Source organism: Manihot esculenta, chromosome 3 (assembly GCF_001659605.2).
Source record: "Manihot esculenta cultivar AM560-2 chromosome 3, M.esculenta_v8, whole genome shotgun sequence".
Taxonomy (NCBI): domain Eukaryota; kingdom Viridiplantae; phylum Streptophyta; class Magnoliopsida; order Malpighiales; family Euphorbiaceae; genus Manihot; species Manihot esculenta.
The window spans coordinates 14,441,231-14,513,162 of NC_035163.2; the positions used below are offsets into that span (position 1 = coordinate 14,441,231).

The 71,932-nt window shown below is 36.7% G+C and overlaps 4 protein-coding genes across 19 annotated transcripts; 2 read left to right on the plus strand and 2 right to left on the minus strand.

Moving 5' to 3' along the window:
* The first annotated feature begins 22,466 nt into the window (after nt 1-22,466).
* LOC110612068 (pentatricopeptide repeat-containing protein At3g26540) lies at nt 22,467-27,901 on the plus strand. 9 transcript variants are annotated; one of them, XR_006350147.1, is made up of 3 exons: nt 22,467-25,071; nt 25,150-25,229; nt 26,179-27,901. XR_006350147.1 is itself a non-coding variant. In XM_043954627.1 (2 exons), exon 1 carries the CDS (start codon nt 22,535-22,537, stop codon nt 24,602-24,604), a length of 2,070 nt encoding a protein of 689 aa, XP_043810562.1. In that variant the 5' UTR covers nt 22,467-22,534; the 3' UTR covers nt 24,605-24,649; nt 25,150-26,775. The 9 variants fall into 9 exon arrangements, 1 of the variants encoding a protein (XP_043810562.1); XR_006350150.1 differs by having other exon boundaries at nt 22,467-24,708; XR_006350151.1 differs by having other exon boundaries at nt 22,467-24,708; nt 26,862-27,901.
* A 1,508-nt stretch (nt 27,902-29,409) lies between these two features.
* On the minus strand, nt 29,410-39,086 carry LOC110611930 (DNA repair protein XRCC2 homolog). 7 transcript variants are annotated; one of them, XM_021752503.2, is made up of 11 exons: nt 38,662-39,086; nt 37,769-38,187; nt 37,592-37,692; nt 36,465-36,535; nt 35,851-35,913; nt 32,479-32,616; nt 31,804-31,909; nt 31,364-31,400; nt 31,154-31,254; nt 30,980-31,046; nt 29,410-29,674 (listed from the first exon to the last, which is right to left on the minus strand). In XM_021752503.2, exons 2-10 carry the CDS (start codon nt 38,076-38,078, stop codon nt 31,023-31,025), a joined length of 951 nt encoding a protein of 316 aa, XP_021608195.1. In that variant the 5' UTR covers nt 38,079-38,187; nt 38,662-39,086; the 3' UTR covers nt 29,410-29,674; nt 30,980-31,022. The 7 variants fall into 7 exon arrangements, with proteins under 7 accessions (XP_021608195.1, XP_043810563.1, XP_021608201.1 ...); XM_021752505.2 differs by lacking the exon at nt 29,410-29,674 and having other exon boundaries at nt 30,368-31,046; nt 37,769-38,137; XM_021752504.2 differs by lacking the exon at nt 29,410-29,674 and having other exon boundaries at nt 30,368-31,046; nt 37,769-38,177.
* Nucleotides 39,087-42,066: 2,980 nt separating this feature from the next.
* LOC110610806 (pentatricopeptide repeat-containing protein At2g34400) lies at nt 42,067-46,742 on the plus strand. Its single transcript, XM_021750884.2, has 3 exons — nt 42,067-43,157; nt 43,891-45,250; nt 45,323-46,742. Exons 1-2 carry the CDS (start codon nt 42,139-42,141, stop codon nt 44,828-44,830), a joined length of 1,959 nt encoding a protein of 652 aa, XP_021606576.1. The 5' UTR covers nt 42,067-42,138; the 3' UTR covers nt 44,831-45,250; nt 45,323-46,742.
* Nucleotides 46,743-50,190: 3,448 nt separating this feature from the next.
* Nucleotides 50,191-57,900, minus strand: LOC110612015 (uracil-DNA glycosylase, mitochondrial). 2 transcript variants are annotated; one of them, XM_021752640.2, is made up of 6 exons: nt 57,613-57,900; nt 57,117-57,493; nt 55,575-55,605; nt 54,120-54,255; nt 51,459-51,542; nt 50,191-50,480 (listed from the first exon to the last, which is right to left on the minus strand). In XM_021752640.2, the coding sequence occupies exons 1-6, from the start codon at nt 57,896-57,898 to the stop codon at nt 50,414-50,416; spliced, it is 981 nt and encodes a 326-aa protein (XP_021608332.1). In that variant the 5' UTR covers nt 57,899-57,900; the 3' UTR covers nt 50,191-50,413. The 2 variants fall into 2 exon arrangements, with proteins under 2 accessions (XP_021608332.1, XP_021608331.2); XM_021752639.2 differs by having other exon boundaries at nt 57,117-57,499; nt 57,613-57,899.
* Nucleotides 57,901-71,932: the final 14,032 nt, after the last annotated feature.

Consider the following 71,932-nt stretch of genomic DNA (forward strand, 5'->3'; position numbering starts at 1 on the left):
TTGGGCACTTTCGGCGGCCGAACTTTACCTTCGGCGGCCGAACATGGCAAAATGCCTCCTTGGCCTTTTCTCTTCAAAACTCAATCCCTTTCCATTCTAAACCTTTAAAACACTTGAAAACATTTTAGAAAACTTTCTCTTACCCTTCTAGAGACCTCTGACATCCTCGAATTCTACCGGACGGTAGGAATTCCGATGTCTGAATCCAGCCGGGTATTACATTCTTCCCCCCTTTAAAAACATTCGTCCTCGAATGTTTCAATCAACAATAAACATACAGGTAAACAAGCAAATAAGGAAAGCTTAATACCTGCCTCTGAGAAGAGACACAGATACCACTGGAGTAAAACTCCCGGGTTGGCTATACTTGCTGACTCTGCTGACTTTTAACTATTTAATCTGTGTCCACACTAATCCTGCCTGTACACAATCAACGTGACTCTTTTATCTACCCACTAACTTTTCTGTCTCTTTGATTTATCTTAGCTTTATTCACATTACTTTGGGTATACTAACCTTTGTTTCTCTTTACTCAATCCGGTCAGAGGAGCAATAACTCTAAGGAAATGCTAGATGACTTGGCTATAGCTTTCTCTCTCTCCACTTACTTTAGAACGCATATGGTGACACCTCACGAGTCACACAAACAGGCCCCGAAACCGAACTCAGATTACAGAACTTGGCCTCTATGCCATGTTCTCTTCCAATCTATAACACTTAGTAGATAACGGGCATGCTTCTCTATATGTCTAAACTATTCTACGCTTATGCTGCGCACTCTGATCCTTGCCCTCCTTTCTTCTTCTTTACTATACTAGCTTTTTCTCTTTTAATCCCTTAACTACACTGGACTATCTCTAGCTCTCTAGCTCTCTAACTCTCTAGCTATCTGTTTCTGTAGGATAAACTAATAAGCGACTTCTGACTGAGGGCAGCTAACATCTCATCTGCCTTACCCAGTAAATACTGTCTTGTATACTCAGAGTCGCTGCGCAGTTTTACCCCTTACCTCTGGTTTAGACTCTTCACTATACTAAAGATCTCATCTCTACTCAACTGCTAAACTGACTTTTCTCTAACTTTCAACATATAGTTCCCAACTCTCAGATCTATTATGGAAAACAACCAGCTTTACTAGCTGTTTCCACAGATCATCCATTCTGCATGGGAACACCTGTCCTTGGTAGTGATTTTGTGCAACTATTCACAGTTGTGACAAAATCTCAAGGTTTCATCCTTCGTTTCTCACAACAATACCGGAACATTCCAGGGTGTAATACTAAGTCGGATAGAATCCTTATCTACCAAGTTCACACTGCTCTACTATCTTTCTCATTTATGCAACTGCTTTTCTAGTGTTCTTTTACATGCTACAGGTACCATTTCGTAGGAAGAGGTGAAGATGAGTCTAGTCTCCATCCTCACTTAACTTCCAGACTCTATGGGTTTTACCAATGGTAAACTCTTTCTCTCTTTCTGATTGTAGGTACTGAGGCTGGTTCCCTGACCTGGTTATTATGCTCTCAACCAAGAGCAAGAAACCCCTGACTACCTTTCCGAACGAATTCACGAGCCTGTAGGGCTGATATCAAACTTCTGGGTATACTCTACTGTCCCCTCTAAGGACTCACTCTGATCTATCCGAGCCTCTGCACTCTGAACTTTCCTACCTTGTCTTTACAGACTCAGGTAGGACCTCGAGTAGCTAGCCAATCCGCCTTAGGTTGACATCACCAGTCACCCCTAGAACCATAAGGTCAGCTGGAAGGCATCTACTACTCTCAACAAACTCTGAACTCAACCGACCGACTGACTCTGCCACAGATGGATCACACTCTTGGGCCCACTGACCCAAAGAGAACACTCTAAGCCCAGAAGTTATCAAACCCTCATCTATCTATGGCTCTCAAAACAACAAGGAAAGAAACATCAGGGTCCACTATAACCTACACATCTGAACACCCTCAAGTGAACGTATCTGACGTCACCGTGTTCGATGTGTTAGCCTCCTACTGAGTTAGGATGAAGATTCCAAGCTAAAGCTAACGAATCTTTCTCTCGGGAACCGGCCAAAGAAAAGGAGAACTTTCTCCTCCTGCCTCAATCACTGTCCTGTAATACCCGGCTAGACTCCGGTATCGGAATTCCTACCGTCCGGTGGAATCTCGGATGTCGGAGACCTCTAGAAGGGTAGAACTGTGTTTTATAAAAATATTTTAATGTGTTTTATGATTTTTTAAGTATTAAATAAAATGAGTTTTTGCATGAAAATAACATTGGAGGAAAACCCAGGTTCGGCCGCCGAAAGTCAAGTTCGGCCGCCGAACATGCATGCGTTTTGGAGGCACGTTAGGCCCCCGAAAGCATGAGTGAGGGAAGTCCAGGTTCAGCCGCCGAAAGTCAAGTTCGGCCGCCGAACATTGCATGGATGCGGAGGCACATTCGGCCCCCGAACGTGGTCTGGCCAGCCACTATAAAAGGGTCCCTTAGCCGAAAACGGGCGAGCTTTTCCCCATTTTCGGCCAAGGTGAGCTTTCTGCCGTCCCTCACCCATTTTTGATGTTCTTCCTCTAAATCTTTCAAGATTTTCACTTGTTTTCACTTGGTTTGGAAGATTTAAGCTTTTGAAACAAGTTTTGGAGCTTTGGGAACTCAGGAGCTCATTTTCGTGGATCTCCAAGTTTAGGTCGTCTCCCTCTCGATCTTCAAGAGGTAAGAGCCGATCTTAAGCTCCTTATGTGTTTTAAGTAAGTTTTATGCAAGATCTATGGGTAGAAATGCATGTTAGAGTATATATGATGAGTTTATGGGTTTTGATGCTTTGATGGACAATGTAGCTTGTTATGTGTTGTTGAAAGTGTTGTAGTTGGGGTATATGATAGCTTGAGACCCCTAGGTGTAATGTATGTGAGGTATGCATGTTTTAGAACTAGTTTTTACATGATTTGAGCTTGGGAGGCAAAATGTGCATAGAGGAGCTGAGTTTCTGCCCTTCAGGAGAAGCTCAGGTTCGGCCGCCGAAGTGACTTTCGGCCGCCGAACCCTCTTTTGTGGAGGCAGCATTCGGCTGCCGAAGTTGCCCCCGAAAAGAGACTTTCGTCTCTGTCTGGGACTTTCAGCCGCCGAAGGTGCCGCCGAAAGTGCCTGACTTTCGGATCTGTCCAGGACTTTTGGCCGCCGAAGGTGCCGCCGAAAGTGCCCTGTTCAGCCATTTCATGCATATTTCTATGTGATGTTTTCATGATGTTCTAGGGGGTTTTTGGGGAGTATTTTAGAGTCATGTTTATGTATGTTCGGTCCCTCATTTGAGTCCACCTGTGTAGGTTCGGACCCGAGAAATCAGGGACCCCAGCAGTGAGATAGCTGCTTCAGAGTCTGTTGAGCTTCAGCTAAGAAGTGAGTGGAATGAACCTTAAGTTTTTTTAAATAAATGAAATATAACTTTTTGGAGCATGTTCATGCATCATATGTGCCATGTGATATTCTAGGTTGTTTGCATTAGTATTCACGAATATGTTGCATTGCATAATATGATGTGGATGCGGATTGGCTATTGGATGATCCTCTAGTCCTCCTATGGTATGAAATGATGATGATACGGTATGGATTGCCAGTGAGGCCCATTCTACGCCCCTGGATTATGTTAAGAGAAAGACCAGTGAGGCCCATTCTACGCCCCTGGCATATTGGAATGTTATGTTATGTTATGTATGTAAGAGAAAGACCAGTGAGGCCCATTCTACGCCCTTGGCACGATTGGACTATGTTGAGGACTATAGGTGACAATACCATCCTTATGTGATATGCTTGTGATGTGTTGCATTTCATGGAAGCATGAAATATTTAATATATGTTTTCCCTATTCTGCTCACTGGGCTTTATAGCTCACCCCTCTCCCCTAACCCCAGATGTGCAGGTACAGGGTAGACCAGGAGGTTAGCCAGGGTATGAAGCAATGTTATGTAATAGTTAGATTGTGGACATGACAATTGTATTATGATGTAATGTAAAAGTGTTTTAAGTTATGTTATGTAATTTGAATATTGAGGATAGAGTTGTGCTTGACCAATACAGATTGTTAATCCCACTTGTATGTACATGGTCTTTATGATATGAGATATGAGGTTATGTTTCAACCAAGCTTATGTATGATGAGATACCCCATTGGAGCATTTTGATGAGGGCTCCAGTGGAGGTTTATGTTATGTTGATGTTTATGTTCAGGTTGAGCTTGGTTGTTATATGAGAATGTTTACAGGTTTATGAGTATTGTTGATCATGTATGGGATTAAACAGGTTTCCAGGATGTATGTTTGGCTTGCTACGGGTCCCGGCGGCCTTAAGTCGACCCGGATCCTAGCGCCGGTAGCGGTTCGGATTTTCGGGTCGTTACAGAATGGTATCAGAGCCCTAGGTTCATATGGTCGGACCTAGAGTGTCGGGCTCATAGATGTTATAGAAGGTCAAGCACAATAGGAAAAGATCATGTCCACTAGGATAGGATGTGGAGTCCTGTCTTGCATGATGATGTGAAATGCCATGATAAGATGCATGTGCATTAATGATATGCTATGATATGTGATGTGTGTGATGCGGGTTCATGTGTGCCCACATGAACCATATGATGCTAACGTTGCTTGTGATGCGTACTGTTTTCCAGAAAACAGGATGAGAGGAACTCGTCGATCAGCAAGATTGACTGGAGTACCACCTGAGGATGAGGGCATGAGCGCCCGTCCTCCAGCATTGCCTAGGGTAATGTCAAGCAGGTCCAACAGGGACAGAGCAGTAAGAGACCCTAGAAGGTCTTTGGATCTGGGTAGAAGCAGGTCAGTCAGAGGAACAGTTCAGGGAGGAGCGTCAGAGGATATGGGGGATGATATGGACGTAGAACAGAGGAGGGATGGCAGTTTGGGAGTCAGTATGTCAGAGGAAGGTATGGGAGAATCCCAAGGAGGCACTCAGGCCTCGGGATTTGTTCAGCCACCCCACTACCCACATTTCTCGCAACACCCCGGGTATTCGATGGGAGGCACGTCGGATTACCCTAGTTTTAGCCCTTACCCCACACAGATGCCATACCCACCATACTACCCACCATACCCACAGTATCCTATGTATCCACCACCACCCTATCACCCAAATCCAGAAAACCCTACCACAGAAAATGTTGCACCTCCTCCACCACCTACAGAACCAGCAGCCCCAGTTACTCAACCTCCTAACCCTAGCTCATCCAGAGGGAGCAAGGTCAAGATGACCGACTACATGAAGCTGGGTGCTCCCCAATATGATAGTGGTGATGACCCATTTGTGTATCTGGAAAGGGTCAAAACGATAACAGACGAGATAGGGGCGGATGACAGTAGAGCCATTCAGATGGCTGGGTTCACCCTAAAATGCAAGAAGGCCCGTGAGTGGTTCAAGAACTACATCAAACCGAGGGTGGACAGTCTTCCATGGGAGGATTTCGCAAATGAGTTTGCAGAATGGGCTTTCCCTGATAGTTCAAGGGAATTGAAGATAATAGAATTCGAGCAGTTGAGGCAGACTGATGACATGAGTGTAGATGAATATACTGACAGGTTTATGGAGTTGCTGCCATTTGCTGGGCAGGACCTTAGCACAGACCAGAAGAAGTCGAGGAGGTATATCATGAAGCTCCATCCCAGGTATTCCTCCTTGGTACAGTCAGCAGATAGAGAGAGTTTTCACACCATAGTCGATATGGCTAGGAGAATGGAGGCTAGTGCTATCATCGAGGGAAAAGTCAAGCAGTCAGTGGCACAGCCTTCCGGTTCCAAAACCCCAGGTAGGGGAAAAGTGGATCCTTCTTCCTTAAGTTCAGGTAGTAAGAGGTGGAGCAGTACCACCAAGAAGCAGAAGAAGAACAAGTTCTGGAGCAAGATCAAGTCAGGTCTGGGATTTGGAGGTGGCTCGAGCTCAGGTGCAGACAATGTAGCATGTGTGAAGTGTGGTAAGCCACACAGGGGAGTGTGCCTCTATGGGTCCAGAGCCTGCTTCAGATGTGGGCAAGAGGGACATATGGCTCGGGATTGTCCTAGAGCAGCTGTTATGGCACAGTCCTAGCAGACAGGTTCAGGCAGTGTAGCTCAGCCAGTAGCTCCAGCACCAACTCAAGCCAGCGGCAGAGGTAGAGGGAGAGGAGCAGCCTCTTCTTCAGCGGGTTTCAGAGGTGAAGGTCCGTCAGCTCCAGCAAGGATCTTCACAATGACACAGCAAGAGGCTAACACATCCAACACCGTGGTGGCAGGTAATCTCATCATTGGTTGTTCTGATGTGTATGTATTGATGGACCCTGGTGCATCTCATTCTTTTATTGCTCCGAGGGCCGTAGAGAGGTTGGGATTGATGACTTCGGGGTTAGAGTGTCCTCTCTGGGTCAGTGGACCCAAGTGTGATCCATCAGTGGCAGAGTCAGTCTGTCAGTGTAGTCCAGTTTTTGTTGAGGGGAGATGCATGTCCGCCGACCTAGTGGTTCTAGAGTTGACAGATTTTGACGTCATTCTAGGGATGGACTGGTTATCTACCCATGGCGCTACCTTGGACTGCAGGGACAAGGTAGTCAGGTTCAGAGGTCAGGATGGATCAGAGGTCGTCTTCAGAGGAGACAGGAGGGGTACACCTAGAGGTTTGATCTCATCTCTTCAGGCTCGTAGGTTGCTTAGGAGGGGATGTCAGGGGTATTTGGCTCATGTGAGAGAGCTAGATAGTCAGATTAGAGAGCCCGCCGCAGTGCCAGTGGTTAATGAGTTTTTAGATGTGTTCCCAGACGAGCTTCCAGGTTTACCACCTGCTAGGGAGATAGAGTTCGAGATAGAGTTAATGCCTGGAACGAGACCGATCTCTATCCCTCCCTACAGGATGGCCCCAGCTGAGTTGAAAGAATTGAAAGAACAGTTGCAAGATCTGGTAGATAAGGGCTTCATCCGACCGAGTACCTCACCTTGGGGTGCTCCAGTACTCTTTGTAAAGAAGAAGGATGGATCCCTTAGACTTTGTATCGACTACAGACAGTTGAACAAAGTCACTACTAAGAATAAGTACCCATTGCCAAGGATCGACGATCTATTCGACCAGCTAGCAGGAGCGGGTTGTTTCTCCAAGATAGATCTGAGATCAGGGTACCATCAGCTGAGAATAAGGGAAGAAGACACACCAAAGACAGCTTTCAGGACCAGATATGGGCACTATGAGTTCCTTGTGATGCCGTTCGGGTTAACTAACGCCCCTGCAGCATTCATGGACCTCATGAACAGAGTGTTTAGACAGTACCTGGACCACTTTGTTATTGTCTTCATAGATGATATCTTAGTGTATTCCAGGAATACAGAGGAGCATGCCCATCATCTGAGGATAGTTCTGCAGACCTTGAGGGAACATGGCTTGTATGCCAAGTTCTCCAAGTGTGAGTTCTGGTTGAGGAGCATCTCATTCTTAGGGCATGTAGTGTCAGAGAATGGAATAGAGGTAGACCCCAAGAAAGTGGAGGCTGTGACTAACTGGCCTAGACCCACCACAGTGACTGAGATCAGAAGTTTCTTGGGTTTGGCTGGTTATTACAGGAGGTTCGTTCAGGACTTCTCAAAGATTGCAGCTCCTCTAACCAGATTGACCAGAAAGAACCAGAGGTTCGTATGGACCGACCAGTGTGAAGAGAGTTTCGAAGAGCTTAAGAAGAGGTTGACTTCAGCACCAGTGTTAGCTCTGCCAACTAGCAATGAGGACTTCACAGTGTTCTGTGATGCATCCAGAGTAGGTTTGGGTTGTGTGTTGATGCAGAATGGCAAGGTGATCGCTTATGCTTCTAGACAGCTGAAGAGGCATGAGTTGAATTACCCCACACACGATCTTGAGATGGCAGCAGTCATCTTTGCACTCAAGATGTGGAGGCATTACCTCTATGGGGTAAAATGTGAGATCTTCACAGATCATAAGAGCCTGCAGCACATCTTGAGTCAGAGAGATTTGAATTTGAGACAGAGGAGGTGGGTAGAACTGCTGAGTGACTATGATTGCAAGATTCAGTACCATCCGGGTAAGGCGAATGTTGTGGCAGACGCCCTAAGCCGGAAATCACTTGGCAGTTTATCCCACATCACGGCGGAGAGAAGACCGGTGGTGAAGGAGTTTTACAAGCTCATGAATGAAGGTCTACAGTTGGAGTTGTCTGGTACAGGTACTTTGATTGCACAGATGAAGGTGACACCCGTGTTTCTGGAGCAGGTGGCTCAGAAACAGCATGAGGACCCAGAGTTAGTGAAGATTGCCAGGGCTGTTCAGTCGGGCAAAGATAATGAGTTCAGATTCGACAATAAGGGGATCCTCCGCTATGGGAGTCGATTGTGTGTACCAGATGACATAGGGCTAAAAGGAGACATTATGAGAGAGGCTCATAATGCAAGATACAGCATTCACCCCGGAGCCACCAAGATGTATCAAGATCTGAAGAAAGTTTATTGGTGGCCAGCTATGAAGAGAGAAGTGGCACAGTTTGTGTCAGCCTGCGAAGTATGTCAGAGGGTGAAGCTGGAACATCAGAAGCCGGCTGGAATGCTTAACCCGCTACCTATTCCAGAGTGGAAATGGGAGAATATAGCTATGGACTTCGTAGTGGGGTTACCGGCGACGTCCAACAGATTGGACTCCATATGGGTGATTGTGGACAGACTCACCAAATCTGCTCACTTCATCCCTGTCAGGAGTGGCTATTCTGTGGACAAGTTGGCGCAGGTATATGTTGATGAGATAGTCAGACTGCATGGGGTTCCTGTTTCAATAGTGTCAGATAGAGGGCCCCAGTTCACCTCCAGGTTTTGGCGGAGTCTGCAGAATGCCATGGGTACTAGATTGGATTTTAGCACTGCCTTCCACCCACAGACAGACGGACAGTCAGAGAGGACCATCCAGACCATAGAAGATATGCTGAGAATGTGTGTGTTGGACTTTGGCGGTTCTTGGAGGCAACATCCACCTTTGGTGGAGTTTGCCTACAATAACAGCCATCATGCTAGCATCGGGATGGCTCCATATGAAGCTTTATATGGAAGGAAGTGCAGGTCACCTGTTTGCTGGGAAGAAGTTGGAGAGAAGGCCTTGGCAGGGCCTGAGCTAGTAGAGATCACCAGCAGGGTGGTACCCTTGATCAGAGAGAGAATCAAGACTGCTGCAAGCAGACAGAAGAGTTATGCAGACATCCGCAGAAGGCTAGTAGAGTTTCAGGAGGGGGATCTGGTATTGCTTAAGGTGTCTCCAATGAAAGGAGTGGTTCGCTTCGGAAAGAAAGGTAAACTAGCCCCATGATACATCGGACCCTTCGAAGTCCTGCAAAGGATTGGGAATGTATCATATAAGCTGGATTTACCTGCTTCTATGGCAAGAATCCATCCGGTTTTCCATGTTTCTATGTTGAGGAAATTCATGTCAGATCCGGGCAAGGTTCTTAGTGAGCCTGATGTGGAGATCCAAGAGGATCTCACCTATGTAGAGCAGCCAGTGCGGATTCTTGACACTCAGATCAGGAAGCTAAGGAACAAGGAAATCCCGATGGTGAAAGTCCTGTGGAACCACCACAATATAGAAGAATGCACTTGGGAGACACGGGAGTCTATGCTCCGGCAATATCCTCATCTCTTTTAAGGTTAGTCTCTATGTGTTTTATGTGTACGAAATGTTGTATGCCTTGCATGTACTAGTTGAGGAACATTCGGGGACGAATGTTCTTAAGGGGGGAGAATGTAATACCCGGCTAGACTCCGGTATCGGAATTCCTACCGTCCGGTGGAATCTCGGATGTCGGAGACCTCTAGAAGGGTAGAACTGTGTTTTATAAAAATGTTTTAATGTGTTTTATGATTTTTTAAGTATTAAATAAAATGAGTTTTTGCATGAAAATAACATTGGAGGAAAAACCAGGTTCGGCCGCCGAAAGTCAAGTTCGGCCGCCGAACATGCATGCGTTTTGGAGGCACGTTAGGCCCCCGAAAGCATGAGTGAGGGAAGTCCAGGTTCGGCCGCCGAAAGTCAAGTTCGGCCGCCGAACATTGCATGGATGCGGAGGCACATTCGGCCCCCGAACGTGGTCTGGCCAGCCACTATAAAAGGGTCCCTTAGCCGAAAACGGGCGAGCTTTTCCCCATTTTCGGCCAAGGTGAGCTTTCCGCCGTCCCTCACCCATTTTTGATGTTCTTCCTCTAAATCTTTCAAGATTTTCACTTGTTTTCACTTGGTTTGGAAGATTTAAGCTTTTGAAACAAGTTTTGGAGCTTTGGGAACTCAGGAGCTCATTTTCGTGGATCTCCAAGTTTAGGTCATCTCCCTCTCGATCTTCAAGAGGTAAGAGCCGATCTTAAGCTCCTTATGTGTTTTAAGTAAGTTTTATGCAAGATCTATGGGTAGAAATGCATGTTAGAGTATATATGATGAGTTTATGGGTTTTGATGCTTTGATGGACAATGTAGCTTGTTATGTGTTGTTGAAAGTGTTGTAGTTGGGGTATATGATAGCTTGAGACCCCTAGGTGTAATGTATGTGAGGTATGCATGTTTTAGAACTAGTTTTTACATGATTTGAGCTTGGGAGGCAAAATGTGCATAGAGGAGCTGAGTTTCTGCCCTTCGGGAGAAGCTCAGGTTCGGCCGCCGAAGTGACTTTCGGCCGCCGAACCCTCTTTTGTGGAGGCAGCATTCGGCTGCCGAAGTTGCCCCCGAAAAGAGACTTTCGTCTCTGTCTGGGACTTTCGGCCGCCGAAGGTGCCGCCGAAAGTGCCTGACTTTCGGATCTGTCCAGGACTTTTGGCCGCCGAAGGTGCCGCCAAAAGTGCCCTGTTCAGCCATTTCATGCATATTTCTATGTGATGTTTTCATGATGTTCTAGGAGGTTTTTGGGGAGTATTTTAGAGTCATGTTTATGTATGTTCGGTCCCTCATTTGAGTCCACCTGTGTAGGTTTGGACCCGAGAAATCAGGGACCCCAGCAGTGAGATAGCTGCTTCAGAGTCTGTTGAGCTTCAGCTAAGAAGTGAGTGGAATGAACCTTAAGTTTTTTTAAATAAATGAAATATAACTTTTTGGAGCATGTTCATGCATCATATGTGCCATGTGATATTCTAGGTTGTTTGCATTAGTATTCACGAATATGTTGCATTGCATAATATGATGTGGATGCGGATTGGCTATTGGATGATCCTCTAGTCCTCCTATGGTATGAAATGATGATGATACGGTATGGATTGCCAGTGAGGCCCATTCTACGCCCCTGGATTATGTTAAGAGAAAGACCAGTGAGGCCCATTCTACGCCCCTGGCATATTGGAATGTTATGTTATGTTATGTATGTAAGAGAAAGACCAGTGAGGCCCATTCTACGCCCCTGGCACGATTGGACTATGTTGAGGACTATAGGTGACAATACCATCCTTATGTGATATGCTTGTGATGTGTTGCATTTCATGGAAGCATGAAATATTTAATATATGTTTTCCCTATTCTGCTCACTGGGCTTTATAGCTCACCCCTCTCCCCTAACCCCAGATGTGCAGGTACAGGGTAGACCAGGAGGTTAGCCAGGGTATGAAGCAATGTTATGTAATAGTTAGATTGTGGACATGACAATTGTATTATGATGTAATGTAAAAGTGTTTTAAGTTATGTTATGTAATTTGAATATTTAGGATAGAGTTGTGCTTGACCAATACAGATTGTTAATCCCACTTGTATGTACATGGTCTTTATGACATGAGATATGAGGTTATGTTTCAACCAAGCTTATGTATGATGAGATACCCCATTGGAGCATTTTGATGAGGGCTCCAGTGGAGGTTTATGTTATGTTGATGTTTATGTTCAGGTTGAGCTTGGTTGTTATATGAGAATGTTTACAGGTTTATGAGTATTGTTGATCATGTATGGGATTAAACAGGTTTCCAGGATGTATGTTTGGCTTGCTACGGGTCCCGGCGGCCTTAAGTCGACCCGGATCCTAGCGCCGGTAGCGGTCCGGATTTTCGGGTCGTTACACTCTGAACTCAACCGACCGACTGACTCTGCCACAGATGGATCACACTCTTGGGCCCACTGACCCAAAGAGAACACTCTAAGCCCAGAAGTTATCAAACCCTCCTCTATCTATGGCTCTCAAAACAACAAGGAAAGAAACATCAGGGTCCACTATAACCTACACATCTGAACACCCTCAAGTGAACGTATCTGACGTCACCGTGTTCGATGTGTTAGCCTCCTACTGAGTTAGGATGAAGATTCCAAGCTAAAGCTAACGAATCTTTCTGTCGGGAACCGGCCAAAGAAAAGGAGAACTTTCTCCTCCTGCCTCAATCACTGTCCTGAAACATGGCTAGAGCTACATGCTGAGTTACACTACTAGAAGTCAGCTGCTGGGACTGTGCCAAACAGGGCCGCAGTAGGACACTCACATAAAATGAGTCCTTCCTGCTCGCATCTATACATGCCGTAGTCCCATACCAATAGACTACTTTTGTGTACACTCCACGCCTCACGTATCCAGACCAATCTGAATTAGAGCTCAATCGCCACCTAATCCCAGACTTAACCTGAAATCTCTTTCACTTACTCTTCTCTTATTCTTTTTCTTACTTTTCACGTTCTTACACTATTCTCTGCCTTATTTCTTTACTTGAGGTCTATATCTCTCTACCTGGATGTCTCAACTCCACGGCGATAGCTCTCGAGCTCTTTCCTGACTCACTAACCTTTAATGACTCACTCGTCTCTGAACTTTTATCTCTGAACATCTAACTCTATTACACTTTACTATTTTCACATCAACTGATATTCTACTAGTGTCCAGAAAACCATACACATCAGAACACTCAAAAGTGAGCTTACCTGGCACCACTGTATTCGGTGTGTCTGTCTCTGGTTGAACCTGGGTGAAAATCCGAGCCAGAACTGACGGATCTTCACTTAAGGCACCTACTGAAGAAGGGACTACCCCTCTTTCTCTACCTCTGCCCTGCACCAAGGTTGGAGCTTCTGGTTGATGTATATTGTCTGAGGATGTCTGCGGGAACTATGCTGACACGGTCGTAGTGGGACACTCTCGTGCCATGTGCCCCTCCTGTCCGCACCTGAAACATGCTGTTGTCCCAACCCGACAGACTCCTTTGTGCCTCCTACCGCACTTCGCACATCTAGAACTATCCCAACCAGAACTCGAACCCTCGCAAAAACCCATGCCAAACGTTACCCTATTCCAGAACTCTCTTTTCTTTGACCCTTTCAGGCCTCTCACTTTCTTTTTATTCTTTGCAGCAGCCTCACCCAAAGAGAAACGGTCACTATTCTCTAGGTCATTTTCTACACTCATGTTTTCTGTCTGCCCAAGCTGCGCAAAGTCACTCTCCTTACGCTCCCTTGAGCTATCTGGACAAGCCCATCCTACAAACTTTGTAGCAAACTGCTCCCAGGATAAGCTTTCTACCCTCGGGTCCACATACTGGGTGAACCATTCCCTTGCCTTCTCACATTTCAATGTAACCCCTGCCATCTGAATGGCTCTACTCTCACTGGCTCCCAACTCATCAGTTATCATCTTGACCGTTCTAAGATACTCAACAGGGTCATCACCTGTCTCAAATTTGGGAACATCCAACCTCAAATAGTCTGTCATCTGCACCATACTTCCTCCAGGTGAACTAGGCTTAGGTAGTTGGACAACTGGGGCTACTGGTTCCACTGGTGGTGGAGGAGGTGCAACTTGTCCTGGGTTAGGGTTTACTGACCCTGGGTAACAAAAGAAGGGTGGGAACATGGGATACTGTGGATATGACGGGTAAAAGGAAGGATAGGGCATAAAGGTGGGATATGGGTTATACCTAGGAAAATCCGATGTACCCCTCCTCAAGTACTCTGCCCCCCACGGGTAGGGTGGATACTGAGATGGAACAAATCTCAAGGCCTGAGTGCCTCCTTGGGACTCACCCATATCTCCTCCTAACCTGCTCATGCCAAAGCTACCATCTCTGCTCTGCTCATCCTCTTCTATTTCTCTCATAAACCCTGACATGCCACTCTGAACAACTCCCCTTCTACTCTCATCAACAGACCTTCTAGGGTCCCTTGATGTACCTTCTCTGCTTAAGCTATCTGATGTTGCCCTTTGCAGAACAGGGAGATGAGCATCCATGTCCTCATTCTCCAACGGAGCTCCAGTTAATCTAGCAGATCAACCAGTTCCTCTCATCCTGCCTCTGAAAAGCACAACATCACACACACAAATATCAGCAAATGATCCGTGTGAGAACACATGAATCTGCAGCACATATCAAACAGATCAATAATGCACATGCAACTCATCATGGCATTTCACAGCAGCATGCAAGACAGGACTCCACATCCTATCCTAGTGGACATGATTTTTACCTATTGTGCTTCCCCTCCTATACAAGACAACACCTCTTTTCGATGTGGGATATCTCTAGCCCTTGAACAAAGATGCTCAACACACCGTACTCTTGAGGCCCTACGCTCTGATACCAATCTGTAACGACCCGGAAACCGGTACTCCTCAGTAACGGTCCGACCCATCACTGGCACTAGGGTCCAGATCGGCTTAAGGCCGCTGAGACCCGTAGTCAGCCAACTATACTCTCTGTGTACCTGATAAATCCCATACATGATACAAAGATACTCAACAATCCTGTAAAACTCTGTAGGCTTAACTACTGCTACTCAGATATGTCAATCTGCAATGGCCCTCAAGGCCTATACCAGGGACTACTATCTGCTGTGGGTCAAGGGATTGAAACCCTTTGAAGCTGTAACTCAATCCACTGGTATCATGTCAAAGCCATACATTAAGCCTAATACACACATTTCTCATCAAGAAACGTAAAACAGGATTCATGTACAAGGGATTGATCATACATCACACTATAGTCACGACACTAGGGAAAGCACAAGTCTATCCAGTATATGACAGTACATATCCATACATTACATTATGACGAAGCTTTTAATTACATCATGTCCACTATGCTATTACAACATACATCCATACATAACTTTCCTCTGTACTCTTGCTGACTTTGACTTCCCATAGCTATCTCAGAACCTGCAAAACTGGGGTTAAGGGAGTGGGATGAGCTCTATAGCCCAGTGAGGAGGAACAATAAAAAACAGTTCATTAATTACATGCTCTCATGAAATGCATCACATCACAAACATATCATCTCAAAGATGAATTTGTCACCAATAGCCCTCAACTACATGTTATAATATGACCAACTGTGCCAAGGAGACTATGTCATCACCTGGTTTACACTTATCTCTGCTCTGATATCATAACATGACCAACTGTGCCAAGGAGACTATGTCATCACCTGGTCTACACTTAACTCTGCTCTGACTATAGTACCAGGAGCGACCTGGCCTATCCAGGGGCGACCTGGTATGGCTACCACAAGCCATAACTCTGTATCTGCTCTCTATCAAGGGCTACGGATCATCCAACATTCATCCATACAAATATCATCTTATGCAATGCATCATATTCGTGAATTCTAATGCAACACAACCTAATACATAACATGGCAGTTTATGATGCATGGATCATGCTAGAAGTGTGTCATTTCTCAAGATAAAGTATTAAGTTTAGTTCCACTCACCTGTAGCCTCTGCTTGGCTAACTCTAGGCTACCTCTCACTCTAACGCAGCTACTACTGCTAACCACCTCGGTTCCTCGGGTCCAATCCTACAATGGAGGACGCAAATGAGGCACCAAACATACTCTATACAACTAATAAACAGCTCCCCAAAACCCCCTCTCGAATACCTCAAAACATGCATGCAAAACAAGCAAAAGAAGGCTGGACAGGACACTTTCGGCGGCAGGTTCGGCGGCCGAATGTCCTCTCCAGAGCCGAAACTCAAGCACCTTCGGCGGCCGAATCTCTACTTTCGGCTGCCGAACCCTTTCGGGGGCAAGGTTCGGGGGCTGAAACTCACTCCAGAGACGAAAGTCTCTAACCTTCGGCGGCACCTTCGGCGGTCGAATCCACCTTCCAGAGCCGAACCTCAAAACCTCTCGGGGGCAAGCTGTGGCAGCCAAAGCCACCATCCAAGGGGTTCGGCGGCCGAATGCTCCTTTGGCTGCTGAACCTGAGTTCATCCAGAACTCAGCCCCGACGGCATCCTCCCTCCTTACCCTTCCAGAGACCTTTGACATCCTCGAATTCCACCGGACGGTAGGAATTCCGATATCTGAATCCAGCCGGGTATTACAACTGGATAATTCCTGTGGTCTCATTCATAACCTCACCTCTTCAGCTTTTGGGTTTGCTTTTGACTCGTCCTCTTGTCTTCCCTCAGGGCCTGGACCGCATCATTAAGTCTTATATATATTTTTAGCTTTATCCATCAGTTATTGATAGGTAGCTGTGAGATTCTTGATCAATAAATCCATAAATTTGATGTTGCGAGTTTCCTTTTTTAGTGCCTCGCATGCTATTTCATGATTTAGTTCTTCTACCTGTATCGCGTCAGCATTGAAACATGAAATGAAACTCCTTAAAAACTCACCTTCTCCTTGGCGGATCTTTCATAAGTCAGAGGAGAGTTTTTTAGGAGGAATATAAGTGATAAATCCATAATTAAACAACATAGCAAATTGAGTAAAGCTTTGAATAGAACCTAGGCTTAGATATTGGTACTATTTCTGAACCAAACCTGTGAGTGTGGATGGAAACACTCGGAATAGCACAAAGTCATTGACGTCTTGAATCTGCATCACTGTTCTGAAGATCGCCAGGTGACTTTTGGGATCTACTATTCCATCATACTTGTCCAAGCTTGGTAGCTTGAACTTGATAGGGAAGGTTTCTGCTAGGATCTCCTCCCACTAGGGCGAGACCTCATATAGGCCGTAGTCTTCCTCTTGCTCCTTTTGATACCTTTGCACGGCATGGACTAGGTTCCAGTTGACCTTTTTTGGAGCCTCGTCCGATGACTTCTCATCCTCCAGCTTGGCCTTCCTTCTGGATTGCATTTGGATTGCTTCCATTTGATTCTTTGGGGTCTCGATCAAAGCCTCCTCCCTTATTCTAAAAGCCATAAATGAGGCCTCCTCCCGAGCCTTATACTGCTCGAGAGTTGCATTTAGTTTTCTAATATATTGGAGCATTTGCTCGTTATTCAAATTGTTGAGGTCTGCCTCATTGACCATAGAGGGTGTGTTTTGTCCACTGTCGAGGGTGGAAGTAATGATGACTCCTTTGTTAGTAGAAGATTTAGCAGCATATCAGCAGCTCGTGAATTGCTAGCCATTTAGAGAATAGGAGAAAAAAAGTGTCTTTTTAAAAGAAAGTGAATAAAAGACTGGTTTTAATTCAAGTGAACATGAAGAATTCAATAGATATTCTCGACAACGGAATCAAATGATATGGCTGAAAACATAGCTGAACTGCAATTGGTCAATCTGAAAAAGATAAAGAGTGAGGTGGTTAGCGCTATTGTAATACCCGGCTAAACTCCGGTATCGGAATTCCTACCGTCCGGTGGAATCTCGGGTGTCGGAGACCTCTAGAAGGGGTAAAACCATGTTTTTATAAAATGTTTTAATGTGTTTTATGTTTTTAAACTAGAAAGAAAATGAGTTTTTGCATGAAAATAACCTTGGAGGAAAACTCAGGTTCGGCCGCCGAACATGCATGCCCTTCGGGAGTGCTTTAGGCCCCCGAAAGCATAAGTGAGGGAAGTCTAGGTTCGGCCGCCGAACATGGCATGCATGCGGAGGCACGTTCGGCCCCCGAATGTGGCCTGGCCAGCCACCTATAAAGGGGTCCCTTAGCCGAAACGGGTGAGCTTTTCTCCCCATTTTCGGCCAAGGTGAGCTCTCCGCCGTCCCTCGCCGATTTTGAATTTCTTCCTTCCATTCTTCATGATTTTTATGAGTTTACAACTTTGTTTTGAAGATTTTTGAGCATAAAGCAAGTTTTGAAGCTTGGAAGACTCAGGAGCCCTCTCCCTCCGTTCTCCAAGTTTAGGTCGCCTCCCCTCTCGATCTTCAAGAGGTAAGGGTCGATCTTGAACTCTTTTTATGTTTTAAGTAAGTTTTAAGTTGATTCATAGGGTAGAAATGCATGTTTAGGTTAGATGAGCATGGTTAGGTTTTATGTGAAGTTGTGGACAATGTGAGTTGATGTGTTGTTTGCTATGTGTTGTAGTTGGGGTTTAGGATAGTTTGAAGCCCCTAGGAGCTGATGTATGTTTCTATGCATGTTTTGGTTGAGTTATATACATGATTGAAGGTTTTGGGAGGCAAATGTGCATAAGAGCCAAGTTTCTGCCCTTTTAGCAGAAACCAGGTTCGGCAGCCGAAGGAGTTTCGGCCGCCAAACCTGCTTGGGAGGCAAGCCTTTCGGCTGCCGAAGCATGCCCCCGAAAATGGACTTTCGTCTCTGGAGGGCACTTTCGGCCGCCGAAGGTGCCGCCGAACCTGCCTGACTTTCGGCTCTGGAGGGACTTTCGGCCGCCGAACCTGCCGCCGAAAGTGCCCTGTTCAGCCTTCCTTTGCATGTTTTGCATGACTGTTTTGAGGTGTTTTAGGGGGTGTTTGGAGGATGTTTTTAGAGTCATGTTCTAGTATGTTGGTCCCTCATTTGAGTCCACCTATGTAGGTTCGGACCCAAGGAACCGAGGACCCCAGCAGTGAGTCAGCTGCTTCAGTCGTTGTCAGAGCTAGCTGAGGTGAGTAGAATAAACCTTTATGTTTTAAAGCAAATAAATTGTAAAGTTTGAGCATGTTCATGCATCATGAATGCCATGTGATATCCTAGGTTGTTTCCATTAGAATTCACGAATATGCTGCATTGCATAATTCTATGATGGATGTGGATGGATGTTGGATGATCCTTAGTCCTCGATATGATGCGATGTGATATGATACGGTATGGTATGATATGGAAGTCCGGTTGACCCATTCTACGTCCCGGCACTATGTAAGAGAAAGACCGGTTGACCCATTCTACGTCCCGGCATCTTGGAATGTTATGTTATGTTATGTTTAAGAGAAAGACCGGTTGACCCATTCTACGTCCCGGCACTTTGGAATGTAGAGGACTATAGGTGACAACACCATCCTTGATGTGATTTACCTGTGATGTGATGCATTCCATGATAGCATGTATTTTAAATGTTTTAGTATTTTGCTCACTGGGCTCTAGTAGCTCACCCCTTTCCCTAATCCCCCAGGGTTGCAGGTACGGGCTAGACAGAGAAGTCAAGATGGATGAAGTCATGTGTATGTAATAGATAGAATGTGGACATGATAAATTGTAAAATGATGTAATGTTGCGAATAGTTATGTCATGTAATGTTGAGATTGAGATTGAGGTTTAGAAATTGTGCTTGACCGAGTTTGTATAGTAATCCCTTTTGTAAACATGATCTATGTTATATGATGTTTATGTTCCACCAAACTTGTGTATGATGAGATGCCCCATTGGAGCATTTGTTGAGAGCTCCAGTGTGGGGTTTATGTTTATGTTTATGTATATGTTTATGGGCATGCACAGGTTGAGCTTGGTAAAAGAAAAGTTCAAATTTTTATGTATGTTGTTGATCATGTACGGGATTAATCCGGTTTATAGGATGCATGTCAGGCTTGCTACGGGTCCCGGCGGCCTTATGTCGATCTGGATCCTAGCGCCGGTAGCGGTCCGATTTTCGGATCGTTACAGCTATGGACAGTCACTTCGATACTTAAGTCAGTAAACTGATAGAATGTGTGAATATAATGAATTACTTTAAACTCAAAATGAGTGTGGAATAATGCATACTTGATCTCTGTGCACATTAGTTTTTATACTATAAGAAGGTGGAATTAGTTATCAAATCTCCTGTAAATCTGACTGGTATCGACTAGTGGATAAGGGATCCCACGATTATAAATGTAGTGGGGATCTATAGGATTATATCCATTAACGGTAATTTTCTATGAAATCTCGACCTGCTCAGGAAAGGGCACTTTTGGTAATGCACCGAGTATTACGGTGTCCTAGTCTTCCTTGAGTGAGACCTCTGTGACAACGTGTTAGCTTATTAGACCCTTGTTATGTGGTCCTATCTTATGGTAACAACTCATGATTTATTTTGGGCGATTATTATATCATATATATATTGTTGTTAGTAGACCCTTAAATATAAGTTATATATTTTTTAATTACTAAAATATCTCTCTAAATGGAAAATAATGTTTTTAATAAAAAGTTATTTTTATTTATTATTTTAATAATAAAGAAATTGAAAAGTTACTATTTTAATTTTGAAAATGGATGAACTTGTAAATTTTATCTATTATTTATTTATTTATTATCATAGTAAATAATTTTAATTTTTAAAATATAAATAAAATTATAATAGTAAATAATTTTAATTTTTAAAATATAAAAATTAATATTTTGTAAGTATACAATTTTATACATATAAAAAATCAATTTAAACAAATACTAACTATAATTTATAAGTGTAAAAATCAATTTTTAATTTTTAATTTTAAACAAATACGAACTATAATTTATGTGTAAAAATCAATTTTTAATTTTTAATTAAGTATAAAATTTTTTATACTTATAAAAATCAATTTACAAATTTATAAAATTTGTAAGTATACTTATAAAAATTAAATACAAATATGTAAGTATAATCGGTATAGGTTTACAAAAATTAATTACAGATTTAAAAAAAAATTATACTTCCAGAATCTAAATTTATATTAAAAATTAAAAATATTTAAAGTTTACTAATCTTTAAATTTTAAAATATTAATCTCTCAATTTTTTATTACTAAAATAATAAATAAAAGTAATTTTTTATTAAAAATAATATTTATCACTTACATGATATTTTAGTTATTAAAAAATATATAACTTTTAATTAATAATCAATTAAGAGTACTATATATATATTTTTAATCAAAAAATCATTTTATTAGACAAAATTAAATTTAAAAACTAATTTATTATCGAAAGTTATTGAAAAATTACTTTATAAGTTTTATCCGATCTCAAAGAGATTTTTGTAAATTATCCTTTAAAAAATATTAAAATATTAGTAAAAGTTTTTAACAATTATTAATTAATTCTCCTTATATTAAAAATATTAGGTCAAACATATAATTTTTAAAATAAACACGTAATTAATTAATAAATTTTTTAAAATAATAAATTATTTTAATGTATTTTAATAAGAAATTAAATAATATTCTCACTATTTTATAATTTTTATTTAATTTTTTAATTATATTAAAATTATTATTTATTATTTTTATATTATAATAAATATATAAATTAACTATTATAATCCTATTTAATTTTATTTATTTTTAAAAAATTTCTCAAAATTTTTAATATTTAATAAAATTTAATATTTTATTGTGAGTGTAATTAAAAATTAATAAAAAATTATCTTAAAAAAATGAATAAAAATTATGAAATGTAGAAAGTAATTTTCATTTTTAACGGATTTTGTACACCATGAATCCAATAAATATTGAGATTCATACCTATATTTTTAAAATTGAACACTTAAATCCCTTTATAATCTATCTATTCAAATTAGAATTTTAGCATAATTAATAGATTAGTCTTTATATTTTTTAAAAAATATACTTAAATCTTTCTATAATCAGTATATTATCATATATTAAATCCATTTATAATTCATCTATTCAAATTAGAATTTTAGCATAATTAATAGATTAGTCTCTATATTTTTTAAAAAATATACTTAAATCTCTCTATAATCAGTCTGTTATCATCTATTATAATTTAAAACCTTTAATTTTTTATTTTTTATTTGAAAAAACACTTGTCTTATTAAATTTTATTTATAATATCTCATTTAACTAATTTTTAATACTTTTTATTTTTCAATTTCTATTCATTAAAATACTTTAATATTTATAACTTTAAATTTTTTAAAAATACTAATAATTTCAGCCATTTTTAGTGGTATTAAATAACCTTTAAGTAGGTTATAAATTTTTATAAAAAAATATTTTAGGAAAAAATTAAATATTTAGAAGAATTTTTATTATCTATTAACTTTGAACTAATATTTATAATGGATGAAATAATTATAATTTTAGATTAAAAAAATTTAATTTTAAAAATATAATGATAGTTATGTTAAAATTTAAAAATTAAAATATAGTTACATAATATAAAATTTTAAGTATTTATGAAAATATTTTAAATATTTAGAATATATATATTTTTTTATCGATTGACTAATGTAATTATAAATAAAAAAATTTTTAATTTGAATAATGAATTATATTATTATATAAATATTTAAGTGTTGGATTTTAAAAATATAAAAAATAAATTCATTAATTAACTAAAATATAATTTATCTCATTTTTATAAAAACCCTCTTAAATCCTAAATGTGTCATGTTGGACTGGATTTAGCAAAGTATTTCCCGCTCTTAATATTAATTGTGGTATTATAGTGTAAATGTTTTTCTGCGCATAGATATGAGCGCAGCTTCAGTGCTGAATCGTCTTCTCTGCAACAAATCCTTCAACTCCCAAACCCAACCCACAAGTGCGAAAGCCTTAACTAACACCATCCTTAACCTCCTCAAATCCAATCACCTCCGCAAAGCTGTTTCTGTTCTCTTTGCATCCCCTTTCCCTGTTCCTTATTCCTTGTACGCTCGACTATTCCAGCTTTGCTCTTCAACTCTTGCAATTGTGGAGGCTCGAAAAGTCGAATCACATTTGGTTACATTCTCTCCAACTCCACCAGTCTTTCTCTTGAATCGGGCCATTGAGACTTATGGAAAATGTGGGTGTTTGGAGGATGCAAAAGAATTGTTCGACGAAATGCCTCAAAGAGATGGTGGATCTTGGAATGCAATCGTTAAAGCTTTCACACAATGCGGGAGCGCAGAGGAAGCTTTGTATTTGTTTAAGGATATGCATAAGGAAGGAGTTCTTGCAAATGAGATTACATTTGCCAGCGTTCTGGGGTCGTGTGGTGATGTTTTGGCGCTTTCTCTATCTAGGCAAGTTCATGGGCTTATTATGAAATATGGGTTTTGTTGGAATGTCGTTTTGGGAAGTGCGCTCGTTGATGTGTACGGCAAGTGTAAGGCTATGAGGGAAGCGAGGTTGATGTTTGACGAGATTGAGAATTCTAATGATGTTACTTGGAATGTAATAGTTAGGCGCTATCTCGAGGCAGACAATGACAGGGAGGCGGTGATTATGTTCTTTAAGATGTTCCAAACAGATGTTAGACCGCTAAATTTTACCTTTTCTAACGCCCTTCTTGCATGTTCAGCTATGCATGCGCTCAAGGAGGGGATGCAGATTCATGGAGTCGCAATTAAGATTAACTTTGACGAAAATGAGACGGTTTCAAGTTCTCTCAGTAACATGTATGCGAAGTGTGGGAGAATAGAGAGCGCTCGCATGGTTTTTGACCAACCTGGTGCAAAAGATTTGATATCTTGGACCTCAATGATATCAGTTTACGCAATGAGTGGGAAAACAAGGGAGGCTAGGGAACTTTTTGAAGAGATGCCTGAAAGGAGTGTTATCTCATGGAATGCTATGTTGGCCGGGTACACTCGTTCTCTCCAGTGGCAAGAGGCCTTAGATTTGGTTCGTTTAATGCGCAGGACAACTAAAGACATTGACCATGTCACCCTAGGATTACTGTTGAATGTTTGTGCTGGTCTTCTAGATCTTGAAATTGGAAAACTGGTTCATGGGTTCATATATCGACGTGGTTACAGTTCCAACCTGCTTGTTGGCAACGCCCTTCTTGACATGTACGGAAAATGTGGGAACTTGAAAAGTGCTAGAGTTTGGTTTTACCAAATGAGTCAATCACGGGATAACATTTCTTGGAATGCTTTGTTGACCAGCTATGCCCGTCATCACCAGAGTGAACAAGTTATGATGATTTTTGGGCAGATGCAGTGGGAGACAAGACCCAGTATATTTACTTTTGCAACTCTTTTAGCAGCTTGTGCAAATGTTTCTGCACTTGGTCAAGGAAAACAAATACATGGATTCATGATTAGAAATGGATATAACATAGATATTGTAATCAGAGGAGCTCTAGTTGACATGTACTCTAAATGTCGTTGTATTCCTTATGCTCTTGCAGTCTTTAGAGAGGCAGCTTCCAGGGATGTGGTTCTCTGGAACTCCATAATTTTGGGATGCTGTCACAATGGAAGAGGCGAAGAGGGCCTTAAATTGTTTGAGTTAATGGTGGAGAAAGGGAATAAACCAGACCATGTTTCCTTTCAAGGTGTCTTGCTTGCTTGTATGAGTGAAGGTCATATTGATTTGGCCACACAGTATTTTAATTCAATGAGCAATGAATATTATATTATACCACGGGTGGAGCACTATGAGTGTATGATTGAACTCTTAAGTAGGTATGGATGCATGAATGAGCTTGAGGATTTTGTTAAGGGGATGCCATTTGATCCCACTGTGCCCATGCTGACAAGAGTTTTGGATGCTTGTAAAGATCATGGATGCTCCAGATTGGGAAAATGGGTTGCTAAACAGCTTAACAAATGAATCCCTTTACCCTGTCCATTTTGAAGTCAGAGATGGACAACCTAGGTGAGTTATGGTCACCAAATTAAAGATAATGGAATCTTGGTTTGCGGTTGCAGCTACAGGTAACCAACTTCAAGTTCTCTTGTCACAAGTGGATTTAGCATGAGGGACCACCGCATAGTGTTAAAGTTGGGGTTATAGGCTCACCTAGAAGTTGTCATAATGACTACTAGCATCTCACCTGCCATAACTGAAGATAGATTTTTATTGTACTTTTTGTATTTTGGAATTGGTTAAAGGTAGCATCTAGTATAATTTCATATGAGAATGAACTTAATTATTGTTAGATCAATATTTATATTAAGATTCGTTTAGAGTTAATTAAAAGTGCATACAATGAATGTACAAATTTACATGCAAATATTTAGTATGATGGTTATCAAGCTCACCTCATATGAGGTCAAGCTTTTCATAGTCCATCCAAGGTACTATTTTGTGCATTTATATGGTTTATACAATCTATAGATAGCTGCAACTTAATACTGGAAACTTTGATTTTTCAGCTTCATGTAATTGAGGACCTGCCAATGCTGCAGTATCAAATCCTTGAGACTTGGAATTCAATATATTTGTCCATGAACAGGTTAGCTACACACTGTTTAACTTCCATCTCAGTTTAATAAGTGTGCTCTATTTTACTTGAAACTGTAAATCAGTTGCAGTGATGGCTCCTTGAATATATGTTTGGCAGCGTCACACAACTTCAACAATTATAGGGATCTCGAATTTTAGTATTGGCAACAATATTATGTTCTCAGCCTCATTCATAAGATAATGCTATATAGGATTGTTGAAATTCAACAGAGGTAGAGGGATGATTATACGGCAACTTAAGATTGACTTACTCTTAATGAACACCAAAAGTTAGTAATTGTCAAGTCTTTTAAACATCTCACTTTTAGGCTATGCTAGTTTACTCTCTATGTTGGAAGTGGGGGTGAATAGAAGTTAATTTAAATCAAATTAACCGACTGAATTGAACCTATTTAGAAATTCGGCTTGGTTTATAAGTAATTTCGGCTAATTTTTAAATAAATTTTTTACTTTGGTTCTCAAAAAAAAAAAATGTTGGACCGTACTGTACTGAAGCTGAAGTAAGTAGAATTTGCAAAATAACATTGTTATGGATGCTTTTGTGGGAAGAGCTTATAGACGTCATAATAAGAAGTCTGCAGTTGTTGAAGCTGTTAATGAAGCTGCTGCTGAAACAGAATGTGGTTTTCCATCTAATTGATGAATTCAAGTTCAAGCAGTTGGCATCTTATCAACAAGATTTAGTTTGTTTAATTTTGTTTGTTTGTTATTATAGGCAAGATTTAGTTTGTTTACTTTTCTGTTGAGATTGATTGTTACTTTTCAATTTTCAAATTTTTAGATAAGAAGTGCTTTGAATTCAAATCTTTAATGTAAATATGAAAGTAGCTATCATTATATAAGGCATTGATTCATGGAATAAAGCATTCAAAAAATTATTAGCAACTCATGAGATTTGAGAACTCTCTCTAACGAGTTCTCATTTATTTTCACAATAGGTTCCTCAAGAAAGAGAAGGAACCTCAACAAGAGGAAATTAGTTTGGCGCGAGGAGGATTTTCCAGTTCATAGATCCGAGATCTTATTATTGGGCACATAACATTTTGGTAACAAGTAGTGGTCAACAAAATTTCATTCCCCAACCCAGTGAACGAGATGAAGGGTGTACGGTGCCAAGATGCACAAAGCTGGATTTCCCTTCATTTTATGATCCTGAATATTTGATAGGAATATGGATTATTCTAGAATATATAATAACAGAAAGGATAAGGTTTATTGAAGAGAGGACAGCTAGCAAAGAGAGGCAAAAATTTATATAAAGAGAGGGAGAGGAGAACGAAAAGGGGATCTCGAAGTTGAAATTTTCTCTGGATTAGAGGGGTAGAACAATCTGCATGGGGAATCTTCCTTGGGGGCTCTTGGCAGCCATTTTTATCTTTATCTTGTTAGTTCCTTGGTTATTTTATTTTCTAATATTTGTTCCTTCCATTTGAGAGTAGAAAAGACTAGAGAAAATCTGTAATTGGGCAATACTGATTGGAATAGTATTCTGCCTTTTCTTTTGTAATACAAATCTCAACTCATCCATTTCTTTCGATTATTTTACATCAAAATTAGTTCGTGACTCTATCAATATTCATTGGGGTGGATTAATCGTAGTGAGCAATTTTTTCACAATTAGCATATTGCAGAGGAAGATAAAGTTAGCCTGGCAGTCTTTCACATGACAGGAGAGATCCAATTTTGGTTTTATCGCCTGGAGCAAGAGGAGCCTTGAATGACATGAGCCCAATTCAAAGAATTTTGCAATTTGAGTTTCGAGCTCCCTTTACGCAACAATTCTTTGGGTGAGTTGATGATCTCAAATAGACGGCAGCAGTAGAAGAGTACTAGAAAAGTTTCAAGTCTTGGAGGTAGAATTGCAGAATCCCTAAAATTTGGCCATTGTGATGAATTTAAACCGCACCTTTGAGAAGAAACAACTGATTGGCCTTGAAAAACGGTTTTCAACTACCAGGACACCTTAGAGATCAACGACAAGGATAGAAGGGCAAAGCATAGTTCCCAAAGGTTCAATAATTGCAGGATCAAGTGTAACAACATTCAGTGTGGGAAATGCCTCTGCATCATTTATTAAAAGACTCAGCAGGACAGAGATGGTAGAGCGGCAGGGGTAATTATGACGAGCCTTATTTTTTCGATCATCAATGTAAAAAATTATTTGGTTGGAAATGGAGGAGTTAGAGTCGATAGATGACTTGGGGGATTGAAATCTCTTTGCATGAGATTTTTGGTTTGCAAAGCTCACCGACCATGCAGCTCAAAGTAGTTGCAGAAGAGGTTCCCTTGTTAATCATTGTTGATTCGGAAACAGCAACAAAAGTTTGGGCATTCCTATATAGAAACAAACGGGGCTGAGTGTATCAGTGGCAAATGGGGAGCAAGTCTCCAGTTTGGATATGTGTACTGCATTAACATTCTAGGTAGACCAAGAACTATTTATATCTTTTTTTGCAATGGAGAGAATGTGTAAATGTTTGAGTTAGAGATCAAAGGTAATTTATACTGACTGCACACCAACTTTGGGGGTTAACACTGATTGTATGATTTGCAATTATAAATTTCATCAGTGTCATAACTAACTGGAGCAATATTTGTTGCTAGCAGTGTCCCACAAATATATTATAAAAGTTTTCATTCAATCAATGTCAACATTGGTTCTGCTTGTTTCCTATATTCATTCTGCTTTTCCTTACTTTTGTGGGTAGAATTTGCCACAAATGCAGTTGGTTTTGGATGAGGAAGGGATTCAAGTGATTTACCCTCTTTCTTGGATTCAGTTAACTATGGAGCTTGTTCCGATTATTTGGATGTTCTCTATGCATTCACAGTTCCAACAAATATGCAGAGAAATGTCTCTTCTTGATTTCCTTTTCTTTTTTAAGATTGTTGGATGGGATGGAGAATAAGCTCAGTGGTAATGAAATTTGGCTGATCTAATGTGCTGCTGACTCCCTGCAGATTAGCAAGACGGTTGACTATTGTCTTTTTTTTTTTTTTCAATTAATCAATTGGAAAAGGATAACCTTAGTTCAAGCAAGACAATGTCCTTTATCTATATACTCACTCTTGAATCGAAAAATGCGAGCAGAAGCAAAATTGTTTAATTTGATTATATTTGTTTGGTTTGATTTATTTTAAAAAAAATAAAATAAAATAAATTATAGCAAAGTTATATACAATTTCAATTTCCTTTAAAATGGAAAATTTTAAGTTAAAAATAAATAAATTTTTTAAATTTTAAATAAGAGAATTATTAAAAAAAATTGAATTAAATTTTTATCTTAATTCTAAATGAAGAGTTAATGATTTGATTTTGGACTGTTAGATTAGGGGTGTAAACGAACCAAATTGTTGGTGAGCTATTCGAGGCTTGGCTCAATAAAAACTCGATCGGGTTCAGTTCGTGAATTATTCGAGATTCGGCTCGATAAAAGCTCGATCGGGCTCAATTCGTTTTCTAAATAAGCCGAGTTCGAGCTCACTTTTTAGGCTTGTAAACAGACTCGTGAGCAGGCTCGTGAACAAGTTTGTTTGCTAACACTAATCTCACGTCGAAAGTTGAAGAGATATGGAGAATCGTGACTTCTCCATAAAAGACAACTCTTCTATATTTTTTTTCATTAAATAAAAAAATTTAACTTAGAAGTCTCTTAATAATTTTATAATTTAAATTATATTAAGCTTATTTATAATATAATCAAGCTCAAATTCGAGTTTAAATGAACTCAAATTCAAGCTTTTTGAATGGAGTTTAAATTGACTCGTTAATGTGATAAATGAGCTTATAACGAATCGAGCTCGAATTTAATATTTATTTTATGAATCGAGTTTGAGTTTATAAATGAAACTCGAGTCGAGTTCGAACTTTTAAATTCATTTTCTAATCGAGTTTGATCTTATTAAAATTCAACACGACTCAGTTCGATTACAGCCCTATGTTAGATTCATTTATGCTTACCGTACGAGGTATCTATAAAGTGTCAATTCTACGTGCACAAATGAAAGGTAATAATAAATCATTGTAATTATTAATCCCTCAATGCTCATTGTCACAGAGCAAGTGATTCCAATACTAGAATTGCACTTCATTTGGCAGCTGACTTGCAGTGATAATTGGATTGGTATATCATGTCGTAGGAATTGATCTATTTGTAGCAACTTTTAGCTTAAATAAAAAGTTGTATCAATTGAATTAATATTGCCAACAAATTATACACATGCATCATATCCATTATTCCAAAGCAGAAACTAGTTACAACCTTTCAACCGCAGCGAAATGGCAGAAGAAAACCTTAGACACCACTTCATAAGAATACTGCCAGGATAAAGCCAGTGGCAACTCATTAACGAGACTCTAATATCAGATTCTAAACAACAGAAGTTGCTTTGAGGATTTTCTTCTCATATGATAGATTTGCTTACTAGGTTTGCCTGCACAATGAAGGCAATTTAGTCAAAATGTAAACCATGAAACAAGATCCTTATGGTCCTGATAGCCTCCCAAACTTTAAATTCCAGCATCATATGTCCCCTCCAAAGGAATTGGTCAGGGGCTAGAAAAATGTGTCCATATAATCCAGAGAATATACAAAGATGTTGTCATCCAGACCATGCACTTGTGGATATTTTTTTTTAAACATAGCACCTGACCATGAGCAATTATGGACAGGAAAAATGAAAATATACAGCTACGGTAGAATAAATAAGTTTCAAACACTGGGACACAATTTCAGAAGAATCATAACAAATTGAAGCAACAGCACATAGTTCATCTTCCTCGTACTCAACCTCTCAAGTGAATTGAAAAATCTTTAGTACTTAATACACTATCAAAGGTTTTCCCTTTTTTTCTCTAACTCATTAACGGAAATCATTTCATTCTAAATTAGAAACAATAAAATTACAGGTGAGAGCATTGATCCATTTGTAATATGAAAAATAAAAAAATCAAATAAACCAAAATTTATAGCAAACTAAATCAGATCAGGTGAATTTAGAGTTTGGTTAAGTTTGTTGGTTCGAATTCACCTTGAACTCATTTTGGAATCACTTCAGACATAATTTCAGTATATTATCTATTTTTAAATCTTTGAAACCTAATAACAATTGTTTAAAAGAATTTAAAAAAAAAAACTATTCGATTTGGTTCTGCCACATTTTTCTCCAAAAGCTTAACCAAATAGAACATATAAATTAAAAACCAAACCAAACTGAAGGCAAGCAAGCTGATTATCAAGAAAACCAAACTAAAGTTCTAAATTAAATAAGCTTGATCATTTTGGTCACCGCTACATCAAATGCAACGGATAAAGTTAACTACCCAACCTAGGGCATGTATAAGGTGAGAGTAAAACCTGAAACACAGGAATCCCTTGACTGTAATCCTGATTAAACTGTTACAATCTTTACTGTAAATAAATAACAACATCAAATACTGAAAACTGCCCCAAAATAGAGTAATAGACTTGTTAATCATCTGAACTGAAACAGCTCAAAGAGGAATCCTAAATGAACTAATCAAATCCATAGACCCATTGTATTTGCAAAGCCCCATTAAATACGAGGTACAAAACAAGCAGTAGCAAAGCCTATACAATTGAAAATTCAAAATAATAGCTAATGAAAACATGAAGAAGGTATGACAAACAAGATAGTCCATATATGCAAAAAGAGACTCTCTCTCTCTCTCTCTCTCTCTCTCTCTCCCCCCATGATACAATGAACAAATACTCTCACCTGGAATTATGAGTACATTGTTTTACCCTTGCACAGACACACATCATGAAACACAGAAGACACCAACCTGCACAGTGCAAACAATTACAGACATGATTACCATGAAAAATAATAAACTAAGCTCCACTGAAGATTTTACTCATTCCAAAATATGAGCATCATGCATTTTCTTACATCATTCACAATGAAGCTATCCACAAAACTCACTGGTGGCATTAACCATTGAGACAAGTAGACAGACTTATTATGGTTTTTGTCAGTAGAAATATGAACATCTGAAAAACAAATAAAATTGTGTATTACAATTCAAAGAAATATGGCTTTTTTAATATAATCATGATAAAAGAAATTGTTGATATTTTTAGCATAAAGAACAATTCGAACCCGAGGCTTGTATTAGGATTCTGAGTGTGACAAAGGACTGCATCAGAAAGCACATAATTAAAAGCACGAAAAAGGAAACTAAAAAGACAATGCTTGGTAATCTCAGTTGTAAATCAAGAAGTTAGGCTTGAGAAATCAACACATCATCGCATTTAAAATAAACATGATATAAGTATATGGCTAATTTATTTTACTATAATGTGAAACCAACAAATCAGCACATTAGAATCAACAGATGAAATATGGAAAAGTTTTATCATAACCCCAATAAAAGAAATTGTCGATATCTTTAGCATTAAGAAACTTTGGACCCAGCTTGTATGAGTATTCTGAGCATGACAAAAGATTGCATCTAACACAGCAACATTAAAAACACAATCTTTATCAGATAGAGGTAGCAAATAACATTTACAGACAAGCAAAAAGTTAAGGAATATTACCTGCCAGATAGAAGGCATATATTCACGATACATAAATTGGTGTACTTTTTTTGTAACACTTGAAACTGCTGAATTTGGTGAGCATAGCGTTCTAAGGTTCCTGTCCCTAAATAAATTCAACAACTTACAATAGAATACTGAACAGAAAGTACATACTGCCAAATGATAGATAGCACTGAATGAACTAAATAGACTATTCATTCCCGAATTTTTGCTACGATATTTGAAATATAGCATTAAAGGACTGCATACTATGTTGTGGAGAAGAAATTGAACATGATAACAGGAACGAGTAAAAAATTAAGAAAATAAATTAAAAAGATTTTAGGTAATGCTAGAATCTGAGTTAAAAAAATACATAGATCTTCTGATAATGACTTTTGCGCAAACAATTTTTGGTGCATAGAATTCTTTGGACAACTGACCATAAAGAGAGCAAGATTGTCCACAAAGGAGAGATAAAGGAGGTAAAGACGAACAAAGTTTGGCATCATGAGTTGGGCTTTCTATTCCCATAAATAAATGCATTTTTTACAACTGTAGCATGTGCATTTGGAGGCCAACAAAACAAAATACAGGTAGTATATCTCTCTATCTCTCTTTTTCAAGTTATAAACAGAAATATAATGGAAGCATAGAATCATGACTGTCAAACATTTGGTCTCAGGAACTCACCATTTCCCTGCATTTGCTGCATATCTACTGCCCAGAATGGTTGCTTTTGAGGCAATAACAAGCATAGGATGCAACAGAAGAAGCTTTTTGATTTCCTGAACTACAGTTGCATACACATTGTGGAGAGAGAGAGCTTTCCTACATTCCAAAGACATCATGATTGTATCACAGAGTCATTCAAAAGAGTAACACTACACAAACCAAACACAGAATTCAATATAGCAAGCAAGAACTATCAATCAGAGGAGACAGATAGTATTATGTATGTGGCTAATACTTTTTATAGGTACAACTAGTCCACGACTACATGTGGTGTCATCTTGATAACTTATAAGATGTTTTGTTAATTTTGTTAGATTGATGTTAGCTGTTAGAAGTTAATTAAAACATCAGTTCATGATGTATCAGTCAGTTGAGGGATTGTCAAATTACTCTTTCTAATTTTTTGCTCATCAGTGCTATGGTTATGAGATTTGGGGAACAATTCAAAGATCAGATGCAACTCCTTGTTATGATGTTTAATCCAAAAAAATTATTGCAAGCAAATTCTCTAGCCCATTTAAGAAGCAAACATTATATTGCCATCAACTTATCTCAAAGAAAAAACTGGAAACCCACTTCAACACCAATCCCAAAGAACCCTCCATTGCCTAACCCTACCAATGTACCCATATTCAAATGAAAAAGAACCCCATCAACCAAACCTGCCTTAACCAAAAGTACCAGAACCCTAACTGATGCAGAGATGAGCAAAAAAAGGGGTTAAAAGGCTGTTTTTTGCCTGTGATGAGAAATTTGTGTTTGGCACAAATGCAAAAGAAACAATTCCATATAAATACTATTCAAAAATTTTCTGAGGAAGAGGCGGTTATGGTGCATTAGGAATCATGTTCAATGAAGATATAGAAGAAGAATTTCCTCATTAAGTATATGATCTGTGTAATTCATAGCCTAAAAGAGTATCAGATTATTATAATAATTTTTACCTACTAGAAACAAAAGATTACACACTAATTGATGTCGAACCACATAGACCATTCAAAAGGGAAGAGAAACAAACTTAAATTTTCTCTTAACTCTCAGTTGTCAACAACAACAATAATAATATAGGAGCTCCACAAAATATCTAGAAAGATGACAAAGGTACTTATAGTAACTTATATTATAATAACTAATCCTCCTAGTATTAAGATTACGAATTCCAAAATAAAAGAAAGATTAGTAAATCAATCTAATTAGGAACATTAAGCATCCCAAGTGCACAAAGGCGCAAAGGTCACCCAGGCGCAAAGCCCATTTAGCCCTCCTCCACAACAAACAAAAGCCACATCACAGAGACCCGACGATCTAGAAGAAAGAAATTGTTCTGTTCCACAACTAAATTCCCCTACTCCTCAACTTCTCCAGTCCAAATCTTTGTGTGATTTTTTTTTTTCCTTTCCTTCTTCATCTTCTGTCTTCCCCACCTCTAAAATTTTCCTTTCTCTTTTATTCTTCTTTTCCTTCATTCTCTCCCTTCGCTGTGAGAATATGAATTCAGAATTTCAGTTATAATAATTTAATTCTTTCTTTTCTTCCATGTTAGCTAAGCTGATTCCTTTTTCCAATTCATGATTGTTGAGCTTATCACTATTTTTCCCGAAGGCTATATTTTCTGCTCTAATGTTTACTTCATAGTTCATAACCATCCTTATCTAGCTTGCTAGACCCAATTGGAGCTGCCATATGTTGTTAGTGGCATGCCTATTTTGCATAAGCTTTTTAGAATCTTATTTCGCATGTTCAAGATAAATGTAAATCATATTTATGTTGAATTTATAATGAGTAATAGTGAGTTTATAGAATTCAAGTCAAATTATTTTAAGTTATGTTTAATAAGGTATTATTTAAATTAAATATAAGTGAAAATTAAAATTATAATGCAATAGAAAATTAAAACTATAGTTTTAATATTATGTTTGATTGAAAAATAAAATGATTATAATGCATTTCAATGATAATTAATGAATAACTGCAATTTAGAGCATTTCAGAGAAGAAGCAAACAAATTAATGAGCAATTATTCAACTCAAATCTACAGCTAGCAATGCTCATCATTTATTATCAAAATAAACATCACTGGAGAAATTAATGCAAGTATGTACCTAACTCCATTTTTCCAATTCAGATGTAAAATGCCCTCAACTACAAAAATTATTATATTCAAAGTATTTTGAAGAACGTAAGCCCCCTTCCCCCCAAATATTAAATTTTTTATTTTTTATTTTTGCTTTTATTATACCTTCATTGATTAGAAAAAGCAAACACACCTATACAGAAATCTAATAAATTTAGTGGTAGAAGAAGTGAGCAAGAAAAAATGGGAGCTCTAAAATGACAGAGGAAAGTGATCTCAAACAAGGCTACATAATGAAAAAGATTCATATAGATGACCTCTACTAGTTTGAAATAGGTGATCAGTTGCCATTCTTGTTGTTGTTGTGTTGTATCTTTACTGGTAAAACTGTTTTTTCTACAAACCCAGATTGCATAGCCACAGAACCTAAAACCACGAAGCCCCAAAGCCATAAACACCTATGAAGCCAAAGTTGATGATGACATTGTGAAATAGATAAGTCTAGATTTGCGAACACGTTACAGAAGAAGTCATGCACATTGAATCGCTGTTAGATCGCACTCCTCCCCACTCAATGAAATTGAGTACTTACCTACACGTTTCTTGTTGCTCTGTGAAAGAGCATCTACTGCATTCCTCACCATAGCTCAGAAAATCAGTGAGCTTGTGGGTTTGTTCCAACTCTAAAGAAGACAAAGAGATGATGACGAAGAAGAAGAAGAAGAAGGAGGAGGAGGAGAGAGGGGGTCGTGGGTCTAGGGTGGGAGGACAAGAAAGGATAGAAGAGAACAGAGAGTATGAGTTGTGTTTATATAGGGCCTCTCAAAACAATGTAGTATAAGGGGTTTGGCTCAGTTCCGTATTTTTTATTTTTTAGTAAGATTAATTTAATCAAACCAAACCAAAAAACTGAAATTACTAAAACTATATAACTGAATTACACCGATCAGACCGGAAGACTGAATTGAAAAACCAAACTGGATCAGTTTGGTTCGGTTGTCTGATTTAAGAAAATTTGCTCAGCCCTAGGCGTGTCCAACTTCATAGAAGTGTATTACACACTTATTTCATGTCGTATCCCGTGTCATGACATTTCATATCAACACAAGTGTGGCATGGCAATTCAACGAATCCGAGTATCAAAGTCAGAGATAGGATCCCAATTTTTAGGATAATTTGAACTTTCCTTCAAATTCAAGAAAAATATAGGATTGAATGTTAGGCATTTTATTCACAACCAAATAATATAGTCACACCTGTTATCAAACCCAAGGCGGAGTGATGTTGAAGCTCGATCTATCCAATGAAAAGCTCCAATACTGAAAGGAATAGATAGAAAAGTACATCAAATGAAAGTCTTAACTTTTTATAGAACATGTATCCATCAAATGTATACAATAAACTCTTAGTAAAAAAGTGCAGCCACTGACAAAATTTAAATGTTTCAAGCACATGCACCTCTATGAACCTTTTATATCCATAACATTATTGAACTAGCACAAATTATAAACAAAGAAATTCATCTTTTTATCTTTTCTTTATTTGCTTTCAACTTGATTGATTACAGTTTTTGCTATTTGATTGCATACAAAAACAATTGAACCATCAACCGACTATCATTCAAGACTAAAGAAGTAAATATACTTGATTTTTGTCCTCATTTTTCCAAACACATGATTTGTCATAAATTAGAAACAAAAAATAATGTCACTAGAGATACTTGATAACATATGCATAAGAGCAAAATAACCATATATTGATGTCAAACTTGAACAGTTACAATATCAACTAAACCAAAATGACAAACAAATAAAGAGTAGGAAAATCTGAGAATTTTTTTACGTGATGAAATAAGAAAAAAAAAGAACACCTGTCAATCATCAAGAAATTAACACTAATTCCTTGAGCTTGCCTTTCCTTTTGAAGCTTGTAATGCAACGTCTGTAAACCATATAGTAAGAGATCAAGAACACAAATCTTGTTAAATCTACATTAACACTATATAAATCAATCATAATATGCAAACAACAATACAATACCAACATAATTTGAAGAGGCAGACAAAAATGCAAGTTCTGTTAAATTTGACTATATTATTGGAAATTACATCGACTTCTTGTTACCTCTATTGCAAAACATACTGAAAAATTTTACAGAAAGTCAAACTAGCCATATTTTACATAGAAACCAGTTTTTAGCATGAAGAATGAGGTAGGGGGATACAACAAGCTTCAACCTAGTTCCTGTTTATCCAATTCAAATAAAGTGTATGAAATCAGCTCATTAGCTTGTGAGCCAAAAAGTTATATACTGCAACTGAATAAAAAATATATATAAACATATTCACTTATTGTAAGCATATTTATACTGAAAATAAAGGAGTCCATGTTTCAAGATAAAAGTGTCTCCAAAGCAACAAAATAATTACAGAATTAGAGCCCAATTCCAACCGGATAAATCAACTATCTGAGCCAAATAACCCAAGATTTCTTAAATTCCATAATGGATCCAACTCAACCATGCTAGGTCAATTGAATCTAACCGAAGCACTAAAGTAATGATGTAATCAACTAAAGCTACTCCAGCTTGAAGCTCATAAAATATACAAATTCAACTGGTCTAGTTGAGTAGCCAAGCCATTTGTGTACCATGTGGGACATATCCTATCATAAATTAGCCAAATCAAGAGACCCAGATTCTAAACCATTTACTGTTGCCGCTAATTAGTTTAAAAAAGCTGCCAATTGGTGAGAAAATATAGTAATCACTTGCACAAACAAAAGCTCATTTTGTTGGAGACCCTATGCAACATTGGTATAATCTTCAAATGGCATGTAATAATCCATTTTAAGTTTTTTTTTTTAATATTATTTCACATTTAATAAGATGGTTTTATTTTGACAAGTCCATTAGAATTGACAGAAATCAGAAAATGTACAATTAGTAGGCTACTTGTCAGCCATCTTCTACATCAACAACATATGTAAAACAAAGTACCTTGAGAGTGGCAAGAAATTCAAGAGTATCATAACAACGGATATAGAGAAATCGCTTCATGCATTCTAAAAATAATTCCTCGTCGTCATTTGATTTATTCTCTGGATTACAATTGACAGAAATCAGAAAATGAACAATTTGAAGAAGAACAAAAAGTGAAGCAAGATAAGAGCTTACCATTTGCTTGGAAAATTCGATTGCGGAGCATTTGGGATAGGCGTAAGATGTCAAAACGACAATCCAAATCAATGAACAATACTAAGTGACCCAGTCCTCCACAATGTTTAGGAAGAATGCAATCAATTGCAGCCTGCATGAGGATGTGGGTTTTGGCACAAGGAGAAGGGCCCACGAGCTCCACTACATTACCCACGCGAAGTGGAAATTTTTGAAAAGGAGGAAGATGCAAATAGGGGCGCTCTGTAAGAACCCTAGACAGCATCTCTCTGCCGCTCTCATCTCCATCAATCCAACCTCTAACTCCCATTGTCAATGAGTGCGATATGTTTTTTTCCTCATTTTTTCAAATTCCAGGTGCCACAACACCTTTAATAGCGGGAAAGGGGCCAAACCCACAATTAAGTTTCTGTTTCAACCTTCAAGGGAAAGAGAATAGATAATACAAAATAATAATACATTTTTCAAGCAGCGCATTTTATAGAGGTGGGATCGTTGGGGTTAGCTGTGGGAGAAGGCATGAACTCTCCACATCCATCTAAAGCATGACCAACTCATAAAATGCATCATTGGCATTTTCCCTGACCAGTGATACTGAATTGAGCACAACAATTGCACAAAGACACTGTCCTGTAAAACATACATCTTTCTAAATCATTTAATCATCTGAGTGGAAACACACTGTCCATCTCATTTCCATTCCTATTGCCTGACTTATTATAGTCACAATTTAAACTCAATCTATAATTTCTTCGCCTCTTTGAGTAGAAAGGATTCTCAAATTTAAGAGCAGAGAGGGCAAAACCCTACAATTCTACATTGCTTGATTTCTTAAAAAACCTAAAATCCTATTTAACAATTCAATAGAGAAATTGAGAAAGAGAGACACTGACCATGGAGGGAGTTAATTCTGGTGGAGAGGATGCTAGAGAGACACTGACCACTAAGAGGTTAAGAAATGCAGTCCAAGCTCAGCCAATTTCTCGAAGCTGCCCCACCTCTCGACGATGCCTATGCTTGCCTGGTCTATGCATCCACACAATAAGGAAATCGGCAAAAGGGTTGTATAGCAATTTGAGGAAACAGGAAGAGGAGATGCTATAGGGCTTCAAATGGTGGAGGCATGGTGAGATCTGCTGGAGGTGACATCAAGAGGTGGGGGCGTTTGGAGATGGGTGAAGCTACAAATCTGGTTTGAGGAAGAAGAAACTGATGGCTTGTGGAGGGTGGTTTAGGTGCTGCAACAGAGAAATTGGGTACGAAGATGAGGGTTGCCCAGAAAAGTGGACGGAACTATCTTGGTGTTAACGGTTCAATTGTGTACCGGTAGTTTAATATATTTTTTAAAATTGAGTGACTCAGATTTATAAATACTAATAATATTTAAAAATTAAATAATAATTTTTTTAATAATAATAAAAGAGATTTATTATTTAGGTTTTAGATATTATATTATTAATATTTTTTTATTTTTAAAATTTTGTTAAAATATTTTTATTTTTTTATTAATAAAATAATTATTTTATTTTTTAAAAAAAATAAATAAAAAATAAGAGATAAAATTTTCAAAATTTTATTTTATTTTTAATAAATTTCTTATTTTTACTTATTAGATATTGTTATTATTAATAAGTCCGTACTTATATTTTTAAAAATTTATTAAAATATATTCATATTTTTCTCTGTTAATAAAATAATTTTTCTTTAATTTAATTTTTTATTATATTTTTAACTGTGTAAATAGATAGAATTTGATAAATTGAATATTTTATTAATGTAGAGAAAAGATGAAAATATTTTAATAGATTTTTCAAAATTAAGAGATTAATTTATTATTAATAATAATATTTAGAGATTAAATAATAAATTTTTCTAATATTAATAATAATTTAATTTAAGCTCTAATAATTAAAATATATAAATTTAGAAAAATTTATTATTTAGTCTTTATAATATGAAAAAATTATTAGTTATTTTTTAATTTTAAAAAATATATTAAAATTTTTATGAGATTATTTTTTTATTAATTTTAATCGTTAAATATTTTATTATTTAGTTTATACAGTATGAAAAAATTATTAATGGAGGATTCAATTTTATAAAAAATATTTATTAATTATTTTAGATTTTTTATAATAATTAAAGGTTAAAATTAATAAAGGAATATAATTAGTAGAATTTTAGAAATATTTTAATATATTTTTTAAAATTAATAGATTAGCTAATAAGTTTTCTAATATTATAAGGATAATATCTGGCTAAATTTCGGTGTCGAAATTCTAATTTTTTCAATCAAATTTTCATTAAAAATTGAAATCTCGAAACCAAAAATTTTAGAAGAATAAAAAGAGTTTTTTTTATTATAAAATGAATTTTAAGCATTCTAATTTTGGACCGTTGAACCTCTTAGATTTAGTCGCTGCTGAATGTTAATTAGTAGATGCATTTATAAATGAAGCTTGAAAGGGAGAGAATTTTTTTCCATTTTCAATGGAGGTGTGTCTCCTACCCCTCTTCTTCACAAATTAATTTTTTAAAAAATTTTTTTATAAATTTTTACTTTTTTTTTGAAAAATCAAATTTGGAGATTGAGTTCTATCTTTTGAAACCCTTCAAAATTCATCTTATCCTCTTCACCAAATTCTTAATTGTTATGATAATTGATTCTCCAATAGATAAATTAAAATCCTTATCTCTTGAGTTTTTTAAAAAAATCATAAATTTTTTTAAGGATTTAGTTTGAATGTAAAAACTTTTAAACGCTGAACTTAGAATACTCGTGGTTTCTTTTTTTATTTTTTGCGATTCTAGTCATGTTTTTAAATAAATTTATAGACTTATATATTGATTTGATTGCGTTTTGGGGGCTGAATTACAAAAACGTATAATTGATTTAGCATGAAGTTGGAGGCTGAATTGCAGAATTATAATAATTTGGCATGAAGTCAAAATCTAGATTCGGCCGGCTAACTGCACTTGAAACTATTATGATTCTTAAAATTTAATAAAATTTATAACTTAATTTATATTTTTTAAATAATAAATAATTTAATTTTTAAACAATATATAGACGTAACTTTATTCTTTAAATTTATTAATTTTTAATGTATATTAAAATATTTTATTACAGTTTTATATTAAATATTTTTTAAATTTTAGTAAAATAACAAATTATTTTTATAGAATTACATAATTTTTTAAAATATGTTACAACCGATAGATATATAAAATAAAAAATAAAAAATAAATACTTAAATTAAATTATTTATATTAACATGATAAAAAAATATTTAATATAATAACACTAAAAAGTATGAAATAATTTATTTTTAAAATTTTATTTTATTAACAGAATAATTATTTCATTAAAATTTATTGTTGGACAATAGTTCCTATATTAAAAAATTTTTTATATTAAAATATTTTATTATAGTTTTATATTAAATATTTTTTTTAATTTTATTAAAATAATAATTTATTTTTATAGAATTACATAATTTTTTAAAATATATTACAATTGGTATATATATAAAATAAAACAATAAAATACAAATATTTAAATTAAATTATTTCTATTAACATAATAGAAAAATATTTAATATAATAATATTAGAAAATATGAAATAGTTTAATTTTTAAAATTTTATTCCAGAATAATCATTTCATTAAAATTTATTATTGAATTATAGTCTCTATATTAAAAAAATTATATAAATTTTATAAACGTAATTTGTTACTTTAATCGAGTTAAAAAAATATTTAATATAAAATTATAATAAAATATTTTATATAAATTGAAAATAATAAATTTAAAAATTAAGAGTTTGAGTATAAAGAAAACATTATAAATATATTGATATAAATTAAAAATTAAAAAGTTTAATGTTTAAAAATTTAGATGTATATTGAAAATGAAGAAAATTGGACTTAAACATTCAAAGTTTACTTAGCTTTTTTTATGAATAACAATAAATTTTAAAAAATAAATATTTTATTAATAAAATAAAAATTTAAAATTAAATTATTTATTATTTGAAAAGTATAAATTAAATTATAAATTTTATTAAATTTTAAAGATTTTACATTATACTTTTTAATAATAATAATAATAAATAATATAATAATAATAAGCATTAATTTCAATTTTTTAATTTTTTTTATTTTAAGTGAGGCGCTTATAAAGTGCGGTTTTTTTTTTATTTTTAAATTTTACTAGTGTATAAATTTTATCAATTTTTTTATTTTTACTATAATCTGGAAAATAATTTTTTCCAGAACGGATTTGGAAATTCATTGTTTTTAAAACCTTATTAATCAAAAAGCCCCGTCCCTCCCTCTCCATTGTTCAAATTGGAGCAATTGCTGGGCAAATGTCCACAGCTTATTCAGTACCTAGCTTGGTAACATCTTCTCTATACAAAACCAATGGAATTGTTTTCCATGAGATTGTAGTACAGATACTACAATTATTTTCATCAAGTCTATTTTCTGAAATGCTCAAGACAAAACCTTCATCAAGTCTATTTTCCCGCTACCTTGCTTTTGCAGAACCAAATGTTCTCCACCATTCTCTAACAGAAAAACTCTTATATCTATTGAAGCAATGCCTATCTATGAAGTCACTACTACAAATCCACACCCAAATGATCATAAATTCAATACCCAAACCCAACTTCCTACTCTCCAAAATTATTGAATTCAAAGACTTCAACTATGCCTCTCTTCTCTTTGCTCAAATACCCTATCCCAATGATTACGCCTTCAATATCATGATCCGAGGCTTAACTACCATATGGAAAAACCACTCTCTTAGTATTCAATTATATTATCAGATGAAGCTTTTAGGCCTTAAACCGAACAATTTCACTTATCCTTTTGTGTTCATATCATGTGCGAATCTTTTAGCACTGAAACATGGCCAGATAGCCCATTCTATGGTGTTTAAGGTTGGTTTGGATAATGATGGTCACGTGAATCATTCTTTGATAACAATGTATTCAAAGTGTAGTGAATTGGGGTATGCATGGAAGGTGTTTGATGAAATTTGTGACAAAGATTTGGTGTCTTGGAATTCGATGATTTCAGGGTACTCGAGGATGGGTTTTGCACAAGAGGCAGTGAGGTTGTTTATGGAAATGAGAAAGCAAGGACTCGAGCCTGATGAGATGACGTTGGTGAGTGTTCTTGGGGCATGTGGAGACGTGGGGAATTTGGGTTTGGGGAAGTGGGTGGAGGAGCTTGTTGCTGCGAAGAAGATAGCGTTGAACTCATATGTGGGGTCTGCTTTGATTGACATGTATGGGAAGTGCGGAGATTTGATCTCGGCGAGGAGAGTCTTTGATGCCATGGAAAAGAAAGATGTTATCACTTGGAACGCCATGATCACAGGGTAATTAGCTTTTTTTCATGCCTTTTAAGCTTGTTGATGGCTCATGTTGGGACTTAAGGAAAAAGGGGGAGGGGGTAGGGCGCTGCTTTTTGGACAAAAACTCCAAATATTTGCATTAATCTCTGATTTTATCCATATATATGAATTTTGGACCAATCATCTAAAATTTTCAATAAATTCAGATTCAATTTGGGGAGAATTTGATATTTTCATGATGATTTTGTGATATGAGATTCAAATGTTCTTTGTTAAGCATTTTTAACCACATGGCTCAAGTTTGATGTTGCCAACTGGTCTATCAATTTTAGATTTTTATAAAACTTCTTCAAAGTTGATTGGTTTAGATAATTGGTCTACAATGGAAACATTGGATAAAATTACAAGTTGTGGCGAAAATTTGAATTTCTTGTCCAATTGCCAAAAGAATATATTTCATGTTGTTCTTATTGGCTCTAACAATAGTGATAAACTTGGCAATTGATCCATCATACTTGCAGATTTAATTGACCAATTGGCAAATTGCACCTAGTGTACTATGCATTTATTGTTAAATTGATCCTTAGTAGTAACCATCTATTTGAGTTACTGTAATATTTTGACAAGGGAAAAAAGCCATGCCCTTACAGTTCTAGGTACATACAAATAAAGGAAAGTAGTTAATGCACTTTGACTTGGCTTCATAATTGGATGCTTTGACCATGTATTAATATGTTTCTTTATTAGCACATCACAGATATTCACAGAATGGAGCATCAGATGGAGCAATTACACTTTTCAATTACATGAGAGAGTTAGGTATTAAACCAGATAAAGTCACACTGATTGTTGTGCTCTCTGCATGTGCTTCAATTGGAGCCCTTGATTTGGGAAAATGGATCGAGACATATGCATCACAGAGAGGTTTACAATATGATGTCTATGTTGCCAGTGCATTAATTGATTTCTATGCAAAGTGTGGAAGCTTGGACAATGCACTAAGAGTTTTTGAAGATATGCCCCATAGAAATGAGGTTTCTTGGAATGCCATGATTTCTGCTCTTGCTTTTCATGGGAAAGCTCATGAAGCTTTATCTTTGTTCAGACACATGATAAATGTTGGCACTGCCCAGCCAAATGACATCACATTCGTAGGAGTACTTTCTGCTTGTGTGCATGCTGGATTGGTTGATGAGGGTCGTCAACTGTTTGATTCAATGAACTCATCATTTGGATTGGTGCCAAAAATTGAGCATTATTCTTGTATGGTTGATCTTTTGGCACGAGCAGGGCATCTGTACGAAGCTTGGGACTTCATTGAGAGGATGCCTAGAAAACCAGATGAAATCATGCTTGGGGCATTGCTTGGTGCCTGTCAAAAGCGTAGAAATGTAGAGGTTGGTGAACGGGTTATTAAACTGCTTTTAGAGATAGAGCCATCAAATTCTGGAAACTACATTATCTCATCAAAGATATATGCAAATTTGAGAAGGTGGAATGACTCGGCCAAAATGAGGGTGTTGATGAGACGGCAAGGCGTCACTAAGACTCCTGGTTGTAGCTGGATTGAAATTGGAGGACAAGTTCATGAATTTCATGCAGGCGATGATTTAGATCACCATTCAATAGAAATATATGGATTGCTGAATGAGGAAATGAAGAGGGAAGGCTACAGTCCAAAGGTTGACTGCACATAGGGATTGACAAGTCAAGAACTTTACATCCGCAACCACTAAAACAGTGTGCTTGGGTTTATTATCCTTAAGTAGGTCAATCAGACCTTTTCTTTTAAAATTTATTTTCTGTTTCGATTAAAAGCTCAAAAGAGGAGCGTAACCATGCGAATCATACAATTAGCAGATTAGCTACTTTTCTTACCGTTGCATATTTGGTGGGGATTAAGCAGAAATATAGTATACTAGAGGAATACTTTTTGGGTACTTCTGAGAGCACCAGTTCGTGCTAAGATAATCCAGAACTGAACAGTTTCATTGTATGGTGCTTGATTCCACTAGCAGATTTCTAGGTACAAATTCTGAAAGATTAGACTTGAGCAATTTTGGCCTTTTCACCTTGGTGTCATCTTTGGTGAAAAACAAGCTGGAGAGGTGCATCTGGTAATGCTTATTTGCTTGTTTAGCTTAATCATTTTACTGATTTTCAGTGTTTAATTCTTTTCCTGTTTGCAGGTATGGACCTAAATAGAGTTTCCAAACTAAGGAGGCAGAAGAAAAGCAACAAATACCCTCATACTTCATCAGCACCACTAAATGCGAGTAATGACATGGCCCAGAGCACCTCACTTGAAAAGCATCTAGTGCTTGACCAGCCCACACTTTTCTAACAACTACATTGCAGAAGTTCTGCAATGTGTTTGGAAACTCAGAAAAAGGAGAAAAGAGGCTTCTTGATGATAAACCGCTGGAAATTTTGTTATGTCAGGTAACTAACGTTTTAACTGCTATCTTGTAACTGACCTTTCCCCTTATTTACTATTTTCTATGAATCAGAAGTACACTCTCTTAGTTTCTTGAAAAAGTAAATTTAAGAAAATGATATCTTGTATTTTCACAATTACAACGAAATTTGAGGGCATTTTTTATTTTTTCATAATTGAGATTATTTTGTAGGGTAAGAAAATAATATCTTGTATTTTCAACACGATAAAGAAATTTGAGACATTTTTTTCCATAATTGAGACTATTGTTTAGGGTTTACATGTTATGCACCCCCTTTCCAAAATTAGCCTAATTATTGAATTCCATAATTGTCAAAATTAAAAATTTTAAGTGAAATGTAAAAGAAAAAAGCATATAAAGCTTTGGATTTTGTTATCAATGCCTTCAGGATTTTAGCATATTATATTTAAACAACAACAGAAAAGTATAATATATATATTTTCACTCACTAATTGTTGAATCTGCATGTTGATTCTTTGGCCAAAAAAATTTGCATGTTGATTTGCCAAAGATTGAAATTATTTATTTAAATGGATTTTCAGGTAATATGCCTGAAATTTCTAAGCCTTGAATATTAAGAGATTACGAATTTGATGTCTAATAAAACTAAGTGGCAAATATTACATCCTAACTAGTTTGGGATTAAGGTTTAGTTGTTGTGGGGTCAGAAATTTGAAGACTTATGTCCAAACAAGGCAAAGATTTTCTGAGCTAGTAGTCGAGTACTTGAAAATTTCAAGAGAGCTCAGGGAGAAGACGATTTTGTTAATCTCAGTGCCGAGCTCTTGATGAAATGCTTCTATTTTTCTGGGTTTTCAAAGTTGGGAATGAATGGCCACACAACTTGAAGTAAATTTTACATTAAGAAGAAGAAGAAAAATGGGTTCCTTTGGCAGAGTGTGTCAGGGATCCATCCTAGTAGAGAAGTTAGTTTCTCCAATAGTGATTAATGGTTAAACCAACTATAGAGGAATGGGGATATTGAATGGTGCTCTTTATCTCCTCAATTTCTTGAGGATGTTATCGAGTTTAATTTGCTTTTGGAATTGAAATCATATTTCTTATTTTTAAAAAAAAATTAAACAATTTATCTTTTGAAATATGAAAATTTAAAATATTAATAATGATTAAATTTATGTCATGTGTTAGTACTGTTCACGGCATTTTAAAAAAAAAACCTTTAAAGTGATTTGCATTAAAGCCCAAAAAATTGGGTCAAGAGTACAACACCCACAAAGGAGAGGACAGCTACACAGCAAAATCCAGCCCAACTAGCCCAAGAAGCCCACAATAACCTTCCTAGCATTCTCTGGAAGCAGCTCCCTTCCACAGCTCCAGCACCCTCGATCGACAACCGATGGGCAAACCAAACAAGAGCTCCACAACCAAAGGCACCATACACAGAAGCTTATCATAGATATAGAGAAGCAAGAAAAAATTGCAATAGAGGCAAAGAAAACAAACATACACGCGGCACCTAAAGACTTTAAAAATTCAAAATTACTGACAATCGAAAAAACAACCAGCAATTATGATAGTTTCATTTTATAATAATAATGGAGAGACTAATACGAAACGATTCTTTGATGCTTTGTTCATTAACTATAAATCACAACAATCTCCATTATATAAGCAAATAAAAATATAGATTTCACTGACACAAATTCAAATTAGATTCCAACGGACATCTCAACAAAAAACTGAATATACAAAAATCATATACTTCCGAACAAGAAAGAGATCTCAAGGTGAAAACCTCCTCTTCACCAAAATGAGATCCAACCCTTTTATACTTTCTTTAGACTTTCTCTCTCTTCGCATTCTCTCTTTCTTTTGATCACTTAGAAGAATATTAATAGAATTACTCTCCGCTCTATTAATTGAAAAATATTTTACTTTTTCGATTCTATAATTTTTATTTATTTTATTTATATTAATTAAAATATTTTCTTTTAATTTTTTAATTATATATCTTTTAAATATATTAAATTTTATTAAATATTAAGAGATATTTTAGATATTTATTTAAAAAATAATAATTAATGAAAAATTATTTTAAAAATAAAACAATATTAAATAAAATTATAATAGTTAATTTATATGTTAATCATACCATAAAAAATAATAATAATTTAAAAAAATAAATAAAAATTATAAAATTGAGAGAATATTTAATTAATTATTAATTATTACTCTTTCATTAATAAAAATATATAACATTTAATAATCACTCGTAAATGTCTGTTTCATTATGTCGCTTACTTGCTAATCTATTTTTCTGTGGATGACAGTTTGCCGTTTGGGAGAGCAAATGTTGAGGAGGCTAAGTGGTTTATCAAAGATCCGGTGGCGGAGGGAATTTTTTTAAATACGGTCTATTTTGAAATTTTTTTTAAAGGGTCTTTTAAAATTTTAAAAAGTTTAGGGTCTCTCTAAACCTTTTTTTCAAAATTAATGCGCTTTAAGTTTTTTTTTAACTCTTGATTTTTAATAATTAAATTAAGTTTTATTATTTTTATAATAATAATGCTTATTATATTAAGCCATTGGCTTCATAACTCACCCTAAATTAAACTTACATTTTAATTTTATAACACTTTTATCAAAGTTTATATTCTATTAAATGTATTCTAACTATAAATTTCAATTTAATGCTTATATTTTTAATAAATTAATAAGAAAATATCAATTTTAGTGCATATTCTACCTTATTTAATTATTATGATATTTTATTAAATTTAATGAGCTAATAAAAAATTATTTGGGTATATAGTTTTTCTAATTTTTTTTAAATATCAAAAATAAAGCAAGTGAAAAAAATAGTTAATTTTTAATGTAAAAATACAAATGTTATCAATTATTTTAATTGTATTCTTCAATTTTTTTTTAATAAGCTTCAATCATTTTTCAATTTAGACTTATAGTACAAAAAAAAATACAATAATAAACTAATATAAAAGATTTTTAGTATTCCTTTATATTAATGAAATTAAAAAATCTAAATTCTCTATGAATTTCTACGCTTAATATAATAACTCAACCGAATGGTCCTACATTTAGGACAATTTTTTTTCCTAGTTTATTATAAATTACAGTTTTGATAGAAACTATAATAAAATTTTAAGTAAAATTCAACTAGACCAAAGAATGAAATTTAATGGTTGTTGTTATGGGTTTAGCCCACTATTAACTATATCAAAATTAAATTAGGAGATATTGAGTTTAATTTTCATTAGAGTATTCGTTGGATTTGATTTTGAATAAATAGATAATTAAAATTTTAGTAAAAATCGAATCGAATCGATTTTAAATAAAAATCAAATCGAATTAATTTAATTTAATTTAATTTAATAAATTTTTTATTTTTTTATATTTTATTTTTAATATTTTAAAATTAATTAAAATATTTCAATTTTAATTATGATCTAATCTCTTTATGTTATAAAAATAATATACTATTATCACTAATAAATTCGATTTAATTTTTTTAATTTTTTTTTAATTAAAATTAAATTAAACTAAAATAATAAAAAATTTTAAAATTAAAAATCAAATCGAATAAATAAAAAATCAAATCGAATTTCTTTAATTCGATCCACTTTTTAAATTTAAATCAAATATGGTTGAACTACTATCCACTACTCTTAATAAACAAAATCTATCCCTTCTTTTCAATAATGTGTTTTTTTTTTTCAATTCTTTTCTCCAACATTTATTAATATTCAATTATATGATTATTTACTTAGTTCATGAAAAGATGAATTATACGATTCTAATAACAAAATTCGATAAATTATAATAAACATAAAATTTTATTCATAATGGCGGTTGGTAGAAATCAATATTAAGATATTAATATTTAAATTATTTATAGGGTTTTCATAAGAGTTGTAGTGGAAGAAGAACTCATATCACATGGTTGGTAAGGTAAGTTCATATGGGAGTGAACTAAAGTTATCATTTTTATTGTCTTCATTAACGGATTAAGTATGAGATTCAAGTTTGGATAAATCACTCATTACTCACAACTTTACTCGAATATTTGAAAAATAAAAACTCATATTAGACTATTATATTCACAAAGTTTTGAACAGCAATAAATATTCTTGATCATATGCAAATCCCATTACTCAAATTTAATTGATTTATAGTATAACTATTCAAATCTATTTACTTGTGAGGTTCATTGAGCCAAAACATTTGATAAGGATGTAAGCAAACTTTTCAATATCTGCTAGGGTTTAAAAAGACATATTTGCTAATTTTTTTTAATCCACTGAATTTATTATTCATAATTTCAAAAAATTAATATCTAAAATTAGAATTAATCTGAGAAATTTGCAGTATAATTCAAAATATAATCACACAATTAATTTTGAATCATAAATGGCATGTGTACAAAATTTCAATTTCAATTTCAAAACTTGATTTTAAATTGAGGTTAAAATTACATCCGGTCCAAAATTCAAAAATTTAAGACAACAAATCTAAAACTAAAACATTTGGATTAAAATGCAAAAAGCCTAAAATTAGATTTTCTTTTTTTTTTTTCATTGGCCTTAAAGCAGCTGAAGAATAGGGAATTCAGCAGACAAAGATTTGGATCAAATACTGAAAAGGGTGCCTTTTCTTCATTAGCAGAAACGAGGGATCTTAGCAAAAGACAAGTACAGAAAAATACAGGTCAAGGTTCCAGTCTGCAACAATCAATAAGGATGATACAAATTTAGCAAAACCATGTAGAAATCTACATCAGAGGCCAGAAAATCTGTGCATGAACCAAAATGATAGAAGACCAGTGAGTAGCTAATTGCCAAAACATCAAAGTTGCCAATCTATTGGAGGAATTCCCATTTTCTCCAAAAGCTTGTTCGTCTGAGAAAAATGCCTGACCACATAATGCGGAACAAAATGGTTAGTAGACATGAAGAACAGTAAATCACGTTTGAGAACCCTAACTCTTTGTTTAGTATGAATGAGTTTGCAAGAAAAGAATTCAAATAAATTCTCACAAAATCATTCATGATTTCATTTCTATACATAATTAAAAATTTTCAAGTTAAAAAATTTTCAAGAATTCAAATAAATACTCTGTGTGCTCTAATATTAAAAAAATTATTAAAAAAAAGTTCTGTGAAATTAACAGAGGCTAAAATGTCCATAATTCTGATAATTTTAGCTATTAAATAACCCAAACTCAGCCTCGATTTTACTCTTACAAGCTATCCCATGTCATACTCTTACTACTCTACTCAACTCCACCCATATGAAAGCCAATTTCCCTAACATTAGATCACTTTCTTCAGCCTTTCTTATAAGAATAGATCTTACCACTCTGTCCCCACAGAAGCCAAATTCTCTCATATTGCAGAAAATTGACTCATATGTCATATAAATCACTCTTTCAACTTAACTTAAATATTTAACCCCCAAAACATAAACTTACCTTAACTCAACCACAATTCAACTAAGACCTTATCTCAACTGGTTGAAGTTAGCTATATGAATATATTTTCTACGCTTCACTGGTTTAGGACTACATTTTCAGAAAGATCTACCATTTCTACATCCTACTTAAATATATTCCATCCTCAATTCCTCATCTCCTATACTTCAATTTGTTCATCCTTGTATCTCAATGTAATCCTCACATTCATTGTATTAGTCATTTGTACTGGTGCACTTGCTGATCTACAATGCACAAATCCTAACCATCTCGGTTTCCCTTCTCCCATATATTCCTCAATAAATGTGGACTTCATCTTTGTATGAATGAATTCGTTCATTGAATAAAACTGAAAAAACTTTTGCAAAGGAAATTTTTTTAAGTTCAAGAATAATTATTGTATGCAAAGTAAAAGCAAACCTGCAACCAAAAAAGCCTCTGTTTGCAGATAAACCAGAAGGATGCGCTGCCTTCAGAATGTAATGCTTTGTCCCGTCAATTAACCTGCCAAGTACCATTCTTATAAGCAAAGTACTTTATTTATTCAAAAGACAAGTTTGACAAACATTCTTCTAAATGTGTTCAACTAGCGGAACTTTAAGTATTCTGGGTCATAGAGTTATAGATGAAATGATCTTATTTGCACTTGTGAATCTTTGTCATCCTATATAAGATTTTCATGCACTTATATTTCTAAGTTCAGGTTTGCTGAATTCATACCTACAAGCTTCGAAAGAATAGAAAAGCCAGAGCACAGGATAAGAGTGGCGTGCCAAATTAGCGCCAAACAAACTGTACTTCTAGGATTTTATTTGCAAAAAATTGAATTAGGATTATGGTTCAAATGTGTTGAAATATTACAGTTTGAAGGTTCTTTGGTGGGTACAAAAAGATGAATAGATGCTTGTAAGTCAAGTCTCGAATAGCATGAAACATAGAAGAAAATCAAGGGATAAAAGGCTAGATAAATGCACCTAGAGTTTCGTAACTGCACTAAAGAAAGAGCCTGCAGAATTCTCCCTACAAATTTTCTGACAACCTTACAGATTAAAACGAAATATATAGAGTCCCTGCTCAGACATCAAAATAGAAGGCATTGCTTATGCCACTTTGACTTGGAAATACAAAATGGAGACCTTGGATCACAAAATAAATAAATAAAAGATAGACAAGAAAGAAATTTAAAAAAAAAATGCAGATACTAACTAAAGTTTGTTTCCAAGTCTCCAAAAAATTTTGAAATTACAGGAATACTAAAAAGACCAAAAAGAAAAAAAAAGGAATTAAAAAGAAAACTGATATAAGTACTGAAATAGTAGCTAAAAATTTTTTTAAGCAAAATTTATGATAAAGCATTACAGATAGGAGCAGATAATATCTCAGAAAAATAAAAAGTAAAGAAAAGAATTGGTACCAACAACACTTGCAAAAAATAATGGGCGTTTGCTTTAACAGTACAAAAGTTAAGATCTATTTCATCTTGTTGCATGAAAGCTAAAGAATGAAAACATCAGAAAAGAAAAGATAATAAAGAGGCCTACACAAAATCTTATCCCATAATTACTTTCTCAAGTACCCAAAAAGAAATCTTATCCCAGATAAATTTGATGCTAATTGATGTTGCATAAAAGTTCTTGCCTTAAGCTCAAACTAATGACACCACTTCAGACAAACAGCATATAACACTGAAATGTCTTTGCTTCCTGCTTAATCCTAAACCTAAAATAAGTCAACATAAGTTTCTAAAGTAAATCGACTTAATATTGACTTGGGCATTGGCTATAATTGCATCCAATCTCCAAGTCGGGATATGTGGTCCAATATTAAAATGTTTGAAAATAATTGCAAATTACCACAAATATTTGACCTTTTACATCCAATTGGCCAAATCAATTTCATGCGCCAATTCCAAAATGCAGCAACAGCAACAAAAGGAGTCCAAATCCTAGTAACCTCAAGTTTCTACACCAAACTTCAAGTCATGGCTTACCAGCCCATACCCTATTAATTGTCAATTTCCTGTAACTTCCTGTTAAGTTCCCTGGATAAGGATCGTGTCACAGGCCTGTTTACTGCAAAATTCAGATCCAAGGCCGAAGCCTTTGAATTCCCCTTATTCTTACCTCGCTCAATTGTGGCAGCCATGAGCTCAATGAAGGGAGATCGAACCTTAAACTATGTTGTGAAGAGAGAGTTCAAATCTCAATTAAGGTGAAATTAATGATGCTTGTTTTATTTCATAATTGATTTCCTCATAAATAGAGGAATACAAGCACTTATTAAGGAAATCCTACTAGAGATAGAAGTCCTACCATAATTGGGATAATAAAGCAAAATAGGAAGCAAATAAGAAATAAGATAAAACAGGAATATTAGCTGCAATTAAATCTTGCAGACTTCTTCAATCCTGGGCCTGCTCCTTGCATTGATTGTAGGCCTGACCCACAAATGCATCCACAACACTTCCATTTCTACTCAATTTCAAGTACTTTAGCTTTGATTTGCTTCTTCCATGTTTCAAAGGGATACCTCTCTTTTCCTTTCCTTCTCTTTTCCAATTACTTTTTAATCTTAGCTTGCAATTTTTGTTCCTAGCAATACTCAATTCTTAATGTTTTATTACACAAGGATGGCACCAATTATTAGTTGCAACAATTTAGAGTTAGTTCTTCAAAATTAAGAATATGCTTTAAAAACTTGAATTTAATGCATTTGCAGGAAAGTGGTTTTTGAATCTAAACTATGGATGGCCATTAAGACCTATATCTCACTTTAAAAGAGTGAAGATAGCATTTGCTTTTGTGTTCCAGAAGTGTCAAATTTTTGTAGAAAAGATATGAGGGTATTTATGTCATTTCTTTTTAATCGAACAAATTGTGAAAAAACCTAATGGAAGAATATTTAGTCAACAGAATGCAATACTGAGGAGCTTCTTAATTCAGTTTAAAAAAAGCAGGGAAGAAGTAATATCTCTGAAGGAGGAGATAGTAAAATCAGCATTACAGTTATTATTGCACAGAAAAAGAAAATCTTAATCAAGCATGATAGACTAATAATAAATATATAAAATGTAGGTTTTACCTCGATTTCTCTTGTGCAAAGTTTCCCCAAAGGAGAAAAACAACTCCTTCCTTCTTTTGTGAAATTGTTTTGATAACAGAATCTGTGAATTGTTCCCATCCTTTTTTAGCATGGGAGTTTGCTTGATGACTCCTAACTGAATACAACAAAGATGAGAAGTTAAATGGACGACACATTGTCCACAGAAAATTGAATTAGGAGGAAAAAGCTGCTTGGAATGCAATTGTTAAGGCTGAATTGAATCAAAAGACCAGCAACACAAGTGCCTAGGGCAAGTTTCTACTGAAATGAAATAGATGTAAACGAGTGTATAATGAAAAATACGAGAAATATAATTTGTCAATCAGCATCACAAAGGGAACGATGCAAGGTAACATGATATAATAACAAGATGTGATGTTCCCTATTGAAATGACATAGAAACATGAAAAGGCATATGGTGACATCTCTTGCAAAAGGTATCATAAGGTAGGTTAACTATTGCATATTTGAATATTTTTTGCTAAATACATATTTGCACACCTATACTTTAGCATTTTTACCTATCAGACACCTCAATCTTAATCGTGATCTAATAAGTACCTAAACTTTAAAAAATTATTATTTTTAGACACAACTTTGTCAAATCTATGGTTTTAAAGCCGTGTTTAAAAGTAATTTTTTAAATACATGGTTTTAAAGTTGTATTTAAAAGTAATTCTTTAAAAAGTTTAAGTAATTAAAATATATTTTTGCAAACTTAGGTGTTTAAAAATAATATTTTTTAAAATTTAGGTGTTTATTAGATCACGATTAAAATTGAGGTGCCTGATAGGCAAAAATGCGATAAGTATAGGTGTGCAAATATGGATTTGGCCAATACTTTTCCTTTTCATTTTTTTTATCCAGTTGTGCATGCCCAGACTGCGTGATTGAATTCTAATTTCTATGTCAGCAGCAAGTAGCTCCATTTAACCCCAGAAAAAGGACAAATTTAGATAATGCTCAGAAAAAATATATGGGTTGCAATTAATCATTAGCATCGTCATATTATTGATTGAGAATAGAAATTCCAGACTCAAAATGATAATAAGAAGAGCATTGAGCTTGCTTTTGTTTACATTTGTTTCTCTACACTATGTTTCATTTCCTGTAATTCTTTAGGCCATTTGGAAATTGGAATTGAAAATCTAATTTCAGTTGAAAAAATAAATAAATATAACAATGGGCTCCAAAATTAGAATTCTACAAAAATTAAAAAAGAAAAAGAAAAAAGGATTTTGTGAAATTGGGCTAAATTGGTTTCACTTGAGGATTCCGCAAAATCTTGTTTGTAACATACACATATACATTAGCATCAGCAGGTTCGACAGTTCTTCTAAATCAGAAGCCCAATACTTCTCAGCCATGCAACAGTTGGAAAATAACCAAAATTTAAACAAACAATGAACTTACTGGCACAATGAAGATTCTTACCTGTAAGAACAGCATTCAGCATCAGTACACCCTGAAATTTCCACGAAAAGAAAAAGGGAACATGTCTTAGAAAAGAAAGAGCAACACGGTAAATGTGGTTAAATAGCTTTGAGACAATTCAATAGCTTTTGTAAACTAAAATAGCTAAAGCTGCAGGAGAAGAAAGAAGTGAAGGAGTTCAGTACAAAATCAACAATATGTATGAGTAATATGATAAACATTCTCCAATGAGCATGTCTGTAAGTGAAAGTGAAACAGCCTTATCTGTGAACTTGAACATAGTTGTTTTATCTTTAAGTGGTCTTCTAAGAATATTATGATTGGCATAAGCATGACCAATTGACCATGTTCATAATTCATAGACCAAGGCAATAATAAAAACTTCTTGATGAAGTCTCTATTATCTCTGTCCAGAGGATCTCTTGAACTACGGTACTGAATGCCAACTCTAGGCCATGCCAACCACTAAATTACAAACTGCTGAAATGCATGGCTAAACACAGTAGAAATCAAGGAAGAATGCCATTGCTTGGAGAGAGAGAGAGAGAGAGAGAGAGAGAGCAACCTTTCTAGTTAGATCAAGGACAAGAAGTGCCTCATATCCTAGAATCAAAAGCATCTCATACTTCATTAGGATCGAAAATGTCAAAATATTCATATCATATTTAATGTTTTACTTTCTAATCTTAAGCTTTGAGACGCTACACAGAAGGAAAAGCACCAGGAGATTCATTCCTCTTATATGAAATGAAACCACACACATAAAATTCAATCGTTATTTATTCATACAATGGGAATATTATACCTTAGCAACTACAAGAAATTCAATTTTCAACAACAATAAATGATAATACTTAACTACCATCTAGTGGTAGTACTAACCCAAAAAGCACAAAAAAGTATTTAGTGCCACTTTATTGTAAGTGGAAAGCTAACGAGATAGAAGGAACACCACATACAGTTTGTTTGTTTCACAGAAAATGTGTTCCTAGAAAATTATTTTCTGCATTTCGTGGTATTTGAGGGGCTTAGAAAAGTTAGTCAATTGGAAATAATTTTTTCATCAATGCAAAAGTTAAGTCAATTTCTGTAATTTTACAGACTAAAGTGTAAAAAAAGGGGAAAAAAACTTATAAATACACAACATAAACGTCAATCCATTAATTTACCGGCCACCACGGTCACCTTGACTATTACAGCAACCATCGGTAATCAGGCAGCCACCGGCAATTGATGGTGGCCTCCACAATTTACAATGTTTTATGTTTTTTTTTTCTTATACTCAACAATAAAACAGTAAAGTTAAAGGTTTTATAGTTTAACCATTTTTGCAGTAGCGTAAATTAAAAGAAAATTAACTTTTTTTTCAGTAAACTGCAAACAATAAAACAATTTCCCTTTATTTTCCAGTATTGCTAGTTCTCAGAAAACGCTTTTTTCATAAAAAAAATGTTTTCTCAAAACAAATGGAGATGAGAAATAGAAAGGGAGAAGTAAACAGCTACACAAATGATAAAATTAAACAATGAAATTAAAGTATACCTGAATGGCCCAAGGTTCTAGATTACCATGAGATGGAATGGAACAGCCAAGATCTTTCTCCAGTTCCTTAAATATGTTAACAAGACTTGAAGGAATCTTCACTCCTTCAGGAACAGAGAAGGAAAGACCCATTGCTTGACCAGGGCCATGATAAGGATCCTGTCCAATGATAACAGCCTTCACTCTATCAAAAGGGGTGGAATTAAGAGCATTGAAGATCATGTGTTGAGGAGGATATATGGGCACACTGCCACTACAAATCTCGTTCTCAAGAAATTTGCAGAGATTCCTAGCATAAGGCTTCTGCAATTCCCCGGGAAGAGCTTTCGACCAGGTCTCCTCCACCAACAGCTCCTCCAATTTCACATAGCCCACACCTTCAGCCGATAACAGAAGCAAATGAAATCAGGAACAATGGTTTTTTTTTTAAAAAAAAAAAAAAGAAATCCTTGAAAAAAAAAAAAAAAAAACAGAGTGAAGCTTAAAAAGCGATGACCTTTGGACTTGGAAACTAATTGGGAACAGAGATTGAGATTTCGCTTGGACTTGGCACGGAGTTTGTTGAACTCAATGCGAGATCTCTGGTGGGTAGTGAGGTTAGAGGAGGAAGAATCAGTAATCGATTTGCAGGCAGTAGTGGAAATATGCAGATTTAGGGGTTTTGAAGGATCGGAAGGAGAGGACGGCTTTAGACGTTTGGCGGGTTGTAAGAAATCCCTCAGGGTCTTGCGAGAAGCCATGCTTTGTACTCGGCTGGATTTGGAGGCAATTTGCCAATTCATATGCCATCTTTTAAAGATGCAGGACAATTGTGCCGTACGTTGTCTGCGTTTGTTTTTTTTTTTTGAAGAATTACAATTTGATCCCTGAATTTTTATAAAATTTATTAATTAATTTTTATAAATTTTAAATTTAATTAAAATATACTTTATTATTTATAAATATAACTATTTAGTCCTTCAATTACATCCGTTATCTGTTAGTCACGAGTATTTGTCGACGGTTAATTGAGAGAGAACAAAATTTGATGCTCAAAATACCCTTTTATCTCCACTATGCTAACCCACTTGCTCCTCCGTGGCTTTACATTCCTATTAGTCAAAGGGATCGCTTCTCTCAAGACCGACTCTCCAATACTCATGTAATTTCATCAGTTGGATTCTCAATGGACCAAATTTTCAGTAGACCAAATTTAATATCATTAATGAGTGATTCTCAGTGGACCAAAGGAGAGAACATTGACTCAAATCTTCTTTTCTCTTGGCTAAGGAACTCTTCCTTTTCTTCCTGTGTGAACGTAATGACTACTATTCATTCTCTAATATGTCTCACGAGCTTTTGTAATACTTTATATTGTCTTGTTTCCTCAACCCATATTCTATTTTTGCTGTTTCCTTAACCCAAATTCCAAGATCACATTTTTTATTTGTTTTGTGATATGCAATATGAAAAGAGAAAAATGGAAATTTGATTGGATAAATTTCAAAATTTTCCATTTTGGGTTCTGTTTAAGTACATTGAAAAAATTGAAAATGAACTTTCTAATTTCTGATGGGTTTCTATTTAAACCCATCACCAATTAGAGCTAAGAGTGAGAATTGGGAATAGAAGAGAACAAATAATAAAAACACCGTGAACAATAGAGAGGGGATGAAGTTGTAAAAGAACAGGGAGAGGAAAGAAGTTGTAGAAGAAGGACATGGTGAAATGAGGGTGAAATGAGACCAGGATAAGGAGGGTGATGATGGTGATTAACCTGTGGTAGCAATTTGAGCGATAGTGAAATGAGAGATCTCTTGGTGATGGTGAAATGGGAGATCTCAAGATATTGAGAGCAAGGATGAACTTCATAGGTTGGATAGAGAATGAAAAGGATGGAGGAGAGGAGACTGGTGGAAATGGTAATCTAACAGAAGGACTGAATTGTGTTATTTATGGATATGTTAGATATTTTAATTGGTTTTCAGAATTATAAAAATTAATTAATGAATTTTTTTAATAATTGAGGGGCTAAATAGTAATTATATTTTTTTATAAAAAATGTAAATGAATTCTTAAATAAAATATTATTTGTTTAATAGTAAAATATTGTTTTTAAGTTTTAAATATTAAAATTATCTACTATATTTAATTAAATAAATAATTTTTTTTTAAAAAAACAACAACACAAGAAATAGAGATGTGAAAATGATGGATTCAATTCCGAATCAAGCCAAAATTAAAAATCAAACCTACCAAACAGAATATAAAATTATAATTGATCTAAATTAAATCAAAATAAATTGATTCAATTTAATTGGATCATGCAAAATTGATTTTCTAAAAAGAGTTCTTGATCTCAAATTAAGTACATACACGCAATAAATCTCTTTAGCATATTTCATTGAGACAAATAGTAAATTTTCAACATTCCAATAATAGTTTCAAAAATTAATTCTAATATAATCTAAATACGATGAAATTTTCAATCCAACGTATCCTTAGCTTCTAATTTTTCCCAAAAATCCGATGCAAACAAATTTAATAAGATGAAGAAATAAAGAATTAGAAACAAATGTTGAGAGAATGAAATTTCCTTTAGGAATCGACAATCATTCATCCAATTGCTTTTAATTTTGGTCCAAAAATTTGATGCAACAAAATTTAAGAAGATGAAGAAATAGAGAAATAAACGTTGAGAAAAGGAAATTTCTCGCAGAAATTGGCAATCATTTATCTAATTGATTTTATGCATACATTTCTTCATCCAATTATAAGTTTATATAGCTATTATAACTAGTCTTTCTCATAAGTTTTATAACAACTTCTCCAACTGGTATAAGAAACTCTCCATATGACTGTTACTAGTAAGGAGAAAAACTTTACAAACTTAATTCTTTTCTGCATGTGAGACACTAAATTTATCCTTTTATTCTATATATCAAAATTGACCTTTCTTCTGAAAGAATCCTTATCCTCAAGGAAGAGAATTTCATCTTATATTTAATATTATTCAAATGCCCAACATAGTTATTGCTTGACATTAGCTTCATTTTGCGTTTATTTCTTCCTAAGAATAGCTTCAATTTCAAAGCCAAATTTTCCTTTCCACCACCGCTAGCTTCATTGAAAAATTTCATAGTTATGTCAGGTTCAAATAAACTTTTAAAGAAAGCTATCAAATTATCCAATTTAATAATATCAAATGTCCACCCAATCTCTAGATCATTAGATGGACCAAGTTCCTTCAGTTGGCCACTTTGTCAAAACTGAGGCTAATGTTGGCAAGACGAATTATTTGATAGAGGTATAAATTGGTTTGGGTTTAGTTGTGGTAAAGGTGAGAAGGAGAAGTTGCAGGTGATAGGTGGTTTTTTTATTGTGTATTAATGAAGAATTTTAAATATATGTTTTTTTATTGTATATTTCACATCTCTTATTGGGTTATAGATTGAATTGTATCACTGAACCAGGAGATTTGTTTTTGAAGTATATGTATTTTGATTTGAATTTTTGGACTTTGATTAATTACATTATCTTACTTTTGTTTTTAATTTTTATTATTTAATTTAATTTAATATAGTATAAAAATAATATTTAAAAATTAAAGAGAATAATTGTTTAGATTAAAGAAATAATATTTTATCATATTAAAATTAATACATGTTGCGAAAATATGCAAAAATTAAAACTTATTAATGATTCAAAATAAATTTAAAAGATAAGTAAAAGAGAAGAAAAATACATGAGATTTATAGTAGTTGGGCCAATTGATGTCTACATTTACTATAGTGTATATGCTTCCATTATACAAGTAGGATTACAAATTATGTGATTTACACACTCATGCTTCCCTCGATAAAAATTAGCTAACACTCACAAGTTAAGTTTAGAGAAAACTCAAACTTCTTCACTTTAATTTGGTAGATGGCTTGTGTTTTTTGTGTATAGATCTCACTTCTTGTCGCGCTTCTACAACCTTTCTTTTTTTTTTTTTTTTATAGTATGGAGATGCATATTTTCAATACTTTATTACATGTCTATAAATGCACCTTTACATTTTCAAAGCGTCATAAATGCTATGCACGTATCTCTTGGTTTATTAACCAAGTGTTCTCATTTCTCTTGGCTCTCATTTTTCTAGATTAATTTTCTCTAAATTCATCTCTTTAATTTCATCTCTTAATTAATAGGGGTGTAATCGAGCCGAGCCGAGCCGAGCTTTATAAAGCTCAAGCTCGTTTATTAAAAAAGTTTGGAAGCTCGAGTTCGAGCTCGAGCTCGACTCGAGCTCTAATATTTGATTCGAGCTCGACTCGAGAATTAAATATCATAATCGAGCTCGATTCGAGCTCGACTCGTGAAAGGCTCGTTTGATTTAATAACGAGCCTAATTCGAGCTCGAGCTCGAAAAGCTCGATTAAGAAGCTCGTTAATAAAATTCGAGCTCGAACTCGGAAAGCTCGATTAAGAAACTCGTTAAAAAAGTTCGAGACCGAGCTCAAAATTAAAAAGTTTGGTTTGAGCTCAAGTTCAGACTCGAGCTCGAATTAATAATTACACTTTAATCAGTTTTTAATCATCATTAATTTAAATAATATAAAAAAGAGAGAGTGTACATAAAAAAAATTACATAACACAATTTATAATTAAAATAACACAAATAAATATAAATTCAATGACATAATAAAATTAGATTACACACAAAGTTTAATATCAAACGAATAAAGTTGATTCCAACTTCCAACAGTTGAAACAAGCTAATATAATTTAATTATCTTCATAATCATCTTCATGCTTGTTCAATTAGTTAACTTGAATTTCAACTTCAACATCCATATAACCTTAATTAATTATTATTAATATATTTTGATAATTATTATCATCTTTTATACTGTATGCTTAATTATATACAAAAAAATTTTTATAATTATATTTTAATTTTAAAATGTATATAATTTTTACAACTCAATTTATCATGTAGTACTATAATTTTAAAGAATACTTATTATAATAATTAATATTGATTATTTGTGATTATACATTAATTTTATGGAATTTTATTATAATAATTATATACAAAAGATTTTTATAATTTAATTTTAAAGAATATTAATTATAATAATTAATCTTAATTATTTATAATTTTCAATACTATAATTTTCAAGTATTTATAATAGTTTAAATTTTATAACTTTATAGTTATTTTTATTTTTTTAATAATATATGAACTTGTTCATAAATTTATTTAACGAATTGGTTCACCAATTTATTTAAACAATATTACTCACGAGCCTATTTAACGAGCCTGCTCGTGAGCCTTCTCAACGAGCCTGCTCGCGAGCCTTCTCAACGAGTTTGCTCGCGAGCCTTCTCAACGAGTCAGCTCGCGAGCCTAAAAACGAGTCAGCTCGCGAGCCTTAACGAGCCGAATACTATGGAGTTCAAGCTCAGCTCGTTTAAGTGACGAGCCTCAAAATTGAGCTCGAGCTTGGCTCGTTTAAAAAACGAGCCGAACTCGGTCGAGCTTTTATCGAGCCGAGTCTCGAGTAGCTCACGAATAGCTTGGCTCATTTACAGCCCTATTAATTAATAAAGGAATCCAATAAAATCTCTCCATTATGACTTAATTGGAAAAGGTCATTACACCGGCTCCTTTGCAATAATCTTCAAGTTTCTTGGTCATTACATCTTTTGTCAATATATCTGACCGGTTTACTTCGGTGTGGACTTTTTCAATTTGCAAGTACTTTTCTTTAACTATCTCTCTAATTCAATGATACCAAGAATCAATATGTTCTTTCAATAATGGAAGCTTGTATTCTTTGCTAGATGGATGACACTCTGATAATTATAATACAAGACATATTTGTCTTGCCTATATCCTAACTCAAGTAGGAGACTCTTTATCCATAGAATTTCTTTACAGGCTTCAATACTAGCAATATACTTTGCTTTTATGGTTGATTATGCTACATATTTTTGTAACTTAGATTGCCATGATATTGCTTCCCTGTAAAAGTAGTCAAATTTTTAGAAGTTGACTTTCTGGAATTAGAATCTTTGGCTAAATCAGTATCTGTGTAACCAGTTAATATAATTTTTCCATTATTAAAATATAAGCACGTCTTTATCGTTCCTCAAAGATATCTCAATATCCATTTGATAGCATTCCAACACTATTTGTCACGAAACTTGCCACTAAACCTTAATTCCGTGTAGCCTTAGCTCTCAAAAAGAACTAAGTTAGCTTTCCACACCAATTAGGACCGATAATAGTGGCAATTAAACAAGAAAAATAAGTAGAAAAGAGTAGCGTAATGAAAAGAAGATAGTTGAAAAGACAAGTGTGCAAATGGGAAGAAATTCACTAAGTAAAAGAAACTCTTACAAGAGTGTTTACAGCTCTCAAACTCTCTCTTTACAAGGCTTTATTCTATGTCTCTAAAATGGCTATGTACAAGGGTATTCATAGTTGTGCATGGGTCCACCATCAGGCTGAAAATTGGTGGCTTGTTGAGCAAGCCTTTCAATGAGAACTTGCCACATGGAAGCTTCTTGAAGAAGCCATGCTGCGGCCGCCTCTCCCATTTGGTGCCTAGCTCCCTCCAGCAGTTGTGGGAATCTTCCCATGCTGAACATCCAAAAAAGAGGGCCAAAATTGGGCCCCACAGCTTGTTGCCACCTCTTGCTTAAAATTGAGATTTCTGACCCATTTTAAGCTATTTGAACCTCATTTCACGTGCCACACCTATCGGAAATCGTCCAGCATGCTTGCACTCTGCACGAGCTTGATTTCTGGCCCATTCGATGTGAATTGTGTGGCCCAGCGTGTCCCTTGCGTGGCCTAGCGCACCTTCTGTCTAGTTGGCCCGCATGCACTCCACCTGGATCTGCTGTTGGCCTATGTGTGTGTCTCCTCTGGCAGCCTGCTGCTCTCACGCCTGGTGTAATACCCGGCTAGACTCCGGTATCGGAATTCCTACCGTCCGGTGGAATCTCGGATGTCGGAAGCCTCTAGTAGGGTAGAAACATGTTTTCTTAAAATGTTTTAAAGTATTTCATGGTTTTAAGTATGAAAATTAAATGAGTTTTTGCATGAAAAGTCTTTGGAGGAAAACCCAGGTTCGGCCGCCGAAAGTCAAGTTCGGCCGCCGAACATGGCATGCATGCGGAGGCAAGTTCGGCCCCCGAACGTGGCCTGGCCAGCCACTATAAAAGGGTCACTTGGCCGAAATGGGCGAGCTTTCTCCCATTTTCGGCCACAGCTAGCTTCCGACCTCCCTCTTCCAAATCTAGTGTTCTTCCTTCAAATCCCCACCATTTTTCTTGAGTTTTAAGCTTGCATTGAAGGTTTTGAACTTTTGAAACAAGTTTTGGAGCTTTGGGAACTCAGGAGCTCATTTTCGTGGATCTCCAAGTTTAGGTCGTCTCCCTCTCGATCTTCAAGAGGTAAGAGCCGATCTTAAGCTCCTTATATGTTTTAAGTAAGTTTTAAGTTGTTTTATGGGGTAGAAATGCATGTTAGGCTTTAAGTTGAGTTTATGGGTTTTGATGATGATTTGAACAATGTATGTTGTTTGTGTGTGTTTGAAGTGTTGTAGTTGGGGTATTGTAATACCCGGCTAGACTCCGGTATCGGGATTCCTACCGTCCAGTGGAATCTCGGATGTCGGAGACCTCTAGAAGGGTAGAATCATGTTTTTATGAAATGTTTTCATGTTTTAATGGTTTTAAGTATTAAATAAAATGAGTTTTTGCATGAAAATAGCTTTGGAGGAAAACCCAGGTTCGGCCGCCGAAAGTCAAGTTCGGCCGCCGAACATACATGTGTTTTGGAGGCACGTTAGGCCCCCGAAAGCATGAGTGATGGGGAAGTCAAGGTTCGGCCGCCGAAAGTCAAGTTCGGCCGCCGAACATTGCATGGATGCGAAGGCACATTCGGCCCCCGAACGTGGCCTGGCCAGCCACCTATAAAAGGGTCCCTTAGCCGAAAATGGGTGAGCTTTTTCTCCCTATTTCGGCCAAGGTGAGCATTCCGCCATCTTTCCCCAATCTTGAGTTTTTCCTTTCTTTTTCCATGATCTTTACAAGTTTATAACTTTGGTTTTGAAGATCTTGGAGCTTAGAACGAGTTTTGGAGCTTGGAGACCAAAAGTTGGGACTTCTCCCATCTCCAAGTTTAGATCTCCTCAACCCTCGATCTTCAAGAGGTAAGGGCCGATCTTAAGCTCCTTATGAGTTTTAAATAAGTTTTATGCAAGATCTATGGGTAGAAATGCATGTTAGGTTATATGTTGAGTTACGGATATATATTGATGTTTTGAACAATGTGTGTTGTTTGAGTATGTTTGAAGTGTTGTAGATGGGGTATATGCATGTTTGAGGCCCCTAGGAACTTGTATGCATGCTTTGGTTGAAAAATATGCATGTTTGGAAGGTTTGGAGACGAAATGTGCAAAGGGAGCCAAGTTTCTGCCCTTCGGCAGAAACCAGGTTCGGCAGCCGAAGGTACTTTCGGCCGCCGAACATGGCTGGGGAGGCAGGCCTTTCGGCTGCCGAAGTTGCCCCCGAAGAGAGACTTTCGTCTCTGTCTGGCACTTTCGGCCGCCGAAGGTGCCGCCGAACCTAGCTGAGTTTCGTCTCTGTCCAGGACTTTCGGCCGCCGAAGGTGCCGCCGAAAGTGCCCTGTTCAGCCATTTCATGCATATTTTCTGTGATGTTTTCATGATGTTTTAGGGGGTTTTTGGGGGATATATTAGAGTCAAGTTTATATATGTTTGGTCCCTCATTGGAGTCCACCTGTGTAGGTTCGGACCCGAGGAACCAAGGATCCCAGCAGTGAGTCAGCTGCTACAGAGTTGTCAGAGTCAGCCAGAGGTGAGTGGAACTAAACTTAACCTTTTAAATTAAGAAATGAAATGCTTTTATCATGCTTCATGCATCATGATTATATTATAGGTTGGATGCATTAGAATCACGAATTGTGTTGCATTGCATTATTATTTGATGTTGATGGGGGATAGACATTGCACGACTCACTAGCCCTTTGTACGAAGTCCTGTGGTGCCCATAATAGGGCCGGGCAATAGCTCCGATCTACGAAGTCCTGTGGTGCTCATAATAGGGCCGGGCAATACGAAGTCCTGTGGTGCCCATAATAGGGCCGGGCATGGAGCTGAGGGATTTTTGGGTCAGTCCGTCCATGTGTGTGAATATGTTTGTGCAGTGATCCATTTCATGATGGCATGTTTTAAATATTCTTTTTTTTATAGTTCTACTCACTGGGCATCTAGCTCACCCCTCTCCCCTAACCCCCAGGTTTGCAGGCACGGGATAGATAGAGAAGGCAAGAAGAGAAAAAGGAAGTCATATGCATGTAATAGTTAGATTGTGGACATGACAATTGTATTATGATGATATGTAAAATTATTCAGTATGTTATGTAATGAGGTTATTGAGGATAGAGTTGTGCTTGACCATAGTACATTGTTAATCCCTTTTGTATGTACATGATCTTATGCTATGATGTTTATGTAAACCAGCTCAACACAGGTTGTTTTGCCTTTAAGGCTTGATGAGGTCCCACAGAGGGACTATGTTACGTATATGATCAGAGTATGCACAGGTTGAGTTTGGTGGATGTTTATGAAAAGAAAAGTTTTAATTTTTATGTATGTTGTTGATCATGTATGGGATTATACAGGTTTTCAGGTCTTATGTCAGGCTTGCTACGGGTCCCGGCGGCCTTAAGTCGACCCGGATCCTAGCGCCGGTAACGGTCCGATTTTCGGGTCGTTACAGAATGGTATCAGAGCCCTAGGTTCATATGGTCGGACCTAGAGTGTCGGGCTCATAGATGTTATAGAAGGTCAAGCACAATAGGAAAAGATCATGTCCACTAGGATAGGATGTGGAGTCCTGTCTTGCATGATGATGTGAAATGCCATGATTTTATGCATGTGCATTAATGATATGCTATGATATGTGATGTATGTGATGAGGGTTCATGTGTGCCCACATGAACCATATGATGCTAATGTTGCTTGTGGTGTGTACTGTTTTTCAGAAAACAGGATGAGAGGAACTCGTCGATCAGCAAGATTGACTGGAGTACCACCTGAGGATGAGGGCATGAGCGCCCGTCCTCCAGCATTGCCTAGGGCAATGTCTAGCAGGTCCAACAGGGACAGAGTGGCAAGAGACCCTAGAAGGTCTTTGGATCTGGGTAGAAGCAGATCAGTAAGGGGAACAGTGCAGGGAGGAATGTCTGAGGATATGGAAGTAGATCAGAGGAGGGATGGCAGTCTCGGTGTGAGCATGCCGGAAGAGGGCATGGGAGAATCGGAAGGAGGCGCTCAGGCCTCGAGTTATGTCCAGCCACATCACTACCCACCTTATTCTCACCATCCAGGGTATTCGATGGGAGATACATCGGATTACCCCAGTTTTAGCCCTTATCCTCCACACATGCCATACCCACCATACTACCCACCATACTCTCAGTACCCAATGTATCCACCTCCACCCTACTATCCAAATCCAGAAAACCCTACCTCAGAAAATGTTGCACCATCTCCACCACCTGCAGAACCAGCAGCCCCAGTTGCTCAACCTCCTAGATCTAGCTCAGCCAGTGGGAGCAAGGTCAAGATGACAGACTATATGAAGCTGGGTGCTCCCCAGTTTGAGACCGGTGATGATCCGTTCGTGTACTTGGAGCGGGTCAAGGCAATTACAGATGAGGTTGGGGCTGATGACAGTAGAGCCATTCAAATGGCCGGGTTCACACTCAAGTGCAAGAAGGCACGGGAGTGGTTCAAAAATTATGTGAACCCGAGAGTGGACAGCATGACTTGGGAGGAGTTTGCTAATGAATTTGCAGGATGGGCTTTCCCTGATAGTTCAAGGGAATTGAAGATGATAGAATTCGAGCAGTTGAGGCAAACTGATGACATAAGTGTAGACGAATATACTGACAGGTTTATGGAGTTACTGCCATTTGCTGGGCAGGACCTTAGCACAGACCAGAAGAAGTCGAGGAGGTATATCATGAAGCTCCATCCCAGGTATTCCTCCTTGGTACAGTCAGCAGATAGAGAGAGTTTTCATGCCATAGTAGACATGGCTAGGAGAATGGAGGCCAGTGCCATCGTTCAGGGGACAGTCAAGCAGTCAGTGGCACAGTCTTCCGGTTCTAAAACTCCGGGTGGGGGAAAGTTAGATCCCTCTACCTTGAGTGCAGCAGCTTCAGGCAGTAAGAGATGGGGTAAGCCCAAGGGTAAGAAGAACAAGTTCTGGAACAAGGTCAAGTCTAGTCTGGGATTTGGGAGTGGCTCAAGCTCTGGTGCGGATAATGCAGTGTGTGCAAGGTGTGGTAAGCCACACAGGGGAGCATGTCGGTTTGGGACGAATGCCTGTTTCAGATGTGGTCAGGAGGGGCATATGGCTCGAGATTGTCCAAGAGCAGCCCCAATGGCTCAGTCCCAGCAGACAGCTTCAGGCAGTGTAGCGCAGCCAGCAGCTCCAGCCATGACTCAGGCCAGTGGCAGAGGCAGAGGGAGAGGAGCAGCCTCTTCTTCAGCGGGTTTCAGAGGTGAAGGTCCGTCAGCCCCAGCACGGATCTTCACAATGACACAGCAGGAGGCAGACGCATCCAACACCGTGGTGGCAGGTAATCTCGTCATTGGATGTTCTGATGTGTATGCCTTGATGGACCCTGGTGCATCTCATTCTTTTATTGCTCCGAGGGCCGTAGAGAGGGCGGGATTGATGACTTCTGGGTTAGAGTGTCCTCTCTGGGTCAGTGGACCCAAGTGTGATCCATCAGTGGCAGAGTCAATCTGTCAGTGTAGTCCCGTGTTTGTTGAGGGGAGATGCATGTCCGCCGACCTAGTGGTTCTAGATTTGACAGACTTTGACGTCATTCTAGGGATGGACTGGTTATCTACCCATGGTGCTACCTTGGACTGCAGGGACAAGGTAGTCAGGTTCAGAGGTCAGGATGGATCAGAGGTCGTCTTCAGAGGAGACAAGAGGGGTACACCTAGAGGTATGATCTCAGCTCTTCAGGCTCGTAGGTTGCTTAGGAAGGGATGTCAGGGGTATTTGGCTCATGTGAGAGAGCTTAGTAGTCAGATTAGAGATCCCGCCTCAGTGCCAGTGGTGAGAGAGTTCGCAGATGTGTTCCCAGACGAACTGCCAGGTTTACCACCTGCTAGGGAGATAGAGTTCGAGATTGAGTTAATGCCTGGTACCAGACCGATCTCTATCCCTCCCTACAGGATGGCGCCAGCAGAATTGAAAGAATTGAAAGAACAGTTGCAGGAGCTGGTAGACAAGGGCTTCATCCGACCGAGTACCTCACCCTGGGGTGCTCAGGTTTTGTTTGTGAGAAAGAAGGATGGATCCCTTAGGCTTTGTATCGACTACAGACAGTTGAACAAAGTCACTACCAAGAACAAGTACCCATTGCCAAGGATCGACGATCTATTCGACCAGCTAGCAGGAGCGGGTTGCTTCTCCAAAATAGATCTGAGATCGGGGTATCATCAGTTGAGGATCAGGGAAGAGGACGTACCAAAGACGGCTTTCAGGACCAGATATGGGCATTTTGAGTTCCTTGTGATGCCGTTCGGGTTAACTAACGCCCCTGCAGCATTCATGGATCTCATGAACAGAGTGTTTAGCCAGTACCTGGATCACTTTGTTATTGTCTTCATAGATGATATCTTAGTGTATTCCAGGAATGCAGAGGAGCATGCCCATCATCTGAGGTTGGTTCTACAGACCTTGAGGGAACATGGCTTGTATGCCAAGTTCTCAAAGTGTGAGTTCTGGCTGAGGAGCATTTCATTCTTGGGGCATATAGTGTCAGAGAATGGAATAGAGGTAGACCCCAAGAAGACAGAAACTGTGGCTAACTGGCTTAGACCCACTTCAGTGACAGAGATCAGGAGTTTCTTGGGTTTGGCAGGTTACTACAGGAGGTTCGTTCAGGACTTCTCAAAGATAGCAGCTCCTCTGACCAGACTGACCAGGAAGAATCAGAAGTTTCTGTGGACCGACCAGTGTGAGGAAAGTTTTGAAGAGCTTAAGAAGAGTTTGACTTCAGCCCCAGTGTTAGCTCTGCCATCTAGTGGAGAGGACTTTACAGTCTTTTGTGACGCGTCCCGTGTGGGACTGGGTTGTGTGCTTATGCAGAATGAGAGGGTGATTGCTTATGCTTCTAGGCAGCTAAAGAAGCACGAAATGAATTACCCCACGCATGACCTTGAGATGGCAGCAGTAATCTTTGCACTCAAGATGTGGAGGCACTACCTCTATGGGGTAAAATGTGAGATCTTCACAGATCATAAAAGCCTGCAGTACATCCTGAGTCAAAGAGATTTGAATTTGAGACAAAGGAGATGGGTAGAGTTGCTGAGTGACTATGATTGCAAGATTCAGTATCATCCGGGTAAGGCGAATGTCGTGGCAGACGCCCTAAGCCGGAAGTCACTAGGCAGTCTATCCCACATCACGGCAGAGAGGAGACCAGTGGTGAAGGAGCTTTACAAGCTCATTGAGGAAGGTCTACAGTTGGAGTTGTCTGGTACAGGTGCCTTGGTCGCTCAGATGAAAGTGACACCCGTGTTTCTGGAGCAAGTGGCTCAGAAACAGCATGAGGACCCAGAGTTAGTAAAGATTGCCAGGACTGTTCAGTCAGGCAAGGATAGCGAGTTCAGATTCGACAATAAGGGGATCCTCCGCTATGGGAGTCGATTATGTGTACCAGATGACATTGGGCTAAAAGGAGACATTATGAGAGAGGCTCATAATGCAAGATACAGCATTCACCCCGGAGCCACCAAAATGTATCAGAATCTGAAGAAGGTTTATTGGTGGCCAGCGATGAAGAGAGAAGTGGCACAGTTTGTGTCAGCCTGCGAAGTTTGTCAGAGGGTGAAGCTGGAACATCAGAAGCCGGCTGGAATGCTTAACCCGCTACCTATTCCAGAGTGGAAATGGGAGAATATAGCTATGGACTTCGTAGTGGGGTTACCGGCGACGTCCAACAGATTGGACTCCATATGGGTGATTGTGGACAGACTCACCAAATCTGCTCACTTCATCCCTGTCAGGAGTGGCTATTCTGTGGACAAGTTGGCGCAGGTGTACGTTGATGAGATTGTCAGACTGCATGGGGTTCCTGTTTCTATCGTGTCAGATAGAGGGCCCCAGTTCACCTCCAGGTTTTGGCGGAGTCTGCAGGATGCCATGGGTACTAGATTGGATTTTAGCACTGCCTTCCACCCACAGACAGACGGACAGTCAGAGAGGACCATCCAGACTATCGAGGATATGCTTAGAATGTGTGTGCTGGACTTTGGCGGTTCTTGGAGGCAGCATCTACCCTTGGTGGAGTTCGCCTACAATAACAGCCATCATGCTAGCATCGGGATGGCTCCATATGAAGCTTTATATGGGAGAAAGTGTAGGTCACCTGTTTGCTGGGAGGAAGTTGGAGAAAAGGCCTTGGCAGGGCCTGAACTAGTAGAGATCACTAGCAGGGTGGTACCCATGATCAGAGAAAGAATCAAGACAGCTGCAAGCAGACAGAAGAGTTATGCAGACATCCGCAGAAGACTAGTAGAGTTTCAGGAGGGGGATCTGGTATTGCTCAAGGTGTCTCCAATGAAAGGAGTGGTTCGGTTCGGGAAGAAGGGTAAGCTGGCTCCGCGGTACATCGGACCCTTTGAAGTCTTGCAAAAGGTTGGGAATGTATCGTACAAGCTGGATTTACCTGCTTCTATGGCAAGAATCCATCCGGTTTTCCATGTTTCTATGTTGAGAAA

Excerpts from the sequence above, each read along its gene's own strand:
- LOC110612015 (XM_021752639.2), bottom strand. The coding sequence starts at position 57,898 with ATGAATTGGCAAATTGCCTCCAAATCCAGCCGAGTACAAAGCATGGCT. Across the intron at positions 54,256-55,574 it reads GCTGAATGCTGTTCTTACAG|TTAGGAGTCATCAAGCAAAC; the intron begins GTAAGAATCTTC and ends TGTTGTATTCAG. Across the intron at positions 51,543-54,119 it reads TTTGCACAAGAGAAATCGAG|GTTAATTGACGGGACAAAGC; the intron begins GTAAAACCTACA and ends GGTACTTGGCAG.
- LOC110612068 (XM_043954627.1), top strand. The coding sequence starts at position 22,535 with ATGAGCGCAGCTTCAGTGCTGAATCGTCTTCTCTGCAACAAATCCTTC.
- LOC110611930 (XM_021752503.2), bottom strand. The coding sequence starts at position 38,078 with ATGGGAGTTAGAGGTTGGATTGATGGAGATGAGAGCGGCAGAGAGATG. Across the intron at positions 37,693-37,768 it reads TCGAATTTTCCAAGCAAATG|AGAATAAATCAAATGACGAC; the intron begins GTAAGCTCTTAT and ends ATTGTAATCCAG. Across the intron at positions 36,536-37,591 it reads AATTTCTTGCCACTCTCAAG|ACGTTGCATTACAAGCTTCA; the intron begins GTACTTTGTTTT and ends TATGGTTTACAG.
- LOC110610806 (XM_021750884.2), top strand. The coding sequence starts at position 42,139 with ATGTCCACAGCTTATTCAGTACCTAGCTTGGTAACATCTTCTCTATAC. Across the intron at positions 43,158-43,890 it reads TGGAACGCCATGATCACAGG|ATATTCACAGAATGGAGCAT; the intron begins GTAATTAGCTTT and ends AGCACATCACAG.